Source organism: Ochotona princeps, chromosome 3 (genome assembly GCF_030435755.1).
Source record: "Ochotona princeps isolate mOchPri1 chromosome 3, mOchPri1.hap1, whole genome shotgun sequence".
Classification (NCBI taxonomy): domain Eukaryota; kingdom Metazoa; phylum Chordata; class Mammalia; order Lagomorpha; family Ochotonidae; genus Ochotona; species Ochotona princeps.
In genome coordinates, this window is record NC_080834.1 from 92,750,210 (window position 1) to 92,813,433 (window position 63,224).

At 48.2% G+C, this 63,224-nt stretch overlaps 2 protein-coding genes across 2 annotated transcripts; one reads left to right on the plus strand and one right to left on the minus strand.

The window, feature by feature from the left end:
• Positions 1-2,118: 2,118 nt before the first annotated feature.
• Positions 2,119-5,210, minus strand: FAM43A (family with sequence similarity 43 member A). The gene has a single exon (XM_004578243.2). The coding sequence runs from the start codon at positions 4,221-4,223 to the stop codon at positions 2,943-2,945; it is 1,281 nt and encodes a 426-aa protein (XP_004578300.2). The 5' UTR covers positions 4,224-5,210; the 3' UTR covers positions 2,119-2,942.
• A 19,009-nt stretch (positions 5,211-24,219) lies between these two features.
• Positions 24,220-54,797, plus strand: LSG1 (large 60S subunit nuclear export GTPase 1). Its single transcript, XM_004577803.2, has 14 exons — positions 24,220-24,409; positions 26,889-27,015; positions 31,204-31,324; positions 31,487-31,573; positions 31,911-31,997; positions 34,302-34,362; positions 35,042-35,218; positions 39,656-40,051; positions 42,795-42,896; positions 42,979-43,122; positions 46,081-46,204; positions 48,892-48,971; positions 50,384-50,557; positions 54,609-54,797. The coding sequence occupies exons 1-14, from the start codon at positions 24,311-24,313 to the stop codon at positions 54,789-54,791; spliced, it is 1,962 nt and encodes a 653-aa protein (XP_004577860.2). The 5' UTR covers positions 24,220-24,310; the 3' UTR covers positions 54,792-54,797.
• Positions 54,798-63,224: the final 8,427 nt, after the last annotated feature.

A 63,224-nucleotide genomic window follows, 5' to 3' on the forward strand; every position in this document is an offset into this window, starting at 1 on the left:
TCTCTTCTAGAATTACATCAGTCAGAGCCTCAGGTGCCAGGAGGAGGAGTGGGGTGGGAGGGCCTTACCAGAGGGAAGGGAGCCGGTTCTTCTGTAGGGTATTTTCTTTCTCCTACTCCTCAACTCCCAAGCCTCTCCTGCTATTAATAAACTGTGGAAGAACAAAGCTCAGACTTTAAAGAGACAAATGCTATAGACTTATTGGTGGTTTGGGTTAAGAGTCATTTGTCTCAACTTTTCAACTGACCGCCATACCATCCCCCTTTAGCCACAGGCAAAGGCCAATCCTGGCATCCTCATTAGACATGTACATTGGGTAAGAATGACGACACAGGGACACAGGGCCCGGCACAATGGTTCTATTGGCTAATCCTTCCAAGCACTAGGATTCCATATAGGTGCTGGTTCATGTCCTGGCTGCTCCACATCCCATCCAGCTCTCTATTTGTGGCCTAGGAAAACAGTCGAGGATGGCCCAAAGCCATGGGACCCTGTACCCATGTGGGAGACTCGGAGGAAGCTCCTGGCTCCTGGCTTTGGATCAGCTCAGCTTCAGCCACTGTGGCTATCAGGTAGTGAACCAGTAGATGGGAGATTTTTCTGTCTTTCTCTGTAAATCTGCCTTTCCAATAAAAATAAAATAAATCTTTAAAAAAACAAAAGATGAATAAAGACACAAGGCCCCGAAGTCGTGCAGCCATGTTTTATGTCCTTCTGTTTTATGTCCTCAGCGGTCATGAAGGACAGAGGGCCTTGGCGATGTGTATCAATCAGTGAAAATGGAGCTCTAGTCACACATGACAGGGCTGACCCCACAGTGGGTCAGTGAGGGGTCAGTGAGCAGGAAAGGCAGACCACAGAGGTCATGGGATGGGCCAGGATTCGGAGGCTGACCTCTCTCCACCTCCCCCTGGGAGCTTTTAAATCTCATTATATGATGTGGACCTGAAGGAATCAGAGAGGGACAGGGCCTCTTAAGCAAGCCAAAACAGAACAGGTTCTAAGGCTTGCACATTGTCCTAAGTTCCTGGGAAGAGAGTGAATATTTAAAAACCATCTCCTATCCTCTCCAAGCCAATCTTCAACCACTCCCATTATTTAGGAAGAAAACCTCTCCCCACCCCCTCTGGACCCAGTGAATTCCACACTCCCCATGATCTCAGGGTCTGGCTGTTCAGCAGGTTATTTATGAAGAAAACAAAGTGGTCCCAGAACCCCAGTGAAGGCCAGGAGGGACCCCCCTTTCTGCAAAACAAGAAAAGAGGCCTGGTGGCGGAGTGGGGTTGGGGTGAAGCGGACAAAAGAGAAAAAATAATTTGCAGAAGGCACAGTTTGGGATGCCTCTTCTTGCAATTTCCAGCTGATCGGGTGTAGCCTAACTGGAGACATCTGCTTGGAGTTTACAACAGAAACAAACACAAAGAGAACATGAAAACTCCAAAATACACACACCCAAACCCAAGCTCGAAGAGCTCCCCTCTGCCCTGGCCTCCACACCGCCAGCCCCAGGGCGTCATGGCGGGCAGTGCCGGTGGAGAGAAGGGGAACAGGAAACCAGCTAGGCCCCTCACCAGCTGCACCTGCTCCCACTGCAGCTGCACCATCTTTATGCTCTCCTGGGGGCTGGGGAGCCACACAGCCCTGTGGAGGACTCCTTCCCTCCCCCCCCCCCATAAAGCTCCTTTTGCAAAGGCAGCAGTGACATTTTCAGACTCCATCTGAGTAACCCACAGGAGGTGGTAGATGGTAAAATCTCAGCGGACTCCACAGGCTCCAGAAACAGCCTCCAAGACGGGAAAACAGAACGCACACTGGCCTCCCCAAAAGTGAACTCAGAAAGACCAAAACCAAACAAAATCCACACTTAGCACACCTTCATAAGCTATCAAGCGTCCTGGAGCACACATTGGCCCAGGAAAGCCCCACGAGGCAGAGTCCCTTCCCAGCTGCTCTCTCAGCCCCACCACCCGACCCTACCTGCCCAGGACCACACACAGCCCCTCCCACCTCCAGACCACGCACCTGCAGCGGCCCTAGCGTCTGTCAGCTTACCTGCGCTATTTTCCTCTCTGTTCTCTCCCTGCTGGTGGGCAAACAAAAGCAGAACAGCGCTAACTCTTGAAAAATAACAAAATGTTTTATACACATTTCTGTATGTACAATTGCACAACCGTTTTTTACATTTGTGTGTCTTTTGCACAGCAAAAGGTATAGACATCAGCTCTGGGAACACAACTATGTACAAAACAAAACAAAAATAATAACATGTCAAAATACTTCACAACAGTGCAACAAATATTTTACACGACGGCACGGAGTGAGATCTTCTGAGCAGGAGGGAGGTGTATGTGTTTCTAAACTAAAGCTTTTTTTTAAAGATATTAGAGGTCTTTAACTGTAAACAAAATGCAACTTTCTTTCACCACCATCACCGCAACCCCAAATACAACAGTTATTTGAGGAATTTGGCAGGTTTTCAAGGTTCTCGGTCTGAGGTAAACAGCCCAACCAAAAAGAATGGAGGTGAACAGGCTCATTTGTAGACTCGGGAAGGAGAGTGCGGGACCTCCAGGCAAGGGGTCGGAGGAAGCTAACCCCTCCTTCTCCGGCCCAGCCATCCGCAAACAGGAAGTCAAGGCCAGGCACCTCGCGCCGCGCGGACGCCCTGGACGGGACCCCAGCGGGGCCTCCCTCCTTCTCTCTTCTCCCCGGCAAGATTTTCCCCAATCACAAGGCACCTGGTATCCCTTCGCGCAACCTGAGCCGCCACAAACCAAGCCAAGGAGTGGGGCGTGGCGCAGAGCTGGGATGGAGTGGGGAGGAGGGGGCGGTGGCGGCCGGGGCACCTGCTCACTCGGCACCCGGGCTCCCCCAGGCTTTCCCTTTCCTGGGTGTGGGACTCGGGGCTGACTCGGGAGACCCCCCGCGGGCGCGGCTGTCACTCAGCCCGAGCGGGGCTGCTCCGGGCTGGCACTGCCGGTGGAACCGGACGGGTCTGCGGCGGTGACCGAGGCGGCGTCCGGGCCCCCACCCTCAATGGAGCTCTCACTGCCAGTGCTCTCGCCCGACAGCAGGCGCGTCACTCGCAAGTCGGCTTGCAGCGTGCGCACGTCGTTGCCGAAGCTGAGCTCGCCCAGGTCGCTAATGAGCTGGGACAACTCGGTTTTGATGTCGGAAGTGCTTCCCAGCAGCAGGGGCGGCGGCTCGGCCCCAGGGCCTAGCGAGACCCCACCGCCCCCCGGCGCCTCCTCGCGATCGTTCTCCAAAGTGTCCACCAAGTCTCCGCACTCAAGGTGCATGGCCACCACCAGCGCCCCATGCGTCTCGGCCTCCTCTTCCCCTGCAGGGTGATCCACGTCCCCCTTTTCCTCCTCCTCCTCCTCCTCTTCCAGGCAGGCCTCGAGCTCCTCCTCCTCTTCCTCCTGCAGCTCCTGCTCCTGCTGCTCGCCGAGCAAGTCCTCGGTGATGGAGCCGAGCTTGGGCGCGCTGCGGCTGCGCTCCACCGGCGGCTTGTAGCAGCAGGGTCCGTGTAGAAGCAGCTTACGCAGCGGCACAAGCGGAATGGTGTGCGCGCCCACCAGCTCCTGCTGCTGGTGGCGCGCGTCGTCCCGCCGTTTGAGGCGTTTAAATTCTGCCAGAGCGTTGGCCGACGTCTGGTAGAGCAGCAGGGCCATGGCCTGCGCCTTCTCGGGCTTGGACACCAGCACGGCGTGGCAGCGCAGCATGACCGCCTTGTGCTTCAGCTCGTGCCGGTACACCCAGGCGAAGACCTTGGGAAGCCGAGCGTCCGCCACGCAGTAGGTAACGCGGTGCAGCAGGTAGAGGTGGCCCGGGCGGCGCAGCGCGCGCTCCTCAGCGTGCACCATGCGGATGCCCTGCGCACTCACAGTAAGCTTCATCTTGGTGCCCTGACGGCCCGCCTCACTCTTGCTCCAGATCTTGCCCACGGCTAAGTCGGTGCAGCCATCGCCGCGTGCCTGGATGGTGGTGGCATTGCCCAGATAGAGCACGGTGTAGGTCGGGTCCTCGCTGGTGATGTGCAGCTTCTTGCGCTTGGAGCGGAACATACTGCCCACCCGGCTGAGCGCGCCTTCCGGGCAGGCCCGAGCGAGCGAGCTGAGCGCAGAGTAGTGCAGGCTCACAGCGTAACCCTTGGGCTTGGACGCCTGCCGCGGCGGCGGCTCGGCCAGCAGCTCGAACTTGTGTTTTTTCCACGGCAGCATCTCCGGAGGGTGCCCCGGCGCAGCTGGGCGGCGGCGGCTGTGGAGCGCCGGGAGCGAGCCGCGCTGAGCCACCAGCCCCGGCCGGGCTCGACCCCCGCAAGACCAAAAAATACAAGTCTGCTGGGTGCCCCAGTAGTCGCAAGTTGTATTGGAGGAAGGGGGTCTTGGAAACCCCGCGGGAGGAGCGGGGAGATTATTTTTTAAAAATTATTTCCAACGTGCAAAATTAAAGAGGGGGGCCACACGCGCACCAAATTAACCCGGCCTGGGCAAGGACCAGGGCTGAGTCTCAGGCAAACAACAAAAAGAGAAACGGCAACGAGTGGAATCGAAAATGTCTTAGAAACAAGCTAGATAGATGCGCGTGAGCAAATCAACGGAGGGGGCTCCCAGTCAAAACGCCCGGGACGTGTGGGGCACTCCTTGGCAAACGGGAAAAGAGACCCTCCAACCCTCTCCGCGCACCTCCGGACCAGCACACAACCCCAGAGGCTGCGGCCAGAAGCTGCGGAAACTCTCCCGCGAGTGTGCCAGGAGCCGGAGCTCCCCACCCCCACGGGGTGCGGAACACCAGTGCCCTCAGCGGGGCTGGTCCTAGGTCCGCGGCGTGCCCGGAGCACAAGTCTGGCGGCGGAGCCCCGCGCAGCAGTCCGGCTGGGGCTCACCGCATCCTTGCTTCAGCCGATCACGGTCCGGGCTGGCTTAGTCGAAGCAGAGCTGGCCTCCGAGGGCGGGACACGCGCATGGCCGGCTCCAGGGGTCCGCTGCTACCTCATTCCTTCTCTCCCCAGCTGTCCTTGTTGGGCGGCTCGCCTTTGTAGCCGGCCCTCTCCGGTGCCGCGAGCGGTAGCCGGCTGCCCGCCTCACATCCTTGCCGTCCGGGAGGAAGATCTCGGGGTAAATATAGGCCGGCGCGAACCATTCGCCGCGCGGGGACAGGGGAGGAGCGGACTAGAGAAGAGGATCCGTTTCGGGCTCCGACGCCCGACGGGTCCCCGGTCTCTTAAAGGGACCCGGTTGCAGCCATTGGCCCAGGGAGGGGGGGAGACCTGTCCAATCCCGCGATTACATTCCAAATTGGCCAGCCTCTATTTTAAAGCGTGGAAATCACCAAGACGCAGCGCTACCCAACCGCAAAAGAAACTGGAACTCTGGCACTCCACCCCCAGGCTGAAATGCAACTCATGGAATAAATACAAGGCTGGATCGAAACTTCTGGGGGAGGTAGCAGAGGATGAGATGGTACGGTAGAAAAGGTTGGGAAAATAGTGGCACACTGCCCCTTCCCCTTGTGAGACAGCCCTCTTGACAATAACGGGGTGCTGTTGAGTATTATTTTGAGAATTTAATTCTGTGAAAGGAGATGGGTAAAGAAAACACCAAGGCTTACTTCCCACTATCTTGGAGACTGTGACTGACAGGGAAGAGCACAAACGAGACCTTGAAGGACAAGATGTTTGCAATGATCTGTACGGGTATGACAGACAATAAAACGAAGCGTCCAGCTCCTAAGTCCCCGAGATACCAGCTCTTGCTTGTTGACAGGCCCCAGAGGAGAGAGGAGAGGGGTTTTCTGAGGCACAATTTCTTGGTAATACTTGTGTGTGGTTTGGAGTTTAGTTTACTTTGGCAGGCTAGTCATTCAGTTTTATTATGCTATTGAAACGTTTTGAATGAGAATTCCCAATAAAACTTCAAACAGCCATGTTTTATTTGGGTGTCACATAATGCCTGATGATCTCCACTGGTAGTCACAGTTGCATTAATCATGCCTATTTATTTATTTATTTATTTATTTATTTATTCATTCATTCACTTATTTTCTGGGCCAATTGGATGATGTTTTTATCATCTGGCTTGACCCTTGGCCAAGCACTCATCGCTGGGCTCTTGAAAACACCTGCTTGCCTAGCCCGTCGGCCCGGTCACAGCAATAAGACTTCCAGCTGGGATGTGTGCTATATGGTGGGACAATCTTGCATCACACTGCCAGGCTGGTCCTGGAGTGGGCTGGTCCACTGAAAGTGGTTTAGAATATGCCTGAGACCCCGTGCCAAACAGATCCTCATTTCAGAACCATGACTGCTACTCGTGGAAATCCCCTAGCCCTTTTAACCTTCCTCTGAACTCTAGACTCATTTTCCTACAGTCATAGGTGAGTACCTTTTCTGAGTACCTCTGAGTACCAGGCCCTGGACTAGGAAGCTCCCAGCCCAGAGGATGGCAACTCCACCAACCCCAGGCTTCCACTGGATTGTTGGCTCTGTGAAAGTGCACCAGGTTCCCCAATGTGGGGTATAAATCAGTACCCTATATATGCTGGCCTAACAAATGAGACGTGTGGGTGAAAAGAATGATGAGCTAAGTGCTCAAAGATCCAAAGTACCATGCAAAGATGGAAAGAGAAGAGGTTTGCTAAAGACCAGACATGTCTTCGTTGAGGTGGTGACATTTTAGGGGAAAACAAGAAAGGATAGCAAAATAACAGACGCATGAAAATGCACGTCTACGCACTGATTATAATGGAGCCAAATGATTGTAACAGCTTCCTAACCGTTTTTTGAGGACCTGTATAGATCCATTTGTTTCTATAACAAATTAGCTGAGGTTGGGTGATATATGAAAAGGCAGTTTGAGTTTAGCTTGGATTTGAGGGAGCCTGAACATCCAAGATCGGGTGCCCCATCTAGCCAGGGTCTGGTGCAGGTTCTTGGTGGTGGGTCCCATCACAGTGGTGGGCCTGTGCAGGAGAGATGACACAGAAAGACAATAGGCCAGAGGGATCCAGGGGTCAAACTCAGCTTCTGTAACAACCCATTCTTGTGGGAAGGAACTACCCCCATCCCTTGTGAGGGTGGAGCCCCCTTACCTAATTACCGCATGCATTCGGTCCCACCCCTTAAAGGTTTCACCATCTCAACACCAATATACTTGGGACCCAGCTTCCAGCACATGAACCTTTGAGTGGCATTCAAATCACATCCAAGCTACAGCAGGGTCCCCCTGGTCCCCAAGGGAAGGAGCAGCCTTTTCACAGCAGACTGGAACCCCAGGGCAGTCCTTGGTAAAAGCTGGAATGCTTACCTCTCCTGCTACAAAATATTCACTCAATGGAAGTGTATCAGACTTGGTATGGCACTTGGTTAAGATGATATTAAGCCATGGCCACCAATGTGAATTCTGTCCACATTTCTGAAATAGCTTTCAGTGCCAAGGCACTACGCTGTGCTCCAAAGGCTAAAGCTTCTGGTGAAAATGTGCCAAATTAACCTTTACTGAGTGGCCTTTACTGATGCATAATCTCAAAGTCCAAGAAGTTCACGGTTTCTAAGTGGTTCACAGAGGTGCAAGGGTCAGGGAGGCTTTGAGAGGAGGAAGGGTTTGAGTGGTGGTGAGAACAGAGTGAAGGCTGAGCTCAGGGCTCACACTTCATGAAGTGGTGGGGCAAGCAGGGGACCTGGGTGGTAGGAAAGAGTATATCTGCCAGCCTGGCTCTTGAAGCAGCCACCAGAGTGTCAGTGTCAGACACAGATGTCCACAGAGCTGCCTTCTTGGTGAGGTTGTTTTCACAACAGCAAGGTGTTGGGCAAATGGACACCCTGGTATGTGAGTCATGCTCTGTGCCTGTGCTCCCACCCCAGCTGTCTTCCATGGTTGCCTAGAACAACCAGCTTCTGGGCAACCCCCTCACCTTGGGAGAAAGTGTGGGAGAACACTCGGAGCAACTGAAACTGTGCTTCCCCAGCCCTGACGGCGGGCGGGGGGGGGGGGGGGGGACGGACGGACGTGGTTGATGAGCTCACAGCTGGCTTCTGGGACCCAAGGCAGTTCCTGCTCAGGACATTTGCAAAGTGGGGCTGGGAAATGACTGTGCTTTTTAATGACACTACCCCATCTACTGGTAGCAAACAGAAGTGCCACCTGCTGGGACGGTTTCTCATCAAACCAGAGGAGCCCCTGGTTGAATTCAATCTATTGCCATTCACCTCTGGACGGAAAGGAGTCCTGGCCCCTAACTTGACGCCCCCGAGTCCACTTTTTTCTCTCGCACACGCTTGTGGGCTGACTTTATTCCACCTTAGGTCATGTATAATTCCCTCTCTACCTTCTCTTCCAACAGCCTACTGGATGGACGTTGACTTCAGAGATGAGAAATGGTGCATCTGGGATCATCTAAGTCTTTCAACAAATATTTCTTGAGTGCCTGATGTGGATGTAACACAGTTGCTGAGAGAGTCAAGATGACAGCAAATGGTTGACAAATAATAACTGATCAGGCAGTGAGAAGTCTCTGAATAAAAGAAAGCAATGTTGGGAGTAGAAGATAGTGGTTTAGAAAAGCATGGTCAAGAAATGGGTCTTACTGGACAAAGACCTGAATGAGATGGAGCCAGCCGTGCAAAGTGGAGGGCTTTAGCCCAACCTAGTCAGTACAGCAGTCCGTGTCATCACCCCAAGAAGACAGCCTAGCCACGTGTGAATACTGAGCCCTTGAAATGCAGCAGACCCAAGGGAGATGTGCTCCAAGTGTGAAATACACTCTGGATTCTGAAGACTCAGTGAAACAGAAAGACTGACATATCTCAATAAATTTAGGTTAACTAGACCCAGTGCTGTAGCCTAGCAGCTAAAATCCTTGCCTTGCATGTTCTGGATTCCCATATGAGCGCCGGTTCGTGTCCCTTTGGCCTTGCTTCCGATCCAACTCTTTGTTTGTTGCCTGGGAAAGCAGTGGAGGACGGCCCAAAGCCTTGGGACCCTGAATCCACATGGGAGACCCAGAAGAAGCTGCTGGCTCCTGGTTTCAGATCATCTCAGTTCCAGCCATTGCAGCCACTTAGGGAGTGAACCAGTGGATAGAAGCTCCTTCTCTCTGTCTCTCCTCCTCTTCCATAGTAAAGAAAAATTAAAAGAATATGCCTCTTCCAAACCTGCCTTACAAATGATACTTGAAGATGATCTCTTGACAGAGTAAAGGAATAGTACCCACCAAAGGCAAATGCAAAGAACATCCCAGTAAAATAACAACAGAAGACCAAATCAATGAACAATCCATTGTTAAAATGACAGGACCGGGCCCGGCGCCGTGGCCTAGTGGCTAAAGTCCTCACCTTGAACGTTCCGGGATCCCATATGGGTGCCGGTTCTAATCCCGGCAGCTCCACTTCCCATCCAGCTCCCTGCTTGTGGCCTGGGAAAGCAGTCGAGGACGGCCCAATGCATTGGGACCCTGCACCCGCGTGGGAGACCTGGAAGAGGTTCCTAGGTTCCCGGCTTCGGATCAGCGCGCATCAGTCTGTTGCGGCTCACTTGGGGAGTGAATCATCGGACGGAAGATCTTCCTCTCTGTCTCTCCTCCTCTCTGTATATCTGGCTGTAATAAAATGAATAAATCTTTAAAAAAAAAAAGTCTATTTGTTGCCTACAGAAGACATATCTCACCAACAAAGATCAGCAGAGACTATACCTCATGGATTTTGATTTTTTTGTTTGTTTCATCATTTCAAAACACTTTCCTCTGATTAAATTCTTCACTGACCCATAGATCATACAGTAGCATCATTTTCTTCAAGAAGGTTCTTGATTTTCTTTTACATTTCTTCAGTGACACATTAGTCATTCAATGGCATGTTATAACTTCATGGTGTTGTTTCTTTTTCTTCCTGCTGTTTATTTTGTTGTGTGGTTTTCATTTAAGGGGATGTATAGTAACTGTGTAAAGGAGACTGTCATATCCAGCAGCATGTTATTTAACTTCATGGCATTGTAAATTTCTATTTTTCTGCCTTTGTTGATTTTTGTATTGTGGCTTTTCACTTAAGGGATATATAGTAACTGTGGAATGGAGACTATCATATCTGGATAAGAGGATGCAATGTAGTATGTGTCTTTACTTCCAGACAAAGATGGACTCCCAGTGAAACTGTTTACTATATCTTGACAATAGGATGCTGGACTCTCTGTCATTGTCCATGCCTGAAATGATGGACGTATGACTGTGTATAAAGAACTATACTATTGTAATGATATAGGGAAACTCAGTGAGGGGGGAGGGAATTGGGGAAGGGATAAGGGAAATCCCACAATCTATGGAACTGTATCATAAAGTGATAATAATGAAAAGAAATAAAATTTTAAAATAAATAAATAAAATTAGGGGCCAGCATTCGGTCTGGCAGTTAAGATGCCTGGGCCCTATATCAGAATGCTTGGAACTGGATGCTAGACTTTCTCCATTGTCTATACTTACGATGTCATGATACACTTGAATAGCAAAGTGATGCACTTGTGACTGTTGCTGAAGGACTAAACTACTGTGATAATATAACACTGGAATGCAAGGGAAAAGGGGTAGGTGAAAGGAGAAATCCCTGAGCCTAGGAGGCTGTGTCACAAAAAATAAATATTACAAAAAGAATACTTGCTTTGAATTTCCGATTTTGGTTTCTGATTCCAACTTCCTGCTAATGCAGACCCCAGGAGTTCCTGCCACCCACATGGATGTCTGGACTGAGTTCTTGTCTCCTGGCTTTAGTCCCAGCCAAGGTACATTGTAGGCATTTGGGCAGTGAACCAGCAGAAGGGTGTGTTCTTGTCTCTGTCTCTCTCAAATACATAAATAAATACAAGGGTAAAGTTAACTTTGCCTGCTTCCTGAATGTGGCTGATAGATTTGTAAGTTCCATGTATGAGCAGCACTGTCCTAGGCAAGGATACCACTAGTGTGAAGACCTCGAGATGGAAATGAACTCAAAAGATTCAAAGAGTTCTCAAGCTTCAAAATCCTGCTGCATGATCCCAGGAGCTCTTGTCATTCCTGACCCCCACTGCACCTGCTTCTGAGCCTTCTCCAGTCCTCTGGGCCCCACTTTGGCATTGTTCACAGAGGATCCTGGCTGCATCAGAAAACCCAGCACTGATGCCTGATTCCCCCCTAAATCTAAATCTCTGGGGTTGCTGAGACCAGGGAATGTGCCCATCCAGGCTCCTCTGAGACTGAATACACACTCGGTGTTTGTTGAGCTCTGGCGTGGCCTCTCTCAGTTCTCCCACTATCAACCCCTTCCTGAACTTGCATCGTCCCTTCTCCTATCCGAAGCCTTCTCTATGAGTATCAAGTCCATTGTTTCTGCACGCCTCATCTTCCCAGAGCCCTTAGCTGCTCTCACAGCCTGTATTCCTTGCCGAGAGCTGGCCTGCCAAGTGGGATCCTTCAGTGCCTCAGTTGACACAGACACGCATTCTGACTCCTTCTGTGCCAGCTGAATAACACACTCTACCCGCCCCCCCCAAAAATGCCAAGGTCCCCATGCCTGAAACCTGTGAATCTGTTCCATTCCAGAGCCCAGGGGAACTGAAACTGCAGGTGGAATTAACACTCACCAGTTGCCCTTAAAACAGAAAGATTAACCAGGATTAGCCAGATAGAGGCAGGGTCATCACAGAGGTCCTTCAACATGGACGAGAGGATCTGAAAGGTAGTCAGAGAAGCCAGGCACAGAGTCATGGGTTGCGTGGCCCATATGCATGAAACCCCAGGGACAGGACTCAAGCTGATAGCTGCCAGCAGCTGGAAGGAGGACACGCTGAGCAAGTGCTCAGTATTTATAGGTTTCTTCTGGAGGTGACGACAATGTTTGACAGAGGTGGTGACTGTACAACATTGGGAGTGTACTAAATGCCATGTGTTTGTTTATTTAAGACAGAGATGGAGAGGGGAGAGGAGCGGGAATGAGGAGAGGACGAGATTACAAGATTCCTTCTACCAGTTTCACTCCCCAAATGCCTGCAACAGCCAGCACCTGAAGCTGGGAATTAAGGATGCCGCACAGGTCTCCCACATGAAACCAATTACTTGAATCATCACTCTTGCCTCTCAAGGACTGTGTAAGCAGAAAGCTCCAATCAGGAGCTGTAGTGAGGAATTGAACCCAGGTACTTCAATGTGGCATGTAGGTAAGCTAACCCATTGCTTAACTACTAAGCCAAATATGTGTATGCATTTGAGCCACCTTCTGCCACTTTTCCCAGGCCATTAGCAAGAAGCTGGGCAGAAACGTAACAGCCATGACACACGCCAGCACTGATAGAGGATGCTGGCATCACACGTGGCAGCTTTACCCATTATGTCACAATGCCAGTTTCTCAGCTCATTTTTTTAAATAAAGATTTTATGTATCTGAAAGGCAGAGTGACACATGGAGAGAGGGTAAAACTGAAGTATCTTCCATCTGCTAGTTCAGTCCCCACATGGTCACAACAGTCAGGGCTGGGTTAGGCCAAAGCCAGAAGCCTGGAACTCCATCCAGGTCTCCCAAGTGGAAGGCAGCATCTTTCACTGTTTTCCTAGGCACATTAGCCAGGAGCTGGATTGGAAGTAGAGCAACCAGGACTTGAATTAGTACAATGATCAAAGTGTTGCAGGAAGTGGTTTAACCCACTACACCACAATGCTGGCCCCTCATCTCAGTTTTTTTTTTTTTTTAAGATTTATTCATTTTATTACAAAGTCAGATATACAGAGAGGAAGAGAGACAGAGAGGAAGATCTTCCGTCCGATGATTCACTCCCCAAGTGAGCCGCAACGACCGGTGCTGCGCCAATCCGAAGCAGGGAACCTGGAACCTCTTCTGGGTCTCCCACGCAGATGCAGTGTCCCAATGCATTGGGCCATCCTCGACTACTTTCCCAGGCCACAAGCAGGGAGCTGGATGGGAAGTGGAGCTGCCAGGATTAGAACTGGCGCCCATATGGGATCCCGGGGCTTTCAAGGTGAGGACTTTAGCTGCTAGGCCACGCTGCCGGGCCCCTCATCTCAGTTTTGTAGAAAGAGTCAGAGGGTTGGGTCAGAGTCAGATGAGGGCTCAATCTACCCTTGCTGGCTTTGAAGACAGAGGAAGGAGCTACAAGTCGAAGGATGCAGGCATCCTGTAGAAGGTGGAAAAGACAAGGCCTGAACCTCCTCCAGAGCTTCCAGAAAGGGATGCAGCCCTCCCGACACCACAATCAGTCCAGTAAGGCATGCCCTGAACTTCTAACCTTCAGAACCACAAATGTATGTTGATTTCAGCCACGTCTGGGGTGATCTGTGACAACAGCCACACACCTCCATCCACACATCTTGTCCCTTATCCTGACCCCACCCCTCCCACTATCATCAATGAGAACCCAACCCTCCCCAGCTTGGCTTCCCACAGGGCCAAGCAGAGCTAAGCAGAACTGACCTGGTGCCTCCCTAATGAAAAGGGAGGTGGTTAGAGGAACCTGAATGTATGGTCTGGTCCCACCTGACCTGCCAAAAGCACATGTACACCAAACCCACCCCGTCCTCCAGCCTCAAAATCTCTGTTCTCCTGAACCTGTTTCCTGAAAGCCATCCTCCACATTGATGTCAGACCGCAAAGCTGACGTCGTACCTCTTCCGGTTTTTACCCACAATGGCTTCCCACCAACCACAGGGTACAAGCCCAGCTCCTCAGTCCACACAGCACACAAGAATACTCAGCTCTGGCACCTACCTACCTCTCAACATTCATACTTCCCCTCTTCTGGCCTCACAATGTATGCCTAACAATAGCAAACAGCCTAGACTTCTCTCCCATGCTCATAAACCGGCTTTTCCTCTTTCTGTCACAGTTTCGATGATTCTAGCTAACTGGAATGACCTCCCACTGCCACTTCCCTTCCCAGCTCTTGCTGGCTTCTAAGAGCCCCTTCAAATAGCGCCTTCTCCAGGCAAATGTCCTGCGCCTATGCAACTCCTGTGGAACACTGCACTTGTCTTGTTAATGATGTTGTTATTTTCACTTCTCTGCCTCCCCCATTAGATTGTATGTTTTATTCATTGTTTGTGTTCCTCAATCCTAGCGCAGTGCCTGCAGCCAAATCAGTGTATAATAAATGTGGAATGACTAAACATGAGCCAGGTGTTCACAGTAGTGGGACTGTCCTAAGCTCAGACTGACTGAATTAGAAGAATCCTTCAAATAACCTAGCACACCCCTCACTCCCCCATGGTCATGTGATGAACTAGGCGCCAAGCCAAGACTGAGGCTCTCACAGCCTGTCTCAATACAGGATGCTTTCCTCCTGCTAAATGGGTCACAGGTTTTAAAACACATTGATACACAGAATCCACATCCTGCGTTTGCTCTCCTACTATGCGAGGGGCTGTTCCAAGGACTTAAGACCTCCTCAGCTAAACACGTTTCATCCTGTGATATGAATGAACACACTCAATGGGACCCTCTAACGAAAAATCCACGTTAGTGACTCACACTGTTGTCAAAGAGGTCAGAGTCCAGCATGGCTGTCCGGGCCTCCACCAGTGAGACTCTGGTCTCAAGATCATGTTCAGATCCAGGAAAAGTCTAGAGACCCATTGAGTTCCTCTGCTCTGCTTCCTAACCTTTTCAGTTGCCCAAGACCCCTCCCTGTAGAGCAGGGAGTTTGACCGATACTGACTGCTGTAAGGTCCGTGCTAGTGTCTTCATGTGACAAAGGGAAAGGGTGGAGACGTGGTGATGTTAAGAAACTTGCTGAGATCCCCCAAAGCTGGTGTTCGTCGTTTGAATCAGGCTGGGCCTGATTGCTGGAGGACTTGAATGGCAAGTAGAGGTATTGTCCCATTGTCATGAGTCACTGGAGGCACAGGAGCAGAGGTGTGTCCTCAGATACCCAGAGAGGGAAGGGAATGACTCCAGGCACGATGCCCTGGTCTGACACGGATGGTCCCAGAGCAAGCTGCAGCCCCTTTGGGCCTTTGCCTCCCAATGCATGGGCTGAGCACATTGTCTTGCAGGCCCAAGAGAGCAGGGAGCAATGCTATTTCCTAGGGCTGCCGTAACAAATCACTGTGAACAACAGAACCATACTCTCTTACAGCTCTAGATGCCAGAGAAGGATACCTCGTTCTTGCTTCTTCTAGCTTCTAGCAGTTGTCTGCAATTTTTTTTTTTTAAAAGTCAGATATACAGAGAGGAGGAGAGACAGAAAGGAAGATCTTCCATCCAATGTTTCACTCCCCAAGTGAGCCGCAACGGGCCGATGTGCGCTGATCCGATGCCGGGAACCAGGAACCTCCTCCGGGTCTCCCACGTGGTTGCAGTGTCCCAATGCATTGGGCCGTCCTTGACTGCTTTCCCAGGCCACAAGCAGGGAGCTGGATGGGAAGTGGAGCTGCCTGGATTAGAACTGGTGCCCATATGGGATCCTGGGGCATTCAACGTGAGGACTTTAGCCGCTAGGCCACGCCGCCGGGCCCTGTCTGCAATTCTTGATGCCTCTTGGCTTACATTGGATTCTCCAATCCTGAAATTTGATGTCACATGACATTGTCCCACAGTCTCCCACGTAGGTCTTTTTTTTTTTTTTTTAGGTTTATTTAATTTTGAAAGCTGGAAATACAGAGAGGGAGGGAGAGCTAGAGAGTGAAGGAACTTTCTTCTGCTGGTTCACGCCCCAGATTACTGCAACAGCTAGCACTGAGCCAGGCCAATGCCAGGAGCCTAGAGCTTCATTTAGGTCTCCTATGTGGGTGGCAGGGGTCCAAGGGCTTGGGCCATCTTCTGCTGTTTTCTCAGGTGTATTAGTAGGGGGCTGGATCAGAAGTAGTGCAGCCAGGACTCAAACCAGCATCCATAAGGGATGCCAGCACTGTAGGCGGTGACTTTACTCGCTATGCTACCTATACCAGCTCCTAAATGTGTCTGTTCCTATAAGGACATTAGTCATTACATCAGGGCCACTAAATCCACAAAAATCTCATCTTTAATTAATCTAATCTACAAACACTCTTTTTCAGTTTTTGTTTGTTTTATTTGTTTGAAATTTTATTTTCAAATCATGGTTCAACTTACTAATCTACCTTGTAGCATCGGCATCCCATCTGGGTACCAATTTGTATCCTGGCTGCTTCATGTTTCATCCAGCTTCCTGCTTATAGCCTGGGAAAGCACCAGGGATAGCCCAAAGCCTAGGGACCCTGCACTGAAACAGGAGACCCAGAGGAAGCTCCTGGCTCCTAGCTTTGGCTCAGCTCTGGCTGTTGCAGTCATTTTGGGAGTGAACTAGCAAGTGGAAGATCTTTTAGTCTCTCCTTCTCTGTAACCCTGTCTTTCCAATAAACATAAATAAATCTTTTTTAAAAATTATTTTTGATGGCTTAGTAGTATTCCACAGAGTAGATGTACCACAGTTTCTTTATCCATTCCTCTTTTGATGAGCATCTAGACTGTTTCCATGTTCTCACTGTTGTAGATTGTGTTGTTGTAAATATAGGATTATAGGTCACTTTCTCATATGCATATTTCATTTTCCTTTGATATTTCTACCCTTTGCAACAAAATGGTCCCAACTTGAGACCATTATGCTTGGTGAAGTAAACCAATCCCAAAAGGACAAATATCATATGTTCTCTTTGATATAAGGCAAACTTCATGAAAAATACAAGATCAATAGATATATAGGTAAATGTGTATGTACATTAATTTATCTAGAGAAATTATATAATGGAAATTAGTATATCCAGATATGAAGATACATTGTAGTATGCATCTCTACTTCCAAAAAAAGATGGAATCCCAATGAAATTGCTGAATATATCTTGACAATAGGATCCTGGACTTTCTACCATTGTCTATACCTACAATGTCATGATACACGAAATAGCAGAATGATGGACTTGTGACTATTGTTAAAGGACTCTACTACTGTAATAATATGGGAGAAAACAGGTGGAAGGGAAATACCTAAACCTATGGAACTATATCATGAAAAGTAAAAAAAAAAAAAAGACAAAAATAAAAATTTAAAAGAATAAAAATAAATACAAAAAATATTTTATCTGGAAAGTCAGAGTTATAGAGAAAGAGAGAGATAAAGAAAGAGGTCTTCCATGTGTTGGTTTGCTTCCAAATGGCAGCAATGGCAAGAACTGGGCCAGTCAAAAGCTGGGAGCCAGGAGCTGCTTCCAGATCCCTCACATGGGTGCATCCTCTGCTGTTCTGCTAGGCTGTAAACAGGTAACTGGATCAGCAAGTGAAGCATCAGGGACATGAACTGGTGCCCACAAGGAATGCTCCCATAAGGGAGAATTAACCTGGTGTGCCACTGCAGCAGCCTCCACACACATTCTTTTTCAAATATGGTCATGTTCACTGCAGGTTAGATGCTGCAGGTTAGGACTTGAGCATATCTTTTAGAAGAACCTCCTGCAATTCCAAACAGAGGCCATGGAAGGGACTTGCAGGAGTGACAGAGGAACAGTTGACAACAGCAGTTGGGAGGCTACTCTGTGGCCCAAGACCACAAAATGTCCTCACTCGGTCCCTGGCCAGGGGGCCTCCCCTGCCACGAGCTGTTTGCATAGAATGCTGGCCCTGTGGACAAGGCCCCAACAGAAATGCAAACACACTGGGAAAGAGGTGACAGAAAGAAAACCCTTTGCTTTACAAAGGAACCTTCTCATCAGTGCAATCAACACAGGGACCATTCTGCAGTTGGGGTCCAAATCTAGTTCCAGAAAAACAAACACACAAATAAGCATCTGAAGGGCAGTAGAGTTGCAGAGGAGGGCAGGGCCCGGTGAGGAAGGATCTGATGGGCTAGTTCCCTGTGACGGTGAAGGGAGGAAGAGGCACAGCCCTGGCATGGCTAGCTTTAGAGAAAGAGTAGACGAGCAGGAGAGAGAGGTGGTTATTTTTTGCATTTCCATCTGTAACAATATTCATAAATCATAAATGAATGCGCTAGAAGTGTGTTCATCTCTCTATCATCTCGCCACCTCATCTCAGAGGGCAAGGTGTGACCTCTGCTTAAGTTCACAGTGACGCTCAGCTCCCCCACCTGTGCCACCCTGGACACCCTTATTGCGACCATCATTGTTCCCCTGCTTTGTTCAGGTCCTGAGGCGAAACAGGTGGTACTGCATGATCAGGAATCTACATACCCGTTTTTAAAAGATTTATTTTTATTGGAAAGGCAGATTTACAGAGAAAGATCTTCCACCTGCTGGGTTCCTCCCCAAATGTCCACAATGGCCAAAGCTGAGTTGAACCAAAGCCAAGAGTCAGGAGCTTCTTCTGGATCTTCCATGCAGATGCAGGGTCCCAAGACTTTGGGCCATCCTCTGCTGCTTTCCCAGGCCAGAGCAGGAAGCTGGATGAGAAGTGGAACATCCTGGACACAAACAGGTGCCCATATGCAATGCTGTGCTTGGAGGTAGAGCATCAGCTAGTTGAGCCATTGCACTAGTGTCCCCCTAACTCCATCACCCGCTTTTTAAGGCATGAACCTGATTTAGGATATCCTGGCTCTTTGGTATGCAGCCTTTGCTTGCCACTAATAATGGCAGGGAGCTCACTATTCCACAAACTTGTGCTTGCCATCTGTGAACTGCTCCAATTGTAAGAAGGTTCCGACACATTAAAATTAAAATTGCATTAAAATCACAGCTCTGTGGTTCCTCTTTTGTGGCAATGGTTTCACTTCCCTCATCTCCTTACCTAGGACAACCCTTCATGCAAACAGAAGGGATTCCCACACACCAGTAACCCTTCCTTCACCTGTGCCTCTGACAACACCTCTGCCTTCCAGGTTTATGTGCTCACACTTACTCAGGTGTGGAGGACTGACTGAGGGATGGAGTCACATTTAAAGACAAAAAATAAGATCCCAGCAGCCAGAAAGCCCTCCAAATGGAGCAGGGTCTACCGGGTTGTACAGTTCATGGCTGCACTTCTGACTTGAGCTACGTGACTCAGAAGAGCCCCTGTGGGACTGATCACTGCTAAAACGTACTCTCCTGGAGGTAAGGAATTTGTGCAAAGCTGACTGCCTACAGCCTAGCGATGAATGGACACATGCATGAGTGACTGAGATGAGTCTGGCACCTTCTACACTGTGTAGTTTAGAGTTGGTGATGATTAACTCTAAGCCTCCTTTATTTTGTTTTACTTTGCTTGACTTTACAGAATCTCAATTTCTACAATGAAAAGTGTAGAAAGGAGCCCAGCAGTGTGGCCTAGCGCCTAAAGTCCTCACCTTGAATGCCCCAGGATCCCATATGGGCGCTGGTTCTAATCCCGGCAGCTCCACTTCCCATCTAGCTCCCTGCTTGTGGCCTGGGAAAGCAGTTGAGGATGGCCCAATGCATTGGGACACTGCACCCACGTGGGAGACCCAGAAGAGGTTCCTGGTTCCCGGCATCGGATTGGTGCGCATCGGCCCGTTGCGGTTCACTTGGGGAGTGAATCACAGGACGGAAGATCTTCCTCTCTGTCTCTCCTCCTCTCTGTATATCTGACTTTGTAATAAAATAAATAAATCTTAAAAAAAAAAAAAAAAAGAAAAGTGTAGAAAGAAACAATATCCTCAGGCCCGGCGGCGTGGCCTAGCGGCTAAAGTCCTCGCCTTGAATGCCCCGGGATCCCATATGGGCTGCCGGTTCTAATCCCAGCAGCTCCACTTCCCATCCAGCTCCCTGCTTGTGGCCTGGGAAAGCAGTTGAGGATGGACCAAAGCTTTGTAACACTGCACCCGCGTGGGAGACCCAGAAGAGGTTCCAGGTTCCCGGCACTGGATCGGCGCGCACCGGCCCGTTGCGGCTCACTTGGGGAGTGAATCATCGGATGGAAGATCTTCCTCTCTGTCTCTCCTCCTCTCTGTACATCCAGCTTTCCAATAATAATAAATATTTAAAAAAAAAGAAACAATATCCTCTCTCTCAATTATTGTGCATGGAAAAGTCACAATGTCATCCATGAATCAACGACTCAAGATATTCCATGCAGGGATCAGCAGGATGGCTCAGTGGCTAAATCCTTGTCTTGCAAGCACTGGGATCCCATATGGGCACTGGTTCATGTCCCAGCTGTTCCACTTGCAGTAGAGGATGGTCCAAAGCCTTGGGACCCTGCACCCTCGTGGACGATCCAAAAGAAGCTTCTGGCTCCTGACTTCAGATTGACTCAGCTCTGGCTATTGCAGCCACTTGGGGAGTGAACCAGTGGACAGAAGATCTTTCTCTGTGTCTCTGCTTTTCTCTGTAAATCTGCCTTTCCAATAAAACTAATAAATCTTTTTTAAAAAGATGCTGCATGCATAACACACACACCTGCAAGAGTTGTGAACAAACTCAAGAGTCAGACATGGTATATAAATACGATGTACAGTCTGTATCACCAAGCAAGAGATCTGTTACACATTTCCTTGTTTCACAGTAACTTACACAATCAGGCAATGTTTTTCTGCAGTGACTCATTTATAATGATCATTTACAATAATCGCCAGTAAATGTCTGCTGAATTATGGAAACCCATTCATGTGTGAGAATCCACCCATTTTCAACAGGGACAATTGGAGAAAGGCAGATAATCATTGGGAGTTTCCCTATTAGTTCAACGACACCCTACAGAAACTGCCAGACTGCCATTTTCACACCTTTCAACCTTATGCAAACTACTTCAACGTCCTGGTAGAAAGGATTAGTATGAAAAATAGAAGAGGACAGACAAGGCTGCAAGCTAGCCTTGGGACAATTTTCCAGCCTTTGCCACATTTCTGGCCAAGAAGTGAAAGGAAAAACCAAAACAGAAACCCATTCACCCTCTCCTCTCCTACCCCAGAAGCTGGACCTTGTGGAGGCAGATCCCTGAAAGCTACTCTCGGCCTTGTTCCTGGGTGTGTGTTTCACAAATGGGAACTCCATTTGTTCACGCTCAGGAAAGCCAGCATTATGCAATGCCATGAAGGAGGAACACTCCCTGTGTCGCTATCTGGAAGCTGGATGCCAGGGTTCCAATCCACACGTCAAGTGCAACCTCCATCAGAGGCCAGCTATTCCGAGAATCTTGACTTCAACAAAAGGACTCAGCCAGGTGGGGAATGAGGGGGAGCTGACCGCTGCTCTGGACACAGTCTGTTGAGTGAGCACTCTCCCTTGGCCTGACCGAGGGAGGAGGGGTGTTGAGTCTGGGTTGTGCTGTTCCCTGAAGTGTGTGGGTGGGTGGAACAGCTCCTGCAGTTGGAGGGCAGGGACCTGGGCTGACTCATCTTTGTAACCCCCTTGCTTAGGCTCAGCCAGCACCTTGCTCAACCCTCCAACACCAGGATTGCTGCGTCCTGCCCCCCTTCATCTCACATCATGCCTGTGATTCTGGGTGCCACAGCCTTGTCTTATAAACCTTCAGTTTCCTTCCTCTTTGCCTTCCTTTTGGAACAATCATCCAATGAGGTTTTTATCTGTTTTTTTTTTTTTTTCCCACCTGTATCAATCATCCAGATGCTGGGAAAATAAATGTGGCATCTGTGACAAAATGGTACTTGACTACCTTCCAACCTTCTAGACAATGCCTTTATAGTTCTCTCACCTGCTCCTTCCGCCAAATGGCAATTATCATTACTATTATTAGTCCAATTAACCAGATAAGAAAACCAAGACTCAAATTGTTCTTTGTCATTGGTAAACCTGAGTAATATCTTGGGGGTGATATTGAAATCAACTGTGCTTATGTAAGCTGGGAATAGTTTCTGCTAATTAATCTCACCATGTCAGTGTCCTTGGACACTTCTTCCACCGCAGTCCTGATGAAATGATCACTTCAGTTTATCTTGTTAAGGTTTCCTGGAGCTCTTCAAGGAAAGACAGCAGAAACATGACGTGTTTGCTTGTCAAAGTCCCTGGAGGTGACAACATCTGGAAAAAGGAATAGAGTGATGTTCCAAGCTCCTGCTTGAATTTCTAAGAACGAGATGGCGGGCTTTTTTATATCATCTCCTATGAGTAATATTGTTAAAGTATAAAGTCCACTTACTCTTTTAGTTAGAGTTTTTTTTTTTTTTAACTTGAAAGGCAGATTCACAGAAGGAGAGACAGAGAAAGATCTTCCATTTGTTAGTTTACTCCCCAAGTGATTGCAATAACCTGAGCTGAGCTGATCCAAAGCTAGAAGCCAGGAGCTTCTTTCGGATCTCCCACGTGGGTGCAGGGTCCCAAGGACTTTGGCGTCCTCTCCACTGCTTTCCCAGGCTATAAGCAGGGAACTGGATAGGAAGCAGCTGGAACATGAACCAATGCCCACATGGGATGCTGGCATTTCAAGATGGAGAATTAGTCTATTGAGCCGTGGCACCAGCCTCCAAATCCACTTACTATTGCTTCCAATAATAATTGGTTTTCTGTTTTGACACGCAATTGCAGAGCAGTCACCAGGACCTGTCTGCTAATTCTGTCCCATAGGTCATTCCCAGGTTCTGCTTCTGCAGATTCTGTTTGGAGACCTTAAAGATACAGCACTCTTTTTTTTTTTTTATTAATGAGTCTTTATTAACCAAGCTTGGTGATAACAGAACATACTAAAATAACAGATCACAAGTCCAATCAAGGCAATATACAGGGACCATGCTCAGGGGATTTCCTGTTCTGGATCAGCCAACAGTCAAGGTGCCAGAGTAACGGAAGCACCTGACCAGAAAGAAGATACAGCACTCCTAACCTGGGCAATGGGAGAAAACACATCCTGATGCATTCCTCGGCTGGTCTGGGAGCTCCACCTTCCTAAAGCTTTGCCAGCTCTTACAGGGCTGCTCAGCAATCCTTGGATCATCCCCAAAGTTCATTCCCAAAGCTGAGTTTGGGAGGAAATGCAGACATGGGTGAGTGTATAGTGCCAACTTTGCTTGCCCCTAACTTGGTGTCATTGGCCTTTAGCTAACTTAGAGTCTTCCTCTGTACCCAATGGGAGTAGCCTACTCCTGCCACTCAAAATGTGGCCCATGGGCCAGTAACATTGCAACCTCCTAGCAGCTTCTTTGAAGCAGAGACCACCCATGGACCAGCAGAGTGACAGGAGTGGATTAATCCACTAATATTTACATACCTACAATATGGGCATCCCATATGGGTACCCCACGGAGTGCTGGCTGTTCCATCTCCAATTCAACTCCCTGCTAATCAATCTGGAAAAGCTGCAAAAAATGGCCCAAGTGCTTGAGTCCCTGCATCCATGTGGGAGACCTGGATAAAGGTTCTGGCTTCCATGCAGCCATCTGGGGAGTAGCCCAGTAGATGGAAGATCTCCGTCTCTCCGTCACTCTATCAACTATATAAAATAAATCTTAAAAAGAGGGAGAGGGGACCCGGGCCACACCCCTCCCTTATGAATCAAAACCGTCCTGTTAATGAAGGGGCATAGATCCACATTAGTCTGAGCAGTACTGGGCCAGATGTTTTCTGTGCTGCTTATAAAATCCTCTTTTGAAGGTGGCAACGCTGTTTATATGTACGATGCCTGGCATTCAATTTCCTCACGGCATACCCTGTGGAATGGCTAAATCCGTCCAGCTAACACGCATCACTTTGGCACACGCCATTTGCCTCTCTGTCCACTGTCCTCAGGAACGGCCGAGTCCACGACAGGGACGGGCGGTAGGCTGGCTGCGACCCTGCACCGCCTCGGACTCCATCTGCGGCCGCAGCGAGATGACCAACAATCAATCCAGCGAAGAGCGAGGGCGGCTCGCTCATTTCCCTTTCATTTCCACTACAGGACAACGTGAACACTGTTAGAAACGCATAAGTCCGGATCTCGCTTTTGCTTGTAACCTGGCCAAGCGGCAGCTGAGGAAGACTAGAGCCAGCCCGTGGCGAGGTCACGTCCGGGTACGCCGGCTGGGAAGCAGCGCCAGGAAACCGACCACTCAAACACGCTGCCCCACGCGTCCACCTGCTGCTGACGCCAGAGCCGGGAGGCGGGGCTAGGCCCGAGAACGCGAATGGCCCTGGTGTCTCCCCGGACCCTAAAGACTGACGCACAAATCTGGAACGTACCATTCCTGTCACTCATGCTATGCAAGCACGAGGCATTCGGAGGATTCGCCACAGGAAAAGTCACAGAACGACCATTGTTGCAGTCATAGAAAATCTAAGTAAAACAAAGGCATTCTGGAGCAGGACGTTGCGTTCTCCCCCCTCACTTTCGGTTCTGAATAACTTGGGCTCGCTCGCGTCACTTCCGGGCCCGGGCCCGGAATGGCGGCCGCCGCACGCGGGGACCTAAGGGGATCGGTGTGGAGCTGCTGGCGTGGAGATGGGTCGGCGGAGAGCGCCGGGGAGCGGGTCGCTGGGCCGCACGCTGGTCCGCCGTCAGACCCAGAGGAGCCACGGCCACCGGCATGCTGACTCCTGGGTGAGCCGGGGCCGGGTCCTCTCTTAGGTTTAGTTTCGAGAACTCACGGGGTCCACGAGGGGTGACAGGTCCGAGGACTGTCCCGGGGAGAGCACTTGTGTTGGAGGAGGGAAGAGCTGGACGTGTGGGCAGCAGGTCCTCCTGACCGGGCCCAGGCTGGGGAGGGCGGGCCTTCTTACAAGATGAGTCGGGTGGTTTGGTTGTGCCTGTCGCCGCTAAAGCCCCCGGACGTCAGGGTATGAGCTAGTCAACCCCCAGAGAACAACAAAGAGTCTCACTGGTAATGCAAACAGCAAACAGAGTTTTTGGGCCAGCATGCTGGGTCAGTCCGCACTTGGGGCACGCAGGCCAGCCAATCGGGGTGGTCGGACCTCGAACAGCCAAAGACAAGATTAAATAGGCCCTTTGGGGCTGGGAAATACATCAAAAGTAACACAACTTTAGACATGTTAATTTTTTTATGGCCTTCAGGCACAGGCAGCCTGTTCTGTTCCCATACCCATTATCTGTATGGCTCATCCCATTCTCATACCCTTATCTTCCTCTTGTTCCTGGGACTGGGGAAGAATTGGCCCTTGCCTCCCTACACCTGGGTTCACAAAGTTGCAGGACAGCAAAGAACAGATTTATCACTAAAGTGGAATCCTCCCAAAGTCCAGGCGCCTCCTGGCCTAGCAAAGTAGCAGTTTTCTCTACACAAAGGAACCTCACACTGCCCAACAGTAACATTTTACACACACTCTTAACATTGTAAAATCCCGTGCCAACTGGTGCCGACTGCATCCGTTCCCGGCCACCCCAGGCCAGAGGAGTCAGGACCAGTACTGACTTGGGATGGGTAGGGAAGAAACGTGTTATTCGTGGGGCCTTTAGGAAATGGGGTTAGGGAGAAACTGAATTTGGATTCTAAAGATGGCTCTGATTTTTGCTGATTCTGGGATCCAAGGCAGATTGCATCAACTTTTGATTTTTTTTTTTTTTTTTTTGAGGATATAGCTTAAGATGGTTTTTATCCAATTCTTAAGATTTATTTTATTTTTATTGGAAAGTCAGATATACAGAGAGGAGGAGAGACAGAGAGAAAGATCTTCCGTCCGATGATTCACTCCCCAAGTGAGTGCAATGGCCAGTGCTGAACTGATCTGAAGCCAGGAGCCAGGAACTTCCTCCAGGTCTCCCACATGGGTGCAGGGTCCCAAGGCTTTGGGCCGTCCTCGACTGCCTTCCCAGGCCACAAGCAGGGAGCTGGATGGGAAGTGGAGCAGCCAGGACTAGAACCTGTTCCCTATGGGATCCCGGGGCGTTCAAGGCGAGGACTTTAGCTGCTAGGCCGTGGTTCCAGGCCCAGTTTATCCAATTCTGTGTTGTGCCTGGAAGTCAGTTTAGTTGTTTGCACCAGCTTTGTAGTGAATTTCAGTAGGCTAGAATTAAGAATTCGCAATATCGTAGAGTGTTTCCCATGTGATAAGGGCACTTTTTCTGTGTAACTGTGATTATCATGTGTCACATACCTTGGGGTCACTATGTGGAGTTTAGTTTAATATGTGAGACACTTTTTATGAACTTTATTTTATTTGAGAGGCACGGAGATCTATGTGCTATTTTACTTCCAAAGTTTCTGCAACAACCCAAACTGGGCCAGTCCAAAGCTGAGAGCCAGGAATCTTCCATGCCCTGCTGCCTGCTGGCAGTGGAGCTGAGACTCACACCCGCTTGCCCTGGTGGACACCTGTGTCTGATGTGGCATCTGGATTTCTGCGGCATGCTTGCCCCTCACGTGCGTTTCTTTGGATCCTTACAAGCTAGCTGGCAGAGCCAGACAGGGCTCATGTTCTGTCTCCTCTCACTTAGGACGGTAGGGTCAGTATCTGCTTACGTCCCCTGTTGGGGTGTCTGGTTTGAGTCCTGGCTGTTGTCCAGCGTCTGCTAACGCACAACCTGCTAGACAGCAGATCAAGGGTCAAGTGCTTGGGTCTGTGCCACCCACATGGAAGACCTGGATAGAGTTCTGGGATCCTGAACCAGCCCTGGCCATGGCAGGCTTTTGACTTTCAAACAAAACAAGATGAAATGAAAATTCAGGATCTGGTGCGGTAGCCTAGTGACTAAATCCCTCACCTTGCATCTAGCACTTGTAGCTGCTCCACTTTCTATCCGGCTCCCTGCTTGTGGACTGGGAAAGCAGTAGAGAATGACCCAAAGCTTTGGGACCCTGCACCTGTGTGGGAAACCCAGAAGCTCCTGGCTCCTGGCTTCGGATTGGCTCAGTTCTGGCCTTTGCAGCCACTTAGGGAGTGAACCAGAAGATGGGAGATCTTGCTCTGTATCTCCTCCCTGAATATCTGCCTTTCCAATTAAAAAAATAATAATAAAATCTTCAAAATAGAAAAGAAAATGCTTAGCAAGGGCATTTAGGACACATTGGATGGTAGTAGCAGGAGAGAGCAGCTGTACTTAATGCTCTGTGTTTTGTTCATAGTTGCACACCAGTGAGCTCAACGATGGCTATGATTGGGGTCGTCTGAATCTTCAGTCGGTGACAGAGCAGAGCTCGCTTGATGACTTCCTGGCGACTGCAGAACTCGCAGGAACAGAGTTCATAGCTGGTAGGTGGTTTATCGCTGAGTGCCTGTACAGCAGTTCCCATTTTCGTCCTGCCACAAGCGAGCCTGATTGGGAGTGTGTGAGAGTCTTGCTAAGCTCACCAGTGGGGCTGTCTTTCATTCCGAGAAGCAGTCTAGGAAGGGCCTGGTGAGATACAGAGCAGGCTGCATCCATTCCAAATGCGGCTGTCAACAACCTGGCAAGTGAGTCAGCTTCATCATGTCTGGTTCAGGAAGCTCAGTCTTGAAGATGGTATGATGGACAGTGCCAGCATGTTCTGGAACATTTTTCTGATAAAATTATGAGAAGACAGATTTTAGCATTGCTGCTCTTGAGCAGATTTCCCTTGTGTTTTAGAGCATGACTTAAAACATTACGTTATGGTGTTTTCTGTGCGCATGATTTTTTTATTAGTCTCCTCTTCTGTCTTTGTATGTCTTTTAGACACTCGGAAAAGTAGCACAGAAATCATACCATAAAGTAGTGTGTCTTTTTTACTGTAAAGATTTTTTTTCCCTCTTTATTCAGATGTATATGCATAGGGCCTGCACCCTCTTCCGTCCCTATGTCCCTCTCTTAGTATTTATCCCCAAGTTGTTACGGTGACTTAGTCACTCATTTCACCTTTACAGGCTTCACTTTCTGATGTGTAAACATTTCATGACATAACAAACATAGGAGAACAAGAATAAAGAAATGTAACATGCAAGTATAATTACAGACAGTAATGGGAATCCTACTGTTATTTGGATGCTGTACAAATGGACACATGCAATATACATCCCTGATTTCTCAGTATGGTAATTTCCCTTGTAGATAGACCAGTGTTTCTACTCCAAGTTACTATTATAAATGTCTGTTTTCCCCTTGTTTAGCATGAGCTCTAACTGTTGTTTGGACACCTGCTTCTCGGAGGCATTACATTGGCTACCCAGAGTACAGTATTGAGTAGGTTCAGTTGTATTTTTGTAAGATTTTGTTTTAGCTGCTTTGAAAGAAGTCTGTGGGAGATCATGGGGTTCTGAGAGATGTAGATCATAAGCATTTCTCTCTGAAGGAAGACTAGGAGAGACCAAGCCTTACCTGGGGCTGAGGAATGAGGAGCTGTTAGGCCAGGTGAAATGATGCAGGCCTTCGTGCAGCAGCGTGCCGAGTGCTGAAGCCCAGATGGCAAGCAGCGGGCTCCTTCATGAGAAACTGGAGGTTTGGCTGACCTGGTATGGCAGGATAAGAGGTGGTGAGCAGAGAAACAGGGCGTGGCCAAGGGGCAGACTCCAGAGGGAGCCTTCCCAGGGTGCCCTGCGTGAAGGGGAAAAGGGAAGGGAGCCTTCCCGGGGTGCCCTGCGTGAAGGGTGAAGGGAGCCTTCCCGGGGTGCCATGCAGGACTTGAGGTTTCATTTGCTAGTTGTGTGTTTTCCTGGTATTCCTGAGTTACAATGTGCAACTTCATGTTTGTTGTTTGTATGTTGTTTGTATGAAATGACTGCCCAGGTCCCACTAACATTCCATCTCACATAGTTGCATAAGATACACTATCATAGCCAATTTCAGATACAGTAAGCATATTAATTGTGGTCAGCATATTATGCATTAGATTGCCATGACTTTTATCCTGGCTAAAGGAAACTTGGTGCCCTTTGACCCACATCTTCTGTTTGTTCTACCTGCTGGCCCCTGGCCGCTGTGCACTTCTGTGAGCTCAGCTGTTTCAGATTTCACAGGGAACGTGCATGGTGTCGTTCGCTTTTTTTTTTTTTTTTTTTTTTTTTTCACATTTAAAAAAAAGCCCATTGATAGATGTGAGTGTTAGAAGAAAGACTTGGAAGACCACATGTTTAACTTAAAACCTCAAGGGAGCGGATTGGAATTGCAGGGGTCGGAGGCATTAGAGGTTGGCCAGAGAGAGTTTACCTTAGTGCATTGTCAGGATGGGTTTATGTATGATGTAATTATGTAATTAAAAGTTAACTTTTCAAAACCAAAAAGAACATGGAGACGGATGGGAAATGGAGCAGAGTTTGTGACCATAAGGAGATGGGAATGGAATGGGATTGGAAACAAAATGGGAAGGCTTAGCTCTCGCAAGAGGAGCAACCCGACGTGCTCAGAAGCCAGAAGCAGGAAGCTGAAGGCGAGTGCCCACGAAGGGGTCACAAGGCTGCAGATTGCAGTGCTCTGGCTTCTAGGTGGGAGGGTCATGTCCGGGGGACACAAGGGAGCTTGAAGACGGTAGTTACTGGGTCCTGCACGATAGCTTAGTGGCTAAATCCTCTGTTTGCATACGTGCCAAGGTCCCATGTGGGTGCTGGTTCATGTTCCAACTGCTCTACTTCCCATCCTGTTCCCTTCTTCTGACCCAGGAAAGCAATAGAGGATGACCCAAAGCTTTGGTTGGGATCCTGAACCCATGTGGGAGACCTAGGGGAGGCTCCTGGCTCCTGGCTTCGGATCAGCTCAGCTCTGGCTGTTGCAACCACTTGGGGATTGAACCAGTAGATGGAAGATCTTCCTCTCCGTATCTCCTTTTCTCTGTATATCTGTCTTTCCAATTAAAAATTTAATAATACTGAAGTTAATGTTTAAAAACAAGACAGTAGTTACCATTCAGGGAATTGGACAAATAACACAATGGGACAGGCATGGTGGCGTGGCACCTTAATCATTCACCTGTGGCACTGGCATTCCATATAGGCACCAAGCTGACTCCTGATTGTTCCACTTGCCCTCCAGCTCCCTGCTAATGGCCTGGGAAAGCAGTCAAGGATGATACAAGTCCTGTGGGTTCTGTGTCCATGTGCGACAACTGGGGAAGCTCCTTGTTTCAAACCGGCCCAGCCGTGGCCATTGAGGCCGTGTGGGGAGTGAACAGGCAGATGGAAAGTCTTTCTGTCTCTCCCTGATTCATTCCATAACTCACTGTTAAGTAAATCAATAAATATGAAAAAGGAAGAAAGAAAACCTTAGAGGGAAAAAAAGCAAAAAGTACTTGGAAGCTTTTCCTCTTCCTGTGGCAAGTCCTTGGGGCCTGGCTGAGTTGGACCCCGTGTGCGTGCGGGGGCAGGTCACTGCTCTCTGTGGTCTGCAGCAGTGCTCACAGCAGCACCAGGGGAAGAGAGACTAGGCTTTGTGGAGGTTGAGTGCAATGGAGTAAGGAATTTGAGAGAATGGATGAAGGGATGGACCATGTAGTTTCCCTAGATATGGAAAGAAATAAAGGGACTAGGAGTGAAAGCATGAATCAGGGAGCCAGAGTTAGAGGTTGACTGAGGTGAAGGGGCAGTGCTGGGGAGGAGGTCACTACTGGCATGGGGCCCTGTGAAGGAAGCATCAGTGACGGGGCAGGGGAGAGAGTGTCAGTACTGCTGGCTGAGGATGACATGCGTGGCAATCGTGGTTAGGCTGAGTACACGCTGGAGCATTTGGAGCAGACCATGGTCCCCCGTGGGGCTGGGCTAGTCTGGCGAGGAGAGCCAACTGCAGTGCCGGCTTCCGTGGAAATGTGCCTGGAGATGTTTCCTTGTCCCTAACACAGAACCTTGACATTCCTGGGAGAAGCCTAGCTGGCTTCTCAAGGAATCTTCTCCCCTGGAGTCACCACTGCTCGTGGAAACTGACCGTTGGTGCATGTGGTCAGGCTGAGGAGGCCGGGAGCAGCTTCAGGGGTGGAGCTGGAGCAGGAGTCTGGTGCCCACAGGGTGCTGGCACCAACAGTGTTATTTGTAAATATACAAGGTTTAGCAACAGAGTAATTCACTAGTTCTAAGTGAAACAGGTTTGTTCACGAAGTCTTTGCATCCTCACCAATTCACACTGGCTTCAAATGGTTGTCCCTACATCACATGAGATTGGTGGTATGCTTTCTCCTTCCCACTCTTAATGTTTCTATGAAAAATATTCAGCATGTGAGTTTTATAAAGCCTTTAAGAAATGGCTGACATTTTGAAAGCTTTAGCAATTTTTTTTTTCCACAGAAAGTATCATTTGGAAATTGTAGTTTTTTTCACAGAAAGTATCATTTGGAAATTGTAGTTTATTCAAAGCAATTCAAGTCTATTCAAGACTTCAAATCAAGAGAGCTTAAATCCTGTTTTAGACTTTCACATTTTTGGTTTTTCAAGTTTATGAAAATGACCAACACTCCGCATCTGTATTGCCTTTTAAATAACAGTACTTTTCTTTCTCTTCAACAGAGAAGCTTAATATTAAGTTTGTGCTACCTGAGGCTAGGGCTGGACTCCTGTCATTTGAAGAGAGCCAGAGAATTAAGAAACTCCACGAGGAGAACAGACAGTTCTTGTGTATCCCACGGAGGTGAGTGAAACAAGAACTTAGAGCATTACATGGCCCCTGCGTAAACTTTGAAAGCTAGTGTTTGCATTTTTCCTGCTTGCTTTGCTCAGCTGCATTATTAGATCCAAGTCTCCTGTTTGATAACTTATGTGTGGAATTGTTTCCCCTTTACAATTGTTTCAGGCCCAAGTGGGACAAAAACACTAGCCCGGAAGAACTCAAACAGGCAGAGAAAGATAACTTCCTCAAATGGAGGCGTCAGCTTGTCCGGTGAGTGTTTTCCATGTGCACCCTGCACGAGATGAGCAGCTCATTCCTGGCCCTCATCCCTCTGTCCTCCCCTGCACTCTGATGGCTGCTGTCCAGAGCGTGCTGCTAGGAGTGGGGGGAGAACAGTGACTGTGTGATCGGTCAAGCTTCCAGGGCTTCGCTGGCTTATGACAAAGTTGAGTTTGGTGGAATGTGATTTTTTTTATTGTTAACTTGGGGAAGGGGTATACAAAATTAGGTGGTATCTCTGTAATAATTTTTTAAAAATAAATTGGAGTACCTGTGCTACTTCAAATCATTACCTGGCAAAGATATAAACTTCTCATTCTAAAGCCAGGCTAGAAGAGGAACAAAAGCTGATACTGACTCCATTTGAGCGGAATTTGGACTTCTGGCGCCAGCTCTGGAGGGTCATTGAGAGAAGGTGAGTGACAGCTTTCATCTGTGTCATCCTTTCGACTCCTTTCAAATGTTATTGGATGTTAGCATGTGTTCATGGGCTTAACCTCTGCTGTGGGAGTGTCAGGGTTAGGTTGCAAAAGGCTGTTGGGAATTTGAAACGCTGACAGTATAGGACCGTGATTGTAAATGGACTCTTGTTTTCAGATGAGGACATTGCTAAGTGTGTGGGAATGATGAACATTTTCTGTTCTGAAGCACCTGTAGTTAACTCCACAGGTATATATGTATATATTGAGTTCCTGTTGGTGACATGAAAAATACAGTCGTAAGAAGGTAGAGTGGTGCTTACAGAGAGGATATGTGCTATGGGGGAAGCAGGTGTGTGAGTGCACTTCAGCGCTAACAGGCAAGGCACCAGGGCACAGGGGAGGGAACGGCAGCTTGAGAGGCAGCTTCGTGCTGCTGCAGGGAGGCCACTACGTGCATCGCCTGCGTCCCAGATCAGGTCTCAGGTGCTTTGATCTCAGCTTCCCGCCGATGTGCCTGGGACAGCAGTATGTGATGACCCGTGTGCTTGGGCCCGTTACCCACTTAGGAGACCTGACTAGAATTAGTTCCTGGCAGCTGGCTTTGGCTTGGTCCAGTCCTGGGCATTGCAACCACTGGGGAATGAAGTACTAGATGGGAGATCTTCCTGTTATTCTGCCTTCCAAGTAAACTTTTTAAGAAGTTGTAGTCTTTGAACTTGGAGGATTCAGTATCTAGCAAAATACAGGGAGAATATGCTTCTGTGTATTACAGACACAAAGACAGTGAGCCCTGTCATAGCAGATTGTAGGAAACCAAGGGGTAATTTTTTAAAAATTTTATTTTCATTTGAAAGAATTACGGGGAAGAGGAGAGAAAGGGAGAGCTTTCATCTCCTAGGTCATTCCCCTAATGGCCACAGTGGCCAAAGCAGAGCCAACCTGAAGCCAGGAGCCATAAGCTATTAGCCTTGTCTGGATCTTGCACGTGGGTGCAGGATCTCAAGGCTTTGGTCCATCCTCCAGAGCTTTCCCAATCTACCAGCAAGGAGCTGGATGGGAAGTGGAGCAGCCAGGACACGAATCAGCACCCATATGGGATGTGTGGTGCTTGAAAGTAGAGCATTAGCCTGTTGAGCCAGGTGCCAGCCCCCTTTTCGTACTTTTTATGCCCCTATAGCAACAACTGGTTCCCCAGGAGAGGGCCTGCACTTGCTGAATAATCTATCTTCAATTGAATTGCAGTATTTGTTATTTTTATCATGTAGTGTTTTTTTTTTAATGAGCAAGAATATGTTTCTTGAGGAACATGATGTATGTGGAAATGGATCTGAGTTACACAGAAATATTAATAAAGTGACTACTGCCACATCTTTTGAGAGGAAATATTTATTGATGTCTTCCCTCGAGCAGATGTCTCCTGTTTGGCAACAGCCTGGCTGAGCCATCTGCTACTTGGATTTCAGTAGGAGTTATCAGGCTGGGTATAAGCTTTCTTCTGTCATTCCTGGATTTAAATAAGATACTCCTATAGTGGCAGCTGTCAGCAAATTATTTGTTAGTTTTCTTTTGAAGCCTTAGCATTAGGGCAGATTAGGCAGTGTATAATTAGTAGGCTTCACCTTGGACTAAAGATTTGGAAGACATGCTTCTCACCAGGAGAGCTTAGCAGAGGTTTCAGCACTGGCATGTCATCTGAGCTCCACCAGGCAGAATCAAGGTAGTGGAGTATTGTGGCTAAGAGCGTGACTTCTGGGCCAGGCTGTCTGGCTCCCTGTCCCCTGCTCCACTACTGACTGTCTGCCTGGTGGGCCAGGTGCTTGAACTGTCCTAAGCTTCAGTTTTCTTATATATAAGCTGGGGATCAGCATACATTAAAATAAAATGATTTGGGTCCAGCATTGTGGTATAGCAGGTTAAGTCACCCCTGTGTGTGACTCCAGCATCCCAAATGGACATCGGTTTTTAGTCCATTTATGATCCAGCTCCCTGCTGATGTTCCGGGTAGAGCAGAGATGGACCTATTGCTGGGTCCCCTGCACCCAGTGGGAGACCCAGGTGAAGCTCCTGCCTCTAGCCTGGCCCAGCCCTGTCTGTTACAATCATTTAGGGAGGAAGATTCTCTTTCTCTTTCTCTCTCTCTCTCTCTCTCTCTCTCTCTGTGTCTTAAAAATGAATAAATCTGAAAAATACATAAAGTCTCCGTCATGTGCTTGATATATGGAAACTGCTTGCTGTGTATGTGCTCCGTGCTCCCTTTGACTTCACAGTGAGGGGAATGTCTGACATTTGTTTTTCAGTGATATTGTGGTCCAGATAGTAGATGCTCGAAACCCCCTCCTGTTCAGATGTGAGGATCTGGTGAGTAACGTCTGACAAAACGCAGCTTCTCCTCCCTTGCAGAGTTCAGCATGGGTCAGAGAAGGGCTTGTCAGCAGGCCTTCTGTACCTGGCAGCTGTGTTTCATGAGGTTTCCTCCCCAGGCAGGAGCTTGCATAATGCCACTGTTTAGACAGATGTTCTGTCAGACAACCGCTTCCATCTGCCAGAAGCATGAGCTTTCTGGCTTTACACTTCAGAATCCACTTTGCTCATAGATATTTGCCAAGAACTTTCTGGTTTCCAGAGCCATCTACTGAGACAGCATGTTTGTTGTTTTCACGTCTTTCTAGCCACTTCACTTTTTAATCCATACTGTTAAGTTCTCCTCTCACGTCTTAATTATTACTCCGTGTGGTATTTACAAGAAAATTAAGTTTGTACAGCACCACCAGAGTGTGAGGGTCACAGGAGGCTGGGTAGTGCCAGCCGTGAGTTAACACAGCATGTACTTCCGGGAGATGTGCAATGAGCGCCCTGCCAGGAACAGAACAGATTATTTTAAATCTACCAGTGAATAACATGAAACCTCATAGCCTGCTGAGGGGATTAGTAGAATGGGCTGTGTCTAGGAGTCTAAATGAAAGTGATTTGGCACTGGAGGCAGTATCCTCATCATGGGTGTTTGAAGAGGCCTTGCTGACATCCTTGCCTTGTGTAGGAATGCTACGTGAAAGAAGTGGATGCCAGTAAGGAGAACATTATTCTCATAAACAAGGCAGACTTGCTGACTGCCGAGCAGCGCAGTGCCTGGGCTTCGTACTTTGAAAAAGAAGATGTGCAGGTTATCTTCTGGTCAGCCTTGGCGGGAACCATTCAGCTGAATGGGGACTCTAAGGTAACCTGGGGGACAGTCTGGGGAGGAGGTTCTGGGAGGAGGACTCTCATCTTGGAATCGTGTGCTATTTGTGCTTTTGTTTTTCTTACTGCAGATTTTTTTAAAAGATTTATTTTATTTTTATTGAAAAGTCAGATATACAGAGATGAGGAGAGACAGTGAAAATGATCTTCCATCCACTGATACACTCTCCAAGTGGCTGTAATAGCCAGCGCTGAGCCGACATGAAGCCAGGAACCTGGAGCCTCCTCTGGATCTTCCATGCAGGTGTAGGGTCCCAAGGTTCCAGGCCATCCTCTACTGCTTTCCCAGGCCACAATCAGGAAGCTGGATGGGAAGCGGAGCTGCTGGGATTGGAATCAGCACCCATATGGGATCGCAGTGCATGCAAGGCGAGGACTTTAGCCACTAGGCCATGGCGCCTGGCCCTTACTGCAGATTTTGTGGGAATTAGTTTTTGTTTCATTCTGTTTTTCTCTCTATGCTATGGTAGAAGGATGCATTATAGAACAGTGAATCACAGGGTTGTGTTTGTTTGTTTTGTGGTTGTCAAATAGTCTGGTATGTCTCTAGGGTCCCTTTTTTATAAATTTCAGGCAGGAAGCTGGGTAGGAAATTTCGTGATGACTTAGTAATTGCTTTAGGAGAAGTCAGACCAAAAGGGTCAACTGAAGGATGTAGTTAGTAACTTCTCAGGACCAGATCTGAATCTCTTTTGACTTGTTTTAAAAACAAAACAAAAGAAAAAACCAAGGTAGCCCTAGATTAAGGTATGCTGTGTCATTTCCTTTATCTTTTAACCCAAATTTTACAAAAACAGTGTGGGATTTATTTTTATTTTCTAATTGAATAATAACTAAGTAAGAAAAGAAATTAGTAGTGGAATTGTTGACCTGGAAGGGACTCAGACCTGACGACCTTTTGCCTGTTCTCCTTTTCCTTTTCTCATCCCAACATAAAAAGCAACCTGCTGGCTGTTTTGTGTGTTGAGCTGGGAGGATACTCTCATTCAGAGTTCTGTTAATTTGTTGCCTTTTCAGAGATATTCTGTACTTTTGGTTGTCATTGATCATGTACACAAATCATTCCCCAAAAAATTTTTTAGCAAAAAGATGTATTAGCAGATCTCATTCTATCTTTGTTTATGCACACACACACAGGCCCCGTGTGATGGCTCAGTGACTAAATCCTCACTTTACAAATGCCGGGATCCCAACAAGTTACTGATTCATGTGCCAGCTGCTCCACTTCCCATCCAGCTCCCTGCTTGTGTCCTGGGAAAGCAGTAGAGGATGGCCCAAAGCCTTGGGACCCTACACCCATATAGGAGACCTAGAAGCTCCTGGCTCTTGGTTTTATTGTAGTATACAAATTATATATTATAATATATAACTTATAATATGTGTAATATATAATATGTTATAATATATGTAATATATTGTAGAAATAACTAGATAATATTTCTGACTGCTGGCTTCAGCCTGGCCCAGCCCTGGCCATTGCAACCATTTAGGAACTAAACCAGAAGATTAAAGACATCTGTCTATTTCTCTATATTTTTTTTTTGCCTTTCAATTAAATAAAGTCAGTCTTCTGAAAAGTAATAATTAATTCTCTACCAGGCACCGCTATTCAGAGTACCTTACATATTCCTTTAGTTTTCCTAACAGTGAGTAAAAGTACTTCTCTTCAATAATTGGTCTCCATAGCTTCCTGTGTTAAATGATTACTGCTGTTTAAGACATAAGGAATCTATCCCAGAAGTCAGTGTCTTCCGGGAATGTTTGAATAGATGTTTGTCCCTGTGCTATTGTGCACTGGTTGCTAGTGCATTCAGAAATGGGGAAAGGATTGTTTTTTTGTATTTGGAATTCCAAAGAGAAGTAGGATTGTGTGTGAGGAACCTTGGTTGCTTCCTGTTGGTTACTGGCTTAGTTTTAGGACTCACCTGCTGATCTGCAGTTATTTTGTGACCAATCTCTGCATTACAATATTTGGCTTTTTCTTTGTTTCCTTCTGAGAATCAGGCACCATTTTGGGTCTTTTAAGTTTTCTGAAATGCTACTATCCTCCCTGTTGTCTCAGGTTACGATTTTTTTATATACTGCTCATTTATCATACATACTATTGCTTACAATTTTAGGGTTCTTTGGATATCTTTTTGAATTGCCAGATAATATTCTGAAATAACATTTCTTTTTCCTGATGTTTTGTTTTTATGATTCCTTTCCTAAAATTTAAAATACATATTTGAATTCATTTTTTCCCTTTTGTGGCTTCCATCATTCTACACTAAATTATTTGGAGATGATACAAAATTATTTGGAGATGATCCCACCCAGTTGAACCTTGTGGACAAGGATTAGTAATTGCCTTGTTTCTGTTTGATGTCTATAGGAATTCAGAAGAACTAATACTTCCATGAGTAGTAAATTCTTTTTTTTTTTTTTTTAAAGATTTATTCATTTTATTACAGCCAGATATACAGAGAGGAGGAGAGACAGAGAGGAAAATCTTCCGTCCGATGATTCACTCCCCAAGTGAGCCACAACGGGCCGGTGCACGCCGATCCGAAGCCGGGAACCAGGAACCTCTTCCGGGTCTCCCACGCGGGTGCAGGGTCCCAATGCATTGGGCCGTCCTCGACTGCTTTCCCAGGCTACAAGCAGGGAGCTGGATGGGAGGTGGAGCTGCCGGGATTAGAACCGGCAGCCCATATGGGATCCCGGAACGTTCAAGGCGAGGACTTTGGCCGCTAGGCCACGCCGCCGGGCCCAAGTAGTAAATTATTTTACCTGTTTTTACAGGGGGGACTTTCTTGGGAAACTCCACACAGGAGTTTGGTTCATTCAGAGATTGTGTAAAATCCACTACGCTCTGACTTGTTACAGGCACATTATGATTTTGAAAGAATAACAGTTTTGTTAAATAGGCAAATCAGTCTTTAAAAATGTGAAACGAAGGTAAGATTACAAAGGATACCTTCTTTGTACAGGGAAGTGAATGCTAAATGTATTACTGCTAATGAGAAATGCTGTTTTATTCCACAGTCCATTGCAAAGTAATGTAGTGCCGAAGTTTTCTGTTCAACATGGGATGCCCACCCCTTTTTTTTTTTTTTAAGCTTTAATTTAAATTACAAAATAGTATATGTTATTTGCATAAGGCTCCAATACTGCAAAGATGTGTACAGTAGAAAGTAAAGCTCTGGGCCCGGCATGGTAGCCTAGTGACTAAAGTCCTTGCCTTGCAAAGGCTGGGGTCCCATGTGGGCAACAGTTCTTTTTTTTTTTTTTTCCTTTTAAACATTTCACTGGCACAGTAGCAAAGAGAGAGAATGGGGTTGAATCGTCCATTTGTTCATCATTTCTCAAATAGCCATAAGGTCAGGGCTGGGCCAAGCTGAACCAGGAGCCAGGAACCCATCTGGGTCTCCTGTGTGCATGGCAGGCTCCCAGGCCCTTGGGCCATCCTCCATTGCCTTCCTAGATGTGTTGGCATGGAGCTAGATTTGAAGTGGATCAGCAGGGACCTGAATTTGTGTTCTGATATGGGATGCCCATGTCACAAAATGGTAGCTTTTTTTTTTTTTTTCATTTTATTATTATTATCATCATTTTATGATGCAGTTCCATAGGCTCCTGCTATTCCCCTATCCCAGTCCCAATATCCCCCACCTATTTCCTCTACATCATTATTAAAGTAGAGTTCTTCATGCACAGTCAAAAGTCCATCATTGCAGGCATGGACAATGGTAGAGAGTCCAGCATCCTATTGTCAAGATATAGTAAACAGTTTCATTGTAAGTCCATCTTTGTCTGGAAGTAGAAATGCATACTACATTGTATCTTCACATCTGCATATGTTAAGTCTCCATTTCACAGCTACTGTACATCCCCTCAAATGAAAAGTCATAATACAAAATCAACAATAGAAAAGAAATAGAAATTTACAGTGGTGGGCAACAGTTCTAATCCTGGCGGCCCCGCTTCCCATCTAGCTCCCTGCTTGTGGCCTGGGAAAGCAGTCAAGGACAGCCCAAAGCCTTGGGACTCTCCGCCTGCGTGGGAGACCTGGAAGAGGCTCCTGGTTCCTGGCTTCGGATCAGCACAGCTTCGGTTATTGCAGCCACTTGGGGAGTGAATCATTGGACGGAAGATCTTCCTTGCTATCTCTCTTCATCTCTGTATATCTGACTTTGCAACAAAGATTAATAAATGTTAAACATGTGAAGCTCCTCCGTGCCTCCTCTCCCCAGAGGGCAGCACAGCTGTTGGTCTGGTCACAGCATCTGCTCCTGTCGTCACCCTTTCCAGTTCTTACTGTCACTTTTCTTGCCATTGGCTCATCTCGCATAACCAGCTCCTTGACTGTTTTCACAAGAGTGTATTGCAGTTACACCCTTTTCAACTTGTGTGACTTGTGCTTTTTCATCAGGAACAAATAAACAGAGTTCCTGGAGAGACCCACATAGCTGAGTCTGAAGACTCTAGCTGTGATGAGACTGAACGGCTCCAGATCAGGGACGTGCTCCCCCTCAGTGAAGAGTCTGCTAGTGATGAAGATGACAGTGAATATGAGGACTGCCAGGAGGAGGAGCAGGAGGACTGGCAGACGTGTTCAGAAGAAGACAGCAGCCCTGAGGAAGAGGCCTGTAGTAGGGACTGCCAGGGAGACTGTGCTGTGGGTTCGGAGGCTCAGAGCAGCAGCACCCCACCAAGGAGACAGATACACAATTCCAGTCACCTGGTGTCAAAACAGGAACTGCTGGAACTCTTCAAGCAGCTACACATTGGAAAGAAGGTGAAGGATGGACAGCTCACTGTTGGATTGGTAAGATGAAATGTGTCATAGAATTATTACCATACGAGGACCCTTATTCTTCCTTCGGTAGCTGCACGAGGATTCAGAAGCAGTGAGGCTGCTGGCCTTGCCCTCTTGCTGCTGTTGGCATCAGTGGGTAAGGCAGTGGAACAGGCAGAGTCCAGCTGAAAGGAACGCATTTTGTCTAGGCTCATGGTGGGTGTGCACCTGTTGGGTCAGAAGCTAGAAATTGTCCTGTGTCAGCGATGCCTTGGGACACCAAAGCACCATTGGGAAGGACCGTAGCCGCCTCAGAAGCACACCCTGGGACATGGCCCAGTGTTTCACATGGCGAAGTCCTGCCAGCAGCCCCAAGTTTTCCCCCAAGGAGACCGTGCCAGGGGCATCCGCTCTGCCCAGCCTCACATGGGTGATAGCAGTAGGCAGTAAAACCTTGGGAGGATTCCTGTTTCACATCCAGCAAACCCTTTGTCCAGGAGAAGAGGGGGAGGGAAGGAGAAACGGCAGGAGGAACTGGATTCCATTCTCTTGAATACAAACTGCGGGCTGAGCTCTGTCCTGGGATCCATCAGGTGTCGTACAGCCCTGGGTCTCTCCTGAGATACCCACCTGGTCTTTCAGTTGGATTGCTGTCAGCTCACCTCTCCATTCTTTGCTGAGCTGCCTGCTGGCCTGACTGTTGATCAAACTATGTAACTTTGCTCTCCCCAGCCAGGATGACTGGGCACCATCTCAAGTTTGGTTTGGAGAAGGTCCCATCCATTCTGATGGATGCCCTACGCCATCCAACACACCCTTTAAACTTTGCAATCTTACATTCCCTGTCTCATTTCTGAACTCTTTTTTTTGGGGGGGGTGAGGAGTCGGGGGGAGTCAGATTTACAGAGAGGTGAGACAAAGATCTTCCATCAGCTTGCCATAGCGGCTGGAGCTAAGCTGATCTGAAGCCAGGAACTAGGAGATTGTTCCAGGTCTCTCACACGGGTGCAGAGTCCCAAGGCTTTGGGCCGTCCTCGACTGCTTTCCCAGGCTACAAGCAGGGAGCTGGAAGGGAAGTGGAGCAGCCGGGATAGAAACTGGTGCCCACATGGTATTGTGGCAAATGCTAGGCAAAGACTTCAGCCACTAGGCTACTGCGCCTTGCCTTTTTTTTTTTTTTTTTTTTTTTTAAGAATTGTTTATTTATTTGAAAGGCAGAGTTACAGAGAGAGGAGGGGAGAAATTGTATCTTTTGGCTTACTTTCCAAATGGTTAGTACAGCCAGAGCTGGACCAGGCTGGAGACAGATTGTTTCATCCAGGTCTCCCAAGCACTTGGGCAATCTGTTGCTGCTTTCCCAGGCTCATTAACGATGAGATGGATCAGAAGTGGAGCAGCTGGAACTCAAACCGGTGGGACACTGGTATTGCAGGTGGTAGCTTAACCTGTTGGGCAACGATGCTGGTCCCTAAGGAAATCTTTTGAAATAATTCATGAAAAATTCATTTGAGAATAGGTTTATTTTAATGGATGGGGGAGGAGCGACTGGGATTTTGCATTATGTTTTTATATACATTTTCATGAACTTTTTGAGTACCCTTGGTATGCATGAATTGTTGCACCAACGTAAAGTTTTTTTTGTTGGTTTTTTTTTTTTTTTACCAGTGTAAACATCTTTAATTCCATTTTCCACAAACTTTTTTTTTTTATAAAGATTTATTTTATTTTTATTACAAAGTCAGATATACTGAGAGGAGGAGAGATAGAGAGGAAGTGGAGCTGCCGGGATTAGAACCAGCAGCCATATGGGATCAAGGCGAGGACCTTAGCCACTAGGCCACGCTGCCGAGCCCCTCCACAAACTTTTGAGAGTACCCCTGTATCTTCTCCCATTCTCTTGAAGTTCAGCTCCTCCTGTTGGGTAAATTACTGAGAGAATAAAATGAGATTGAATTTCTCAATGTTGTCTTAAGATTTCCAGTGCAGTGTTCTGTTGGCATCCTGTGGTCCTCTGCAGATTGCCTTCACATCTTGGCCAGGCGAAATAGGACTGGTGCTTGAACTGCGTAGATGGTACATAAGGACTAGGGGAAAAGGCACCATATCACCACCGTGAATATATACGGTAATTCCAGAAGTGTCTGTGAAAGTGCACAGACAGCGTGCTTCCAGGTTTCCCCATTCTTAGCTATGGAAATTTAAGATGCTAGAGATATTCATTATGCAATTTTTCCAATTAGGAAAATAAACCAGAGTGACAGAAAGGAGGTTTATTGTAGCCCCTGCAGTTAAATTTGTGTTACTTATTATTTGAGAGTCAGATCCAGCACTTCCATCTGCTGCTTCACTCCCAGAATGGCCACAGTGGCTGGGCCTGTGCCTGGCTGAAACAGGAACTGAAAGAACAACTGAAGTCTGTTAGTTGGGTGGCAGGAACCAAGTCACTTGGGCTATCACTGCTGTCTCCCTGGGTCCACATTAGCAGAGAGCTGCAGGCAGGAGCTAGAACTGCGTCTCAGACACAAGCAACGCCACCATGGAATGTGGGCATCTTAAATGGCACCTTAACTGCGAATTACGTAGCTGGACCATTTGTCACTAAAGACTAAGTAAAAATTACCACTCCACAGGAGAATGCCGACAGACAGAATATGCGTTTCAGATAAACCTCTCAAGTAATTCAGTGCTTGTTTGGTGTAGCCAACATGTATGTGAAATCTATGGATCTTTGATAAATGTACTGCTTGACTGGTAACTCCTGCATGTCTTACAGGTGGGATACCCTAATGTTGGTAAAAGTTCAACCATTAACACCATCATGGGCAACAAGAAGGTGTCTGTGTCTGCCACCCCTGGTCACACCAAGCACTTTCAGGTACTTCCACAGCCCTGTGCCACTTGTGCGGCTCGCTTGCCTTCACCCGCTGCACGCTCAACTTCATCTTCTCGTCTTTCAGACTCTCTATGTGGAGCCCAGCCTCTGCTTGTGTGACTGCCCCGGCCTGGTGATGCCATCGTTTGTGTCCACAAAAGCGGAGATGATTTGCAGTGGCATCCTGCCCATCGACCAGATGAGGGATCATGTCCCGCCAGTGTCACTGATATCCTTCTGTGGTGTGATGTGTGTGAGTTATCTAAATGCTGCCTCCCAGCAGCAGCATCTCAAGGACTAGGCTTTAGTATCTGAAACGCAGACAATCTCAGATACTTTCTTGGGACTGTAGTCTGCATAGTGAACTAGCATCAGGACCCCAGGACCTGGTTCCATCAGGGTGATCTGGTGTCATGGAACCAAGTTACAGACCTGCTTAGTAGCGCCACTGGGCTGTTTGAACAGCCTTGGAAAACTTGCTTAAATTCCAGATACTTTTTCCTTTTCCATAAAATGGGGAAGTAGCCACAGGTACACCATAGTTGACTGCGTTGAAGGTTAAAAGCTGACATGGCTTGAATGCCTGCCAAATACTTTTTTTTATTTTCTTTTTAAATTTTTATTTTACTGTTTATTACAGATGTGAGGGGGGATACAGATCCAGGAGGACCTCGGATTAGGATGGACAGGTTTGGGGAAGGGTTTAGAAGATTAGTGAGATAAATGTTTCCGTCTTCCCTCCTGCATCCCCCGTCAGTGAAGGGAAGGAGGGAGGTGTGCTGCTCTGCTGGAACACCACTACACTGCACCAAGGAACAGAGATGGTCATTTGCTGTTGCCTTAGAGACCTTGAGGAGGGACAAAGTGTTCCAGAGATGTTACTGGAGTGATTTTTTTCTTTTTTCTTTTTTTTTTTTTAAGATTTATTTTATTTTTATCACAAAGTTAGATATACAGAGAAGAGGAGAGATAGAGAAGGAAGATCTTCCATCCGATGATTCACTCCCAAAGTGACCGCAATGGCCAGTGCTGCACCGATCTGAAGCCAGAATCCAGGAACTTCTTCCAGGTCTCCCATGAGGGTACAGAGTCCCAAGGCTTTGGGCCATCTTTGACTGCTTTCCCAGACCACAAGCAGGGAGCTGGATGGGAAGCAAGGTGGCCGGGATTAGAACTGGCACCCACATGGGATTCTGGTGCATTCAAGGTGAGGACTTTAGCCACTAGGCCGCCGCGCCGGGCCTGATTTTTTTTTTCCAAAGATTTATTTATTTTTATTGGAAAGGCAGATATACGGAGAGGAGGAGAGACAGAGGGGAAGATCTTCCATCCAATGATTCACTCCCCAAGCAGCCGTAACGGCTGGAGCTGAACCAATCCAAAGCCAGGAACCAGGAGCTTCCCCTCCAGGTCTCCCACACGGGTGCAGGTCCCAAGGCTTTGGGCTGTCTTTGACTGCTTTCCCAGGCCACAAGCAGGGAGCTGGATGGGAAGCAGGGCTGCTGGGATTAGAACTGGCGCCCACATGGGATCTCAGCACTTGCAGGGCGAGGACCTTAGCCGCTAGGCTGCTGCGCTGGGCCCTACTTGAGTGATCTTGATTGTTCTGAGAAATTGTTGGAAGTAGAGGTAAGAAATTCTAAGGCCTGTTGGCTGGCCATGTCTGCTTCAGTGTGTTCACAGGCCTAGTTGCTTGCTGTAAAACCTGGCTTGGAGTGTTGTGCTTTCTATCCTTTGAAGAGATACTCAAACTCCTGGTGGTTTAGTCTTTTCTGTGCTCAGGGCCTTTTCTCTTGCCCAGGAGGTTAGTGAGTGAGGTGGCCAGTCCTGCAGCCTTTGCTGTGGCGTTGGACAACATGTCCTTGTGATATTTCCCAGAATGAGCACGCGAATGGGCAAAGCAGTCTAGTTGGGAAGCTGCCTATGACCTGGCTCTTAAGTGTGTCGGCTGGTGTAGGGCCCAGGCCCGGCATACCACCTACACTAGCCCACACGTGTACCGTATTGGTGGTTACGGGTGCCTGGCCAATGCCACCCACAGCCCTGACTCATGCAAACTGGCAGGTGATTCAGCCCAGTCAGTCAGCCCCTAAGACGCCCTAGCAGGCCCGCCTCCAAGCATGGCTCCTGCGAGCGCTGGCATGTGCTACAGCCTACCCGTCCCAGTCTGCTCCCAGCCGTGGCTCTGGCGTGGTCCAGTGGGTGCACTGGGGAAGCCCTCCGATTCCTGCATCCAATCCATCCCCTGTCCTGGTTCCCTCAGTTACCTGCAGGCACAAGGGCCTGCTCCATGGAAGCCCTTAGGAGTGTTATATGTGTCAAATAAACCCTCAGTGGCCCCCAGTTCCAGTTTGTCCCAAGTCATCCAGCCCCAAGCAGTGTGCCCCCACTTGCACATGGCAGTAGGGCAGCCCTGGCCGGCATGTGCCCTGCTATGTGCTTTTCTAAACCAAGTAATAAACCTATTTGATCTTCCAGAAACAGTCTCCCCTGTTTGGCAGGTTCTGCTGTTATTTTCGTTTTCTCATGTATCAGAAATTGAAGCTCAGAGAAGTGCAGTGACGACCTGAGGTCTCACAGCTGCTGAGTACAAAATGAGAACTCTGCTGCCTCTCAGCAGCTTGCAGGAAACATGGAGGTGGTATCTGCATCCTCCTCGGAAGAACTACACAAAGTAGATCTAGGAAGAACTGTACAGGAGGCCTGGCATTGTGGTGCTGCACATTAAGCTGCTGATTGCAGTGCTGTCCTAACACATGGTGCTGGTTCATATTCCGGCTGCTCCACTTCTCATCCAGCTCCTTGCTGGTGGTCTGGGAAATCAGTCAAGGATGGCCCAAAGCCTTAGGACCCTGCACCCGCGTGGGAGACCCAGAAGAAGCTTCTGGCTCCTGGCTTCGGATTGGCCCAGCTACAGCTGTTGCAGCCACTAGGGGAGTGAATCAGTGGACAGAAGATCTTCCTTACTATCTCTCCTCTCTGTATATCTGACTTTCCAATAAAAATAAATCTTTTTTTAAAAATGTAAACCATAACCAAAAAAAGGAATTTGGAAGTGGTCATTAGGGCAATAAGTTTTTTCAGAAAAAAAAGAAGAAATTGTGTAAATTAACAAAAACTACCTTTGGGGAAAGAATGGGTATGTTTGTCACAGCAGTGTTGAGAATGGATTCCTTGACAAGCTTACGTCTGCCAGAACATTCCAAGGCATGTTTTGGAAGCTACTTACGGCATTAACATCGTCAAGCCACGAGAGGACGACGATCCCCATCGACCTCCAACGTCAGAAGAGCTGTTGATGGCTTACGGACGTAAGTTGTGATTGATCTTAAAATAAGAACAAAATGTATTGCAATAACAGGCTGCAAAGTTAGTGATTAGAAACTTTTCATCCCTAGGACAGATCTGCATTGGCTCAGGCCCCCGAGTCCCTCCCAGCTTGTGTTTTTGCCTGTATAAACCTTGCTGTTCTGTAGTTCAGAGCTGAGAGTTCTTTGGAGCCTGAGCCCCTTTTCTTCACTACCAGCAATAAAGGAGTTTGAAATCTTTTTTTGTTTTGTTTTGCTTTAAAGTTTTTTTTATTTTTGGGCCCGGCGTGATAGCATAGCCGTTAAAGCCCTCGCCTTGAACATGCTGGGATCCCATATGAGCGCCAGTTCTAATCCCAGCAGCCCTGCTTCCCATCCAGCTCCCTGCTTGTGGCCTGGGAAAGCAGTCGAGGACGGCCCAGAGCCTTGGGACCTGCACCCGTGTGGGAGACCTGGGGGCGAAGCTCCGGGCTCCTGGCTTTGGATTGGTTCAGCTCCAGCCGTTACGGCTGCTTGGGGAGTGAATCATTGGATGGAAGATCATTCTCTCTGTCTCTTCTCCTCTCCGTATATCTGCTTTTCCAATAAAAATAAATAAATCTTTGGGAAAAAAGATTTATTTATTTCTATTGAAAGTCAGATACACAGGGAGAAGGAGAATCAGAAAGGTCTTCTGTCTGCTGGCTCACTCCCGAAGCGGCCACAGAGGCTGGAGCTGAGCTGATCCAAAGCCAGGAACTTCTTCCAGGTCTCCCACGCGGGTCCAGGGTCCTAAGGCTTTGGACCTTCCTTGACTGCTTTCCCAGGCCACAAGCAGGGAGCTGGATGGGAAGTGGAGCAGTGAACCAGCGCCCATACTAGATCCCAGCACATGCAAGGCAGGGACTTTAGCCACTAGGCTACCGCACTAGGCCTGAGGACTTTCAAATGTTAATCAGTGCCTGGTGCTCCTGTGTGTCAGCTCACTTGGGTACAACAGTATAATTATTAGAAGTAGAAATAATTAATGGAAATGAATGCTGGTACAAATTCAGACTTTTTCTTCAGCATTTCTCAAATCGTCTGCCAGGGTTAATGTTTTTGATATCTTTGCCTGCCTTACCTACAGCCCGACTTAAGGAAAAGCCCTTAGCACATTTACTTTGCTGATGCCTGCAGACACAGGGGTTGTGATCGAGGACTATGTTTGCTTTTTCTGGAATCTCCCAATTAGGAAAGAAAAGCCATGTTTGGGGGAAAATTACACATGCCAGTTGAACATGACTTATTTAGCTTACATATGAACTATAAAGTGGCCTGCAAGAACTTTAGTCTAGCTAAAAGTAGGAATATCAGACACGTTTCTTTCTGTAGTTAAGCCTTTGTAGGGATGGCCCCTAACTGGGAAAGAGGTTCAACTTATTCATTGCCTGAGAGAGAAAGATGATGTGATATGAGCCTTGCTTAGCAAGCAGGCTTTGAACTTGTGTCTTAGGGACGAAAGGAAACAAATCCTAATCCTGGGAAAACCTTCCAGAGGCTTCCCTCCTCCCCTGTCCTCTGAAGACAGTCATGTGAAGTAAGAGTGTGGGATAGCTTGTCCAGGGTGAGGAGACTGGTCAGTGCGCAGCCTAGCTGAGTCCTGGCCCAGCGAGCTAGCCTGGAACTGACAGGAGCTGGACTTCCACAGACTCAACTTGACATCCAGTGAAAGCTAAAAATAATGAAGATCTTTGACCTAATGCTACCTGATAAAATTCTAGGAGTGGATGACACACTCAAGGTACCTTCTGACATCATTGTCTGCAAGTCCATGAAGAATAAGTTTCTAACAGTGCACTTTAAAAGGCATTGCCAATCTACTCCCTGTTATTTTCGGTTTTTCGAAATATTAGTGAAATCTCCATGTTTGCTGCCCTTTGATCTTTATTCTGTAAATTACCTTTTTCTGTGTATTGTTTTTTTTAAAAGATTTATTTTTTTATTTATTTGAGAAACAGAATTACGGAGAGAGATCTTTCATCTGCTCCTTTACTCCCCAAATGGTTACCAAAACCGCAGCATGCCCGGCTGAAGCCACGCACTCCTCCTGGGTCTGTAACATAGTTGCCAGGGGCCCAGCTGCTCGGGTCATCTCTCCTGCTTGCCCAGGCACATTAGCAGGGAGCTGAATCAGAAGCGGAGCAGCCAGGGCACGAGTGCATGTCCAAATGGATTACAAGTGCGACAGGCAGCAGCTTTACACACTAAACCTCAGCACCAGGCCCTGTTCCTCCACTCTCTTGCTGATGGCGTTAGTATTAAGGAGATCCCTGCAGTGTTTTGGAGGAAAATATAGGTGTATCGTCAAACAAGAAGGCTGGCTGGCCTAATATTGATGATGTAGCATTATTTTACTGGCAGCCTTCATAAATGAATGTTTGCAATCCCAGGATCTAAGACATAACTAGAATAGAGAGAAACTGAAAATGTTTCATGACATCACACTAGATTATTGTTAGGAAATCAGCGGCAGATAGAACTGTTTTATGCACTATCAAATGTTTTTGATGCTAAACAAACTACATTCTACAGTGACAGTTGGTGACTATTAATTCTCAAAGGAGATCAGAATGCCTAGTGTTGTGACAGCAAGGACCACCTGCATGCCACTGCAGATGACTTTATGTCATGTTCTGTCTTCTGACTGGGGAATTCCTTTCTCCTTACAGACATTCGAGGGTTCATGACGGCCCACGGACAGCCAGACCAGCCTCGATCGGCGCGCTATATCCTGAAGGACTACGTCAGCGTGAGTGAATCCTGCTTCTTGATAAGCTAGGCTGCTTTCTCCACGCACTGAGTTCTTACCCTGGCAGCCTGTTAAGTTATAAAGAGATCTTTTTCTGTTGAGATTGTGTTGTGACTAAAGGTGTGTCCCTGAGTCAGGGTAGTTAGCATCACATAAATGTAGATGTGCCTGTTAACCTGTGAAATACAACAGTCATTTTTAAAATATCTGTTTATTTGAAATAGAGGGAAAGATCTTCTGTCTACTGATTTACTCCTCAAATGGCCACAATAAGCAGGGGTGGACCAGACCGAAGGCCAGGAACCAGTATTCCATCTAGGGCCCAAGTACTTGGGCTGTCATGCATTGCCTTGTCAGAATGGAAGTGGGGTAGCTGGGACTGAACCACTACTCCAATATGGGATGTCAGAGTTGCTAGCGGTAGCTTAACTGACTGTGCCACAACATCCCCAAGCTGAAGGAAGATCTCTTGTGTACCTGTTGTCAGTGAAAATTGCCAATTTATGCATCTAGCTTTTCTGTCTCCTACAGCCCTTTGCTTGTTTTCCATTGTAGTAAGTCCAGTTTTTTGTTTTGTTTTTTCCCAGGCTTAGCTATTTATTTATTTTTGTCGGAAAGGCAGATATACCAAAAGGAGAGATAGAAAGATCTTACATCTACTGTTTCACTCTCCAAATGTCAGCAACAGCCAGCCAGGGCTGAGCTGATCCGAAGCCAGGGACCAGGAGCCTACTCCAGGCCCCCCATGTGGATACAAGGTCACAAAGCTTTGAGCCGTCCTCGACTGCTTTCCCAGGCCACAGCAGGGAGCTGGATGGGGATTGGGGCCACCAGGATTAGATCCTGCGTCCATGTGGATCCCGGCACCTGCAAGGCAAGGACTTTAGCCACTAGGCTACCGCTCCAGATCCTTACCACTTATTTTTAACTGTTCAAAGATGAATATGAAACAGTCATAATATTTATGGTACAGAAAGAAGCAAAGTTATATTCCACAACTACAACCAACTGCAGGTAAAAGAATAACCTAGGAACTATCTTGATTTTGGTATTCTAGCCCAATACCCTATTAGTACAGTCTTAACTGTCCAGTTGTGTTCTGGATTTTGTTTTGGGAAATACTGACTATAACAAAAAAAAAGTGCACTAAAGAGCACTTTATTGAGTAGAATCACAAACAAGATAAAAAGCGCAGAGCTTTCTTAGCTGTCACTCCGATCTGCGGGGACTGTGGGTCAGGTCTCTAGAATCCTGCACAAGTAATTATCTGTATCTTAGAGGTAGGACTCTGCTGCTGGAGTGACCACAACTCATCCCACCAGCTTAACGCTCGGAGACGTCTGTTCCGGGGCTGTGGCCATCTCTGGGCTGGCAGGGAAGGTACTGACGGTGCACTGTTGCTCTCTCTGCAGGGAAAGCTGCTGTACTGTCACCCTCCCCCAGGGAGAGACCCTGTGCTGTTTCAGCATCAACATCAGCGACTGCTGGAAGCCAGAACCAATGCCGTAGAAATGAAGATGCAACCGGGTGGAAAGAAGACAGCAAACCAGATCGAGAATGTAGTTGACAAGACATTTTTCCACCAAGTAAGTTTTAAAGTTTTCCTTTGTTTAAGGTTGTCGCCGCCCAGCAGCTGCGACACTAAAACGCTGAGTCATACTCTTGGGTTCCAGGAAAATCTGGAAACCGGACCCTTCACTGCCAGAAGAGGCTGTGTTTAAAACCTTGTCTCCACTCCGCCCGTCCCCATTGACCTAAGCTTTCCTCTGCCGCTTCTCCAGCTCTCTCTCCACCACCCTTCTTGGTGCCCATATTTCTCCATACTGCTTTTACTGCTTCTGTCTGTATCCCTCTTTTCTACTTTCTCTCCAGCACCCTTCCTCCCGCCCGTTTTCCTTCTCCCTCATCCCATCCACCACCCTTCTTCCCGTCCCCCAGTCTTTGTTGTCCATTTTCGTCCGTCTGTCCGTCCTGTCCTTCATCTAGCTTTTACCGGCTACTTTTATATAGCTCTCCACCAATCACTTCTCCCCGTGGGTCCACTTGGCACTACATGATAGGCCAGTAATCACAGCCAGAGCATTAGCCTATCCCTGTGACTTCCTGTTTACCTGCTGGCGAGACCAACTCCGCCTCCTGGCCCTGGGCCAGCTGCCATCTTGCGATGGCCCCTATCAATCCAGGAGCGGCTTCAGCACCCCACTCCCCACATAAGGTTCCAGTGGTTGATAGTGCATCCAGAGGTGTACACCCAGAATGATTGTATCACCACCACCCCCCACCCCAGACCCCATTGTGAGTGTCCCCCGTCTTTGAGTTCTGGAGCTTCACATGAACGGCACCATCCATGTGTGGCCTTCTGTGAGAGCCGCTTCATGAGCAGAACGTCCGCAGTTCATCGGGCTGTAGCCTGTGCCGGGACCAAGAAGGCCACTGTATAAACGGAGCTTTTGTGTTGTCATTCATCTGTTTATCAGTTGACGGACATTTGGGATTGTTTTTGGATTATTATTAATATTATTCATAATTATTGTGAATAATGTTGTTATGAAGAGTCATTTGGGTATGCCAAGGAGTGATATGGCTGGTCTGTACAGTAATTCCATGGTGGACACTGGAGACTTCTCCAAAGTTACTGTACTGTTTTACATTCCCGCGAGCAACATGTGAGGCTTCCAGTTTCTCCAAATACCCAGGAGTAGGATTGCTAAATCATAGGGCTGCTTTAAGGTTGTTACATTTTTTAAAACATTTATTTGTTTATTAGAAGAAATTACAGAAAGAGAGAGAAAGACAGAGATCTTCCATCTGCTAGTTCACTCCCCAAGTGGCCAGATCTGGGCCAGGCTAAAACCAGAGCCAGGAGCTTCTTCCATCTCTAATTCCATATCAGGGCAGGGGTCCAAGGACTTGGGCCATTTTCCACTGCTTTCCCAGGCTTATTAGCAGATCAGGAGTGGAGCCATCAGGACTTGAACCAGTGGGATACTAGCGCTGCTGGTGGTGGCTTAACACAGTGCTGGTCCCAAGGACATTAATTTTATGTCAGTTTTGACAATTTATGTGAAATGTACATGTTTCTTCAGTTAATACAAATCCATTAAACTGATACAGAGGGCCTGGCACCATAGCCTACCAGCTGAAGTCCTTGCCTTGAACACACCGTGATCCCATATGGCTGCTGGTTCTAATCCCAGCAGCCCCAGCAGCCCTATTTCCCATCCAGCTCCCTGCTTGTGGCCTGGGAAAGCAGTTGAGGCCAGCCCAAAGCCTTGGGACCCTGTCACCCACATGGGAGACCTGGAGAAGCTCTTGGCTCCCAGCTTCAGATCAGCTCAGCACCGGCCATTGTGGTCACTTGGGGAGTGAATCATCAGATGAAAGATCTTCCTCTCTGTCTCTCCTCTCTGTATATCTGACTTTGTAATAAAAATAAATAAATCTTAAAAAAAAAAAAAAACAGAAAAACGTTAGGAGCTAGTGCCATGTGAATAAGAATTTGGTTTTAAATGCTTATTTATGTAGAACATGAATGACCGAGAGAATGGAGAGACTTCTGCTGATGCACTCGCCGTATGTGTGCAGCAGCCAGGGCTGGGCCAGGCTAAAGCTGGGCGTGAAGAAGTCCATGAGGAGCAGCAAAAGCACAGTACCTGGGCCAGGATCCACTGCCACCGTGGTGGGCCAGCAGGAAGTGGATCAGAGGCACAGCGTAGCTAGGACTAAACCAGACACACCAGCATGGGCAGGCACCCCCGGCAGTGGCTTGACCTGCTTTTCCACAATGGCCACTCTGATGTTGATTTTAAGAATACAACATAACCCTGATGTGAAAACCTATTAAATAGAAAGAAAAATAAATTTGGGAGCCAGCACGGTGGCATAAAAGGCTAACCCTACCCCTGCAGTGCTGCCCCCCCCCCCCATATGAATGCTGGTTTGTGTCTCAGCTGCTCCACTTCCGATATAGCTCTCTGCTTATGGCCTAGGAAAGAAGTGGAGGATGATTCAGGTCCTTAGGCCTCTGCACGCATGTGGGAAACCTGGAGGAAGCTTCTGGTTCCTGGCTTCAAATCAGCTCAGCTTCAGCTGTTGCAGCCATTTGGGGAGTGAACCAGCAGATGGAAAATCTCTGTCTCTTCTCTCTGCAAGTCTGCCTCTTAAATTTAAAAACATAAATAAATGTTTTAAAAAAGAAAAGGCCCTGTGCTCTTTAAGATTTGGTCCCGTGTGCCCCTTCCTTCTGGAGTCTCCTCTGCACTTGGTTGCCAGGGCCCAGGAGCTCTGCCAGGAACTGAGGCCTGGATTTAATGCCCCGTCCTCCAAGTAGGCTTATCTCACCTGTGCTGCTTGGAGGGGGGTGGGAGCGACACTGGCAGCTCTCCTTCCCTTCCCTCCCTCCCTCCCTCCCTCCTTCCTTCCCCTCCTCCTTCCTTCCTTCTTCCCTCCCTCATTCCCTTCCTTCCTTTTTTAAAGATTTATTTATTTTTTTAATTTGAAAGGCAAATTTACAGAGAGGAGAGACAGAGAGATCATCCATGCACTGGTTTACTCCCAAAACAGCGAGAGTTGAACTGATTGAGAGCTGGCAGCCTCTTCCCCATCTCCCACATGGGTGCAGGGCCCAAGGACCTGAGCCATAAGGATCTGGACCAGGCCATAAGCAGAGAGCTAGACTAGAAGTGCAGCAGTGGGACTATAACCTGTGCATATATGGAATGCCAGTGGTGCAGAGAGGGGATTAGCATACTAAGCCACCATGCCAGCCCATGGGTAGCTCTTTCTGTCCTGCCTTCTTCAGTGTATCTCTGACTGTACTAAAACCAGACACTGTGGGCTCTCACCTAGCTTCTCCAGCTCCTGTAAATGCAGACTGGTAAGTTGGAATCTCTGGGGGAAATGATCAGTTGGTGAAGGATTTCATGTAGTTACGTATTGCTCTGCCCCTTGATTTCAGTTCGTTAATGTTTAAGAAAAGCTTCCAAAGGCATGTACAATTAGTGTGGTGTGCTGCTTGCAACAGTGGCGTCCCATGCAGTGCCCTGCGAGTCTTGGCTGTTCTGCTTCTGATCTACCAACAAGAGTTAATGTGCCTGGAAAGGCAGTGGATGATGACCCAATACTTGAACTCTGCCACCCATTTGGGAGACCTGATGGGGTTCCTGGCATTTGGCTTCAGGCCGGCCCAGACCTGGCTGTTGGGACCATTTAGGGGCAGAACCAGCAGATAAAGACTCTCTCTGTTTTTCCCTGTCGCTTTTTCACATAAATAAATGTTCTTTACAAAGTTTGTCTAGAGTCAGCTTCTAATTTTGGTTGAGGTGGATTGAGTTCTGATATCAAGGTAGAGAATCCCAGAAAACAGCTGGTATCAAGAGTCTAATTACAAAAGGATTCTCAGAAAGTTCATGGTTCATGAATATTTTGAAAGGAGTATGTATGTGAAACTGCTCTAATAGATGGTGGCAAGTGGCATTTCAAGCCACAGGACTAAAGTTGACAAGAAGGAAGGAAGGAAGAGATGGGGAAAGCAAGCCAGGAAAGAGGCAGGGACATTACTGGGGGCCTCAACTCTGCTCTTCCCTGCACGATGCAGTGCCTGCTGCGTCTTCCATAACGCTTTCTCTCCTTCCCCAGGAGAACGTGCGAGCCTTGACCAAGGGCGTCCAGGCTGTGATGGGTTACAAGCCCGGGAGCGGCATGGTGCCTGCAGCTGCTGCCGCAAGCTCCGAGAATGGGGTTGGCAAGCCCTGGAAAAAGCACGGCAACAGGAACAAAAAAGAGAAAAGTCGCAGGCTCTACAAGCACCTGGATATGTGACCCCGGGTTGCAAGCACCAAGGCTCCCGGCTCCTGGGAGCTGTCCTAGGCACCCACCGGGCACCAGAGGATGGGCCTGCTCCTGGGGTGCACAACCGCACCCGGCAGCTGGACGCTGAAGACTGTGGGGCACCAGGGCATGCCACATCCATTCGGCTGGGACCCCCAGGAACCTGCTGCCATGGCAAGCTGACCCCAAGATGATGAACCCACAGTGAACGGGGAATGTGTATGTGAATGTTAACAGGTGCTTACCAATTTGTAAGTCAGAATTTTTTTTAATTAATTAAATTAGCGCTTATAGATGTTTCTGTTGCTTTTGCATAGACAGCCATTTAGATATTCACCATTCTTTTAACAGCTTCAGTCTGCAGAAACTTGTCAGATTTTAAGTGGATTCTTTGGGGGATATTATTTAGGTCGATGGTTCTCAACCTCAGATACCCATCCAGTGCACCTCTCTCTAATCGGACAGAAGGGCTGGCATATGTGGTTTTTAACCCATGACCTTCTGTGTCTAAAACCATCCCCAGGAGGAGAGTAAGTGTGGTGGTTAAGCCCTAGCTTGAGATGGCTGTGTCCCATATGGCATGCTTGGTTCACGTCCTACCTACACTGCTTCCCACGCAGCTCCCTAACGCTCCTAGGAAGCCAGCAGATGGCAGCCTACGTACTTGAGGTCTTGCCACCCACAGGACAGACCCAGATGGAATCCTTGCCTCATATTGTGGGCACTTGTGGAGTGAACCAGCAGATGGAAAATTTTTGTCTTTCAAAAAAAAATGAGGGGGAGGCCGGCATGGTAGCCTAGCTGCTAAAGTCCTCGCCTTGCATGCGCTGAGATCCCACATGGGTGCCGGTTCTAATCCCAGCCACCTTGATTCCCATCCAGCTCCCTACTTGTTGCCTGGGAAAGCAGTCCAAGGCCCTGGGACCCTGCACCCGCATGGGAGACCTGGAAGAAGCTCCTGGCTTAGGATTGGCTCAGCTCCGGCTGTTATGGCTGCTTGGGGAATGAATCATCAGACAAAAGATCTTCCTCTCTGTCTCTCCTCTCTGTTTATCTGACTTTCCAGTAAAAATAAATAAATTTTTCATAAACTTTTTTTAAAAGCCATTGCCGTAAGCTACTCTCACAGAAGCATATGCTTTTCTGACCCATCCAGAGACTCACACAGGAAGAGGCAATTCCTCAGCTCTTTTATGGCAGCTTTAGGGAGGCCTGATCACTTAGTACTTGGAGTACTTAGCACCAGGTGAGACGGGGCAGTATACCCTTTCAAATCATTCTTCACCATGTGCTGAGGCTTCCAGCCTCTCACTTTTCTTTAATTTTTATACCCCTTTTGTTAGAGCCTCATTATTCTCTGTCCTCAAATCTTTAACCTTGTTTTGTGCCAAACAAGGTATTTATGGATAACACTGTCCAAAAACATGTATCCCCCACACACAGATGGTTAGGATTCAGCCAAGTTCATCTATGCAGTCAGAGTCGAGAAGCCTGCCTGGGCTATGTTAATTAACACCAGGGAATTGAGAAGTTGTGATTATTCACCCACTTGACTAGTATTTACTGAGCAGCTACCTGTGGCAGGAAGGACAAGAGCTGAGCAGGACCTGCAGCAGCAGAGAGAGTGAACGCGGTAGATGGTGAGGCCCAGCTCTCGGGGGTCCTTGGCACCTGCAGATTCTTTGCTTTTTTTTCAGGATGCATTTCTATCAAAGAGAGAGGGAGACATCTGTGTGCTGGTCAGCTCCCCGTGGCCAGGGTGGGCCAGGCCAGGCTCAGAAGCCAGCAGTGTTTTGGGGTCTCCCACATGCGTGGCAGGGACCTAGGGACTTGGGCCATCCTCTGCTGCTTTCCCAGGCCATTAACAGGGAGCTGGATCAGAAGTGCACCAGCTTTACCAGCTGTGCCACAGCACCAGCCCCACAGAGATTCTTGATGTCTTCTGAAAAGCAGGGTCCGAGTCAAGGAGCTTTGTACTAGTGTTGGAGGTTCCCTCCAGAGCACAGCCAAAGCAGACAGCAGAGCACCAAGCTGTGTGGCTCCCAGTGCAGCACCAGCTTCCAGGCATTCTTGGGGCAGGTAGAAAAGGGAGCAGAAAAGCCCACGGCAGATGAGGATCTAGCACTGGCCACTGAACACGCCCTGGTCCATTTGTGGCAGCCTTTCATACTGACGGGACAAAGCATGTGCTTGGAACCCAAACATTGCTTTTGGTGACAACGGAGCTGTCTTTGCATACCATATGCTTCACCACAGTGAAATAAGTCAGTGGTGCCTGGCATGCTCTGGAAGTTTTTCTGACCCCTTGCCCTTAGCCACCAGCACTCAATCTCTCCAGCCCTCAGCCCTACACAACCACTCATCTACCTCCTCTCTTGATAGATTTGCTGATTTGGAACATTCTCTATAAATGGGATAAGTGGTAAGGAGGGAACTGGTCAGAAGCGCTCAGCTTCGGGCCCGGCGGCGTGGCCTAGCGGCTAAAGTCCTCGCCTTGAAAGCCCCGGGATCCCATATGGGCGCCGATTCTAATCCCGGCAGCTCCACTTCCCATCCAGCTCCCTGCTTGTGGCCTGGGAAAGCAGTCGAGGACGGCCCAATGCATTGGGACACTGCACCCGCGTGGGAGACCCGGAAGAGGTTCCTGGTTCCCGGCTTCGGATCAGCGCGCACCGGCCCGTTGTGGCTCACTTGGGGAGTGAATCATTGGACGGAAGATCCTCTCTGTCTCTCCTCCTCTCTGTATATCTGACTTTGTAATAAAATAAATAAATCTTTAAAAAAAAAAAAAAAGCGCTCAGCTTCGCCCAGGTTGTTCCCCAGGAGAACCCGCTGGCAGTGAAGCCCCAGGTGCCCGCAGCTGGAGCCCTCTGACACCTCTCCTCCACCATGGTCCCCCTTCTCTCCCCGCCCCCTCCCACTTCCCCTAGTTCCCTCCCAAAGAAATTGACGTCCTTTGCTCACAATGTGAGGAACCCAAACTGGGACGCCCTGAGTGAGAACGTCGTAGTTTTCATCTTTGCCTCTATCCCCAAAAGTGTCATTAAACATTCCTTGCAAGTTTTTGAAAAGTATTCCCACCTGCTGTTGTCCTTATCATGCTTGTTTGGAATTTTTACCCCATGATTCTATCACAAAGCACATACCACCACTTTAAATAGAACCTGCTATCCGTCTCTCACCTGTTCACTTTCAAGAGCTCACAAGGAAGCTGAGGCTTTTGTCAGGAAGCCAAGGATCACACATGTTTTCTTGGTGGGTGTCAGCAGGGAGATCTGGCAGTGAGCCACAAAGCTACTGAGTATCCCTGTGTTTGTTTTTTTTTAAATATTTATTCATTTTATTACAGCCAGATATACACAGAGGAGGAGAGACAGAGAGGAAGATCTTCCATCCGATGATTCACTCCCCAAGTGAGCCGCAACGGGCCGGTGCGCGCTGATCCGAAGCCAGGAACCTGGAACCTCTTCTGGGTCTCCCATGTGGGTGCAGTGTCCCAATGCATTGGGCTGTCCTCGACTGCTTTCCCAGGCCACAAGCAGGGAGCTGGATGGGAAGTGGAGCTGCCGGGATTAGAACCGGCGCCCATATGGAATCCCGGGGCTTTCAAGGCGAGGACTTTAGCCGCTAGGCCACGCCGCCGGGCCCGTGTCGATGTGTTTTAATAGTCCTTTCCCGTCTGTCGGAGAAGAGAGGGAAAGCATTCAAACTTTGCACCTGTGATAACCTTCTGCTGTGTGTCAAGTTATGCACTGAACCCACTTGAGGGCAAAGAAGACCCATAAGGAGAGGGCTTTCTTCCTAAGGGCCTGCTGTGGGAAGAGGAGTCAGCGATTCTGTGCATCCTGTCAGCAGAGGGATGGAGTGGGCCTGTACTCTCGTGGTTAAGACAGCCACAGCCCACAGTGGACTTCCAGGTCCACTGCCCAGCTGACTCCAGCTTCCCACCAATGCAGACCCTGGGAGGTGGCAGTGATGGGTCATTGACTTTCTGTCATGTGACAGACCTGGGCTGAACCCCCAGCTTTGGCCCTGGTCCAGCTGTTCAGGCATTTAAGGTGTGAACCAGAAGATGGAAGCTCTCTCGCTCACTTGCTCTCTCCACCTCTTCAGTGGCTCTGCAGGAGTAGCGTGCTGAGTCATTTGAGTGCGCAGCCATTCAGTGTCAGAAGATACTCAAAAAAGTTTACTTTCATTCATTTCTTGTGTTTCTGTATGAATCTGTAAGAAATAGGAAGAAGAAATACATGCCCTGTTAACACTTTAATTTCACAAGGGCTGAAACTGGGTGGTGATTTTAGAGGCTTGCCCGATGCCCCAGGCTTGTGTCCCTCACAGTAAGTTGTGGTCAGGTGGGGGAGAGTGTCTCCTCCCAGGCCATTCTCAGCAGAGGGCAGCCCCCTGGTGGCAGGGCGTCCGAGGAAGCACTTGGTCCCAGGTTAACAACCTCTCTTAGGTTTTTATCCCCTGTTTAATTGGGGGATAGAGGACTGTGAAGGGGCTGGCATCAAACCCGAATTATCTACAAACCCACATTTTGTTTGCTTTCTTCTCAGTAGGGTGCAGGTCAGCTCCCCCTTCATCACTGGGAGCTACAGGTGCAGGGGGCTCCTAGGGTATCCCCGAGTCTGGACCTGAGTGCCTTCCCCTCCACCCAGCTTTATCTAGTGTCTAGGCACATGAGTTCTACGCAGTGTTCCTTGTTAACGTCGGGGAAGGACTGGTCTCCCGGTGAGCATTTGCCAGGACAGTCAGGTGCTCCCAGATCTCAGGGAAACACTCCCTTCGCTACTTTTCTATGGCTAATCTCAGCCGCATTATGCTCTTCCCTGCTCTAGGATCTAAATTGCGAAGGTGTTAAGTGGCTGTCACATGATTCTTATAGTATGCAGCTAACTTGGTTGAGTCCCTCCCAGGACACCTCAGAACCAGACAGTTGGGCTCACATATGCTACGTGATGCAGTTGGAGCTTGCCATGGCTGTTGCTCAGTAATCTGAAAAGAGCAGCAACTGAAGGGAGAAATATTCCAGAGAGGCATTTTTCCTGGAAAATGCTTTTCAAAAAAAAAGAGTTTCCAACTGTTGTTTTAGGTACTTGCTGTCGTTGCTCTGACTGAAATGGGATTTTAAGTTTTATTTTCTTGGCTTCTTAGCTAACCGGGAACAGAGATGTAGAATAACCATTTTAGGAAAATCAAATACAGTTGGCTTCCTGCGGGCCAGCTGACATGTGCTGTCTGCTGCTGCATAGGTCTCCTGAACACTTGGCAGCTGTTTTTTTTTTTTTTTTTTTTAAGATTGATTTATTTTTATCAGATCAGATTTACAGAGAGAAGGAGAAATAGAGAGCTTCCATCCACTGGTTCACTCCCCTAATGACCACAATGGTTGGAACAGCGGATTTGAAGCCAGGAGCTTCCTCCAGGTCTCCCACATGGGGTCCCAAGGCCTTGGGCCATGCTCCACTGCTCTCCTAGGGCATAATCTGAGAGCTGCATTTGAAGTGAAGCTGCCAGGACACAAACTGGCACCCATATGGGACTTGCAGACTGAGAATTAGCCTGCTATGCCACCTCAGCTGTGATGGCCCCAGCTTGTCTACTTCTAAAGTAAGCAACTAGAAGTACTAAGACATGTAAATTCTTTCATATGAATAAAACATTGAGCTTTAAGGGGATTGTTGAGTCGGTGGTGATACTCAAAAAAAGAGAAAGAAAAGAAATTGTATGCAAAATTCTTACATATGTACTGCTGGTCAGTAAGTGCAGCAGGCATGGCCGAATGACTGTTCTGTGACCACCAGTGAAACCACTCACCGAGGAGGCTGCCGCTGGGTGCCCAGGCCACTACACTCAGAGGAAGGCTCTTGGCAAACTGGGCGGCCATGCAGTTTTAAAGCATCACTCACCGCTCATGGCAAACTGAAGCAAATGTGCCTTTCGTAATGGAGAGATGTGGCAGACATCCGCTTAAACAGACGATCAGGAACCTGCCATCAGCAACAGTGTCGCAACCTGTGCCCCCGGTGTGGCATGACTGTCCACATGCAGTCATGCAGTCCCAAATGCAGCCTAACTGGGAGGGAACTGTAGATGCAGGATAACCTATAAGTGACAGATGACTCAATGACCAGATCTTGAACTGGGGGTACTATTAAAACAGCCAAGTGACAGATTAAAGCATGACAATGTCAGTATGCTGTCATATGCCACCTGCAATTGTCAGACCCTCCTTGGAGACACACACACTGATTAGATTAGGATCAAAGTGTCAGGGAATTTGCAACTTCAGATGGTTCAGGGCAAGAGAAGGACAACTAACATGGCAGAACGTTAACAATTGCCAAGTCTTATCTTTGGAAAGCAAGGTAGGTGTTCTTTCACCTTTTCTGTAGATCTGAAATTTTTCCAGAACACTGTGGGGTGAAGGGACACTAAGTGCTCAGGAAAACATCCTCACGGCTCTGGAGAAGAGAAGAAGTGGGCCAGGAGAGCGTGAAGTGGTGCCACAGCAACGTGGACTTCTGTCCAGGCTCTGCTTTGCCAGGCACCCCCCTTTCAGAACTGGGATTCTCCAGCACCCCCTGCTTGCGTGTATAAACTTTCAGGGTGCTTGTCTGCAGCAAGAACTGTTATTCTGAAACAATAACCTAAATACAAATATTCAGGTACCTTATTATATGGCTCTGAGAAGGTGAACAGTCTCTTGGGGCTGGTGTTGCCCTGCAGTGCGTCAAACTACTGCTTGCAATGCCAACAACTCGTACTGAATTACAGGTTCCCATTGCAGCTGCTCTGCTTCCAGTCAATCTGGCTAATACAGCCTGGGAGGCAGCGCGTGACAGAACAAGTACTTGGGTATCTGTCACCCATGTAGGAGACTCAGACTGACCTCCAGGCTCCTGGCTTTGCCGTCAGCCACCCTTGGCTGCTGTGAGCTTTTGGGGGAGTAAATTAGCATATGGATAATTTCTCTTTTTTTATAACAAAAATTATTTATTTTTATTTGAAATGTAGATTTTACAGGAATAGAAAAGGACAGAGAGGTTTTCCATCCACTGGTTCGCTCCCCAAATGGCCTCAACAGCCAGAGCTAAGCCAATCCAGAGCCAGAGCTAAGCCAATCCAGAGCAGGAGTCAGGAACTTCTTTGGGGTCTCCATGTGGGTGCAGGAGCTCAAGGACTGCAACTGGGCCCATCCTCCACTGCTTTCTGAGGCCATAAGGAAGGAGCTGGACTGGAAGTGGAGCAGCCGGGACACCAGCTGGTGCCCACATGGGATGTAGTGCCACAGGTAGGTTAGCATGATATGCCACTGTGCTGGCCCCCCTTTCTCTCTGCCTTTTTAATAGGTGAAAAATAAATAGATAGCTCTCATGTGGGGTTTCCTTGTAATCACATTTCCATATCTGCCAGTTGCTTGCCCTTTTTTAGTTTCTGAGTATCATGAAGTGTGGGAACTTTGATAGTCAGGTGGTAACAAATAAGGAATGTGGTGGGGATAAGAAGTTTAAGAAAATTTCATAAGATCATGCAGGGAGTTGCTAACAGAGTTCTTGGTAGAGCCTGGAACCGCAACAGTCCCATCACCCGCTTCCATCCCCACATCCCAACGTGTCCTCCATGGTATTGGTTAACACAAGAAGATGCCATTACTGGGACACGTGTCCTCTGAGGATCCCTCTCCCACTAGCAAGTAGAGCAGTCCGCTGCACACTCGTCCTGGACATGCCCGTGTGACCAGCAGCCGCAGGCCTTGCCTCCACATCCTGAACAGCGGCCACAAACAGGGTGTGCTCACAGAGCACGCTGCTGAGCTGCCGGCCCCTGCGCCATAAGGCACCTGCGATTACTGGCCGCCACTGGCCGCCCACTCCTCCAGGGCGGCCAGTCCGCCTACTGCAGCCCTTCCTTCTTCATTCAGCAGGACAGTGCACAGGGGTCACCCTGCCTGCACCACTGCCAGCAGTGCCGTGACTCACTGTCCTGAAGGACAAGGGCTCTGGTCCCCTGGTGAGTTTTTTTTCTTTTCAGCAAACTGTAACATGGCCAAAAGCGTTATCTTTAGCTCCTGGGCAGCTACCAGACCTCCAGGGACTCTGGTAAAGAAATTGATTCACTTCCTGAGGCTTGGAGCCCGGCACAATGGCTCACCTAACTAATCCACCACCTTTAAGCACAGGCATCCCATGTGGATGCCAGTTTGTATTCCGGCTGCTCCACTTACCATCCAGTTCCGTGCTTGTGGTCTGGGAAAGCACGGAATATGGTCCAAAGCCTTGGGACCCTGCACCCACATGGGGGACATAGCCCAACCTGGTCCAGTCCCTGGCTGGCTGTAAAGGCATTTGGGGTGTGTGTGTGTGAGAATTAGTGGATGGAAGGTCTGTCTCCAAAAAATGAAAAAAACTGAAATTTTACAAT

What these genes read in the sequence shown, in the direction of transcription:
- LSG1 (XM_004577803.2), top strand. Translation starts at nt 24,311, where the DNA reads ATGGGTCGGCGGAGAGCGCCGGGGAGCGGGTCGCTGGGCCGCACGCTG. An exon ending in TTCTTGTGTATCCCACGGAG is followed by an intron (nt 31,325 to 31,486) that starts GTGAGTGAAACA and finishes CAATTGTTTCAG; the next exon opens with GCCCAAGTGGGACAAAAACA. An exon ending in GACAGCTCACTGTTGGATTG is followed by an intron (nt 40,052 to 42,794) that starts GTAAGATGAAAT and finishes CATGTCTTACAG; the next exon opens with GTGGGATACCCTAATGTTGG.
- FAM43A (XM_004578243.2), bottom strand. Translation starts at nt 4,223, where the DNA reads ATGCTGCCGTGGAAAAAACACAAGTTCGAGCTGCTGGCCGAGCCGCCG.